Source organism: Furipterus horrens, unplaced genomic scaffold (genome assembly GCF_987537825.1).
Source record: "Furipterus horrens unplaced genomic scaffold, mFurHor1.1.pri manual_scaffold_10, whole genome shotgun sequence".
Taxonomy (NCBI): domain Eukaryota; kingdom Metazoa; phylum Chordata; class Mammalia; order Chiroptera; family Furipteridae; genus Furipterus; species Furipterus horrens.
In genome coordinates, this window is record NW_028327180.1 from 49,146,324 (window position 1) to 49,217,959 (window position 71,636).

General features: G+C 45.0%; 1 protein-coding gene and 2 pseudogenes across 2 annotated transcripts in view; 1 reads left to right on the forward strand and 2 right to left on the reverse strand.

Moving 5' to 3' along the window:
* Positions 1-220: 220 nt before the first annotated feature.
* On the reverse strand, positions 221-4,660 carry LOC150000169 (very long chain fatty acid elongase 5 pseudogene; annotated as a pseudogene).
* A 4,477-nt stretch (positions 4,661-9,137) lies between these two features.
* On the forward strand, positions 9,138-42,673 carry LOC150000170 (uncharacterized; annotated as a pseudogene).
* Positions 42,674-47,683: 5,010 nt separating this feature from the next.
* SLC18A1 (solute carrier family 18 member A1) overlaps positions 47,684-71,636 on the reverse strand; it is a 24,842-nt gene continuing 889 nt past the window's right edge. The window contains exons 2-15 of one of the 2 annotated variants that reach the window (XM_090288945.1): positions 70,382-70,742; positions 69,743-69,801; positions 64,258-64,341; positions 63,350-63,442; positions 61,755-61,844; positions 61,472-61,515; positions 59,724-59,784; positions 59,548-59,643; positions 52,694-52,772; positions 51,702-51,753; positions 50,368-50,431; positions 49,999-50,118; positions 49,639-49,772; positions 47,684-48,299 (exon numbers count right to left, since the gene is read on the reverse strand). In XM_090288945.1, the coding sequence (XP_090145071.1) occupies positions 48,186-48,299; positions 49,639-49,772; positions 49,999-50,118; positions 50,368-50,431; positions 51,702-51,753; positions 52,694-52,772; positions 59,548-59,643; positions 59,724-59,784; positions 61,472-61,515; positions 61,755-61,844; positions 63,350-63,442; positions 64,258-64,341; positions 69,743-69,801; positions 70,382-70,742 (1,451 nt within the window). In that variant the 3' untranslated portion in view covers positions 47,684-48,185. The remainder of the gene's footprint in view (positions 48,300-49,638; positions 49,773-49,998; positions 50,119-50,367; positions 50,432-51,701; positions 51,754-52,693; positions 52,773-59,547; positions 59,644-59,723; positions 59,785-61,471; positions 61,516-61,754; positions 61,845-63,349; positions 63,443-64,257; positions 64,342-69,742; positions 69,802-70,381; positions 70,743-71,636) is intronic. The other variant, XM_090288946.1, reaches the window with a different exon arrangement.

Here is a 71,636-nt window from a genome sequence, read left to right on the forward strand (position 1 = left end):
CAATAACACTCCCTCCGCAGTGCAGCTCAGGGGTGGGAGAGAGCCCAGAAATGTTAAAAATCTTATGCCTCCTTGTCTACTCTGTGTACATGTTTTAGGGGTTTTGAGCTGATGAAAAAGGTCCTACGTGAGTCACACTAGTGTAGGCCAGACTAGTTACAGCAGCTGTTAACAAGCATTGGCACAACCATATTGTGCTTACAACCAGGTGACATGGTTTGGAGGTTTGCCTTTCTTCAACCTCAATCCTTCCGTTGCTTCTTGGACTTCACATTGTTTTCCAGGGATGAAAAGCTGTTGGTGTGTCCATTCGCAGCAGCCACGGACCCATTCTGGTGGTCTTTCAGGTGTTCTTTCCTCCGGGAGGCCCCCTTCTTGTTGTAAGTCTGAATGTAGAAGTTTGTGAAGAGAACAATCAGAGAAATCATGTATCCAATTTGGAAGTATAACCAACCGAGAGGGAAGGAACATGGCCAGATGACCCCGCAGCTGGCCTGCAAGATTGTCAGCACAAACTGAAGCAGTTGCCCCTGAGTGATGTACTTCTTCCACCAGAGGTATGGATGCATGGGAGGGACAGAAGATAGACCATAGTATGAGTACATGAGGACATGGGTGAACCTGTTAAGTGTGGCACCAAAATAAGAGTGGCCACAGGGGACCCAGTTCATCACAAACCACCAGATGTTCAGCATGGAGGTGTGGTGGTAGACATGTAGGACTGTGATCTGGCAGTTGTTCTTATGCAGGATGAAGAAGGTGTCTATAAATTCTATAAGTTTGAAGAAGTAGTACCACCAGAAGACACGGATAATCTTCATATCTGCTTCTCCCGTGCTGCGTGTGCCCTGACAGAAGAAGCTGTATTTGCCTTCCCATACTCCTGTCACTAACTTCTGGACTTCTGGCCAAGATGGAGGCATAGACAGACATGCTGCATCTCCCTCCACAACTAAGAAGGAATACAACTACCTCAAAACTAGAAACAACCAGAAGTTCCAGAAAATCAAACTGCATGTAAGTCCAGCAAACAAAGATATAAAGAAGAAATACTCATCCAGACAGGTAGGAGGGGCGGAGCCGAGCCGGAGAGGACCCAGTGTGGTGGTGGCAGCAGCAGCAGCAGCGGCCGCGGCCTATTTTACCTATCTTATAGGCTTATTTTGTGGGTGAAGTGAGCAATATTTTGTAAGTTTCCTTAATTATAAGGATTATTTGAGTAACTTATTTAAAAACATATCTATTATCCAAATTCTTGTGCTTTCCAAATAATTGAGTATAATAGTCCCCCCTTATCCATGAGAGACATGTTCAAGACCCACAAGGGGTCCTGAAATCATGGATAGTACCGAAACGTATATTTTGTACTATGTACTATTTTTTTCCCTACATATACATACCTTTTCATTTAAAGGAGACACTTCACAGCTTCTCTTTGGCATATCTGAATTGTCAACACCACTACTCTTGCACTTTAGGGGCCATTTTTTCTTTTTTCACTGAATTAATAGGTTTTTAATTTTTAAAAACTTAAAAAAAGTTATTTAAATCATTTTTTCTTTTTCAATTATAGTTGGTATACAATATTACATTACTTTCAGATGTACACTCTAGTGATTAGACATTATATGACTTACTAAATTATCATCCTGATAAATCTCATACACATCTGATGCCATACATAGTTATTAGAATATTACTGACAGTATTCGCTATGCTATACTTTACATCCCCATGGCTATTCCGTAACAACTAATTTGTACTTCTTAATCCCTTCACCTTTTTAACCCATTCCTCCAATCACCCTCCCATCTGTCAATCATCAAAATGTTCTCTGTGTCTGTGAGTCTCTTTCTGTTCTGCTTATTCATTTTTGCTTTTTAGACATGTATTTATTGTCATTTTATTTTTCATATTTTTAATATTTTTTTCTTCTTCTTAAAGAAGACCCTTTAACATTCATGTAATACTAGTTTTTGGTGATGAACTCCTTTAGCTTTTCCTGTTGGGGAAGCTCTTTATACATCCTTTGATTCTAAATGATAGCTTTGCAGGGTAGAATAATCTTGGTTGTAGGTCCTTGCTTTTCATCACTTTGACTATTTCTTGCTAATCCTTTCTGGCCTGCAGAATTTCTATTGAGAAATCAGCTGATAATCTTATGGGAGTTTCCTTATAGGTAACTAACTTCTTTTCTCTTGCTGTTTTTAAGATTCTCTCTTTGTTTTTAACCTTTTGCATTTTAATTATCTTGGGACTCTCTGCACTTCCTGGACTTGTATGTCTATTTTCTTCACCGGGATAAGAAAGTTTTCTGTCATTTTTTCAAAAAGGTTTCCAATTCCTTGCTCTCTCTCAGTACACCCATGAGGCAAATGTTAGTGTGGTTGAAATAGTCCCAGAGGCTCCTTACACTAACCTCATTAAAATTTTTTTGTTGTTGTTGCTATTCTGATAGGGTGCCTTTTGCTTCCTTATATTCCAAATCACTGTTTTTATTTTCAGCTTTATCTACTCTACTATTGATTCCCTGTAAATTATTCTTCAGTTAGTGTGTTCTTCATTTCTGACTGGTCCTTTTTATGCTGTTGAAGTTTTCACTCAGTTCATGGAATATTCCTGTAACCAGTGTTTTGAACTCTGCATCACTTGTCTCCATTTTGTTTAGTTCTTTTTCTGAAGTTTTATTCTGTTCTTTCATTTGGGCCATGTTTCTTTGTCTCCTCACTCTGGCAGCCTCCCTGTGCTTGTTTCTATGTATTAGGTAGAACTATTATGTCTCCTGGGCTTGGTAGAATGGCCTTATGTGGTAGGTGTTCTGTAGAGTTCAGTGGCACAGCTTTGCTGATCACCCAAGCTGGGCACTCCAGGTGCACCTCCCTCCCACCCATGTGGGCTGTGTACACCCTCGTGTTGTAGTTGAGCCTTGATTGCTGTTGACATGTCAATGGAAGGGATTTACCTTCAGGCTGATGGGCTACAAGAACTAGCTGCAATCACCGTGGAGGATCAGCTGTGCAGAGGCCCACCCCTAGAGCAGTACTTACTTTGATGGCATCCACTGAGTTTGCCACTAGAGTATGAAGCTTGTGGAGGTGGTTGGATGGTGCTTTGATGTAGTTTGAAGCTGTCCGCTGGGTGTGCTGGCTCTGGGACTTCCTGGGAGTTGCAAGCCAAGGTCAGCTACTGCTTGTGTTCTGCCCAGGGCCACTTGGTGTGAGCTACAGAGTGACCTGCAGATGGCTGCTACTTGCACTGGGCTTGGAGGTGCCTAGGCAAGGCCAAGCAGCAAGCCAAGGCTGGCTGTTGCGAGTGCCAGGTCAAGACTGGGGCCACTTATCAAGAGGTATGGGGTATCCTGAAGCCAGATGCTGCTTGTTTGAGAGATTTTAGGCAAGTCTGAAGCATGAGCCAACACAGGCCATTTATATGGAAAAGCCAATGGAAACAGCTTGAGTGGACCTGCAGGTTGGGTGGGATTGGGTCTCAGAGAATCATCAGTGTGGGGCAACAAGTGTGAGCAAGGTTGATGGAGACTCAGATATGACACCTGCCTGCTGATTCTGTCAGAGGAGGCTCAGAAAAGGAACAATGACCTCTGCCAGCACTTTAGTGTGAGAAATTTGCCACACCAGCTCTTGCCCTGATGCCAGACAATTCAGTTTCTCCCTGTATGTCTCTGGTGCCTTTCAAACTGCTGTCCTGGTATTAGAGCTCAGAGGGAGTGAGTCTGAGTAAGTCTTCATGCTGGCCCTTTAAGAAGAACTCCCTGGGACTCCAGAAGCCCCTGTCTCCCTCAGCCACAATCCCTGCTAGTTTTTACAGCCAGAACTTATGAGGATTTCTCTTCCTGGCCCTGGAACCCTGGGCTGGGGGGCCTGGTGGGGCGCTGGGGTCCCTCCTTCTTCAGGGGGATCTCTGCATCGAAGATATCCCTCCCAATTTTCATCCGCCACAGTTGGATGTGTGACCAGCCCATTCAGCACCTCTGCCCTTCCTACCAGTCTTGATGTGGGTTCTTCTCTAAATTCTTAGTTGCAAGAATTCCATTCAGCTGGATTTCAGGCAGTTCTGAATGACAAGTGTCCTGTAGTTTAGTTGTAATTCTGACGTGATTGTGGGAGGAGGTGAGTCCCCATGTTGACCTATGCTGACATCTTGATCGGAAGCCCGAGGGCATTATTAAGTACAGTAAGGGTGGCTTGAATCCAGCCCTGTGCTACCACGATAGTTGAAATGGTAACTGAGACATCTACTGAGGGACTAATGGACAGGGAGTGTCTACAGTGTGCATACTGGACATAGGGATGATTCACATCCCCTGCAGGATATTAACAATATGCGAATAATTATGTGTAAAATAGAAGACACTTGATAATTAAAAATGAGAGATATAAGTGAATATGTTTGACCATAAAGGAGATACCAGGGTGGCAAGACCAGTCACAAAAATCTACACAAAAGCTTTCTTCTTCTTCTTCTTCTTTTTATTTTATTTATTTTTTAAATACTCTCCTGAGGATATGTTTATTAATTTTTGAGAGAGAGGAAATGAGAGAGAGAAAGAGAGAGAGAGGAGAGAGAGAGAGAGAGAAAGAGAGAGAGAGAGAGAGAGAGAGAGAGAGAGAGAGAGAGACATTGATAAGTTGCCTTTGTACATGCTCTGACCAGGGATCAAACCTGCAACATTTTGGCATATGGAACAACACTCCAACCAAGTGGGCAACCAGGCCAGGGCCTTCTTTTTATTTTTAATGATAAAAGTTTATTATTTTTTGTTAAAACAAGACAAAACATATATTTAAAAGGTCAATGGGATCCAATAGTAAGCAATGGAAAGTAAATCGTCCTCCCTTACTGGACTCCTTATCATTCCTTTATATTTTATTTTTAAAAGCTTTTTTATGAAATATTTTATTGTTCTATTACAGTTGTCCCAGTTTTCTGGATTCCTTATCATTCCTTTCTCAGAAGTCAACTTAGTGAATCCTGCATCTCATTTTCCAGAAATAGTCTACACACATGCACACACTCAAACACACACAAAGACAAATACCATGAACACAGCTCTATGTGGTCCTTTTTAAAAAAAGATGTCTCATTAACATGTCCTATAAATCAAAACATTTTAGTGTATAGAAATCAGCCACATTGTATTTCACATCTGTAGGGTGTTTCATGCAGTTACGCCAGCATTAACTTTATCATTCTTCATATTGATGGACATTTGGAAGTCTTTCTATTTTTTTTTTTTCTGTCAGCTAATCACTAAACAATTCTTAAGTGAATGTCCTTGCACATACACCCTTGCAGGTATCATATGGCTTATCTGTAGGATAAATTCCTGTTAATGGAAGGACTGGATAGGTGCATATAAAATTTTGAAAAACATTGTCAAATTATTCTCCTTTTAAATTGTAGTAGTGTAGAGATGTACTATTTCCCCAAATGAATAAAAATTCAGTTTATTAACAGCCTTTTTGATCTTTGGCATTTTGATAAAAAAATGGAGCCTCATTGTTTTCATTTATTTTTTTTATTATAAGGCTGATATTGAGATTATTCTGAGTTTTTTGCTTTCTTGTCTGCAGTGCTTGTGCGTGCTTATTGGTCATTTTTTTCTGTTTGACTTGATTCTTATTTAATCATAAACTCCTTATATTTTAAGGAGTTAGCCCTTTGCACATGTCTTACAAATATCATTGCTAGTTATTTTTGTCTTTTAATTTGTGTTATTGTGTTTTTGTGAAGCACATATTTATTATTAAATAAAATTATTGATATTTTTCTGTTATGGCTCCTAGGAATTATTCTTAACAAAATCAGTTTATTTTCCTAGATGTCTGTAGTTTTTTTTTTAAGTTTTATTTAATTATTTTTAGAGAGAGGGGAAGAGAGGGAGAAAGAGAGGGAGAGAAACATTAAAGTGAGAGAGAAACACCAACTGACTGCCTCTTACATGCGGCCCAATCAGGGACCAAACCCACAACTTAGGCATATGCCCTGACTGGGAATTGACCCAGTGACCTTTTGCTTTGCGGAGTGATGCCCAATCAATTGAGCCACACCAGTCGGGTATGGTTTTATTTTTTGTTTACATTTATGAACTACCTGGGAAATGCCTACTTTATCATATGTTAATTTCACATGCATTTGGTCACATTTCTAGTATATCTATTTTATTTTATTGATTCACCAGCAATTAATTATACATCACACCATAGTTGTTCAAATTACTATACCTTTATATTATATTTTAGTAACTGTCAGGATTTGTACCTCAAAATCCTGACAAATGTACCTTTGACATTTTTCTAGTTATCCTCACTTGTTTATTTTCTATATTACAATCTAGAAGAACCTAGTCTAGCTTCTAAAAATATTCCCTTGATATTTTTACTGAGATCGTATTAATTATAAAGTATTTTAAGGAGAACTGATCTCTACAATATAAGGTTTCTTTTTTCCCCCCAACCTAGGTTATATCTTTCCACTTACTCTAACTTTCCTAGGGTGTTTGGAGAGAAAAGAAATGGACATGTGAGGAAAGAAGAGTAGTACAATGGAAGAGCCAGAAGGACACACCCTAGACCCCTGGGCAGATGTACTGTCTGGAGTCAAAGAGAGAGCAGATGGCCTGGGATGTGTAGGGGGATCAGGTTGTCGAAGCATCCTGAGTGCCCCATCAAGTACTGTGCATGTCAGCAAGCTGGTGAACGGCTTGCTTCTGGAACACTCTTAAGGCCTATCAGTGGTCCTCAACTAGGGGTGATTCTGTCCCCAGGGGATATCAACAACGAAGACATTTTTGTTTGTCATAGTGGAGGTGCTTCTGGCATCTCGTGGGTACTGACCATTGTTGCCCCCACAAAAAGAACTATCGGACCCAGGACTTCTGGCCAAGATGGAGGCATAGACAGACATGCAACTACATCAAAACTAGAAACAACCAGAAGTTCCAGAAAATCAAAGTGCATGGAAGTCCAGCAAACAAAGATATAAAGAAGAAATACTCATTCAGACAGGAGGGGTGGAGCCGGGGCAGAGAGGACACGGTGCGGTGGTGGCAGCAGTGACAACAGCAGCAGACCCGCGGAAAGCACAGTTACACATTTTAAAAAGTCAGGAGGGACACCTGTGGAGCATTCCCAGCTCGTCACCAGAGCAGCTCACTGTCCCAACACCGGGGAAAATCAAGCCTCATTGCTTCTGACTGTGCAAACCAGTGTGGGTTGGGACGGAGGCAGAAACTGCTGGTCTCTCAGCAGAGTCCGCTTGTTTAAAGGACCCCATGGTCTGCAGACCCACCCACTCTGGGAACAATGGCCAGGGCAACAGCTAGAGAGGCACCAGTCCCATTCAGAAGTGGGAGAGGTGCCTGGAAAGGGGGCAAGTGCTGGGCAAGCAGTATTGTTCCCTCTTGGACCCCTCTCCCACACACAGCGCCACAATGTGGTGAAACAGGTCACCCATTACTGATGAACACCTAAGGCTACACTCCTTACAACGTAGTAGGAGTGACAGCTCTCCCTGGGACACAGAAGTAAACAAACACAGGAGACTTCCAGCCAACTGACACCCTCTGTCTCCCTCCACAACTAAGAAGGAATACAACTACCGAAAAACCAGAAATAACCAGAAGTTCCAGAAAATAAATGGAAGTCCAATGTATGAAGTTATAAAAAAGTGGTGCTCGTTTGGATGGGTAGGAGGGGCAAAGCTGGGGAGGAGAGGTCAAGCTGTGCTGTCCCTGGCAACAGCAGCGATGGAGGCAGAACAGCGGTAAACACAGATACCTGTATTTAGAGGGAGGTGAGAAGTGCCTGGGGAGCACCCCTGCCTGCAGACCAGACCTGTCAGCTTGCGATTCCAAAGCCGGGGTAGACAGACCTCAATTGCCTTGGACTGTGAGGCCCAGAGAGGGTGGGGATGGAGGAGAAGGCTCCTGGTCTCTCAGAGGAGAGTGAATGGCAGGAAACCAACTTGGACCACCACCCCCTGCAGCCTAGAGGGTCCGTTTGGCTCCCATAACCCCTCCTTGCAAAGGAATTGTCACTTAGTGGTTTGTGTACTTCATACTCAGCTACATTAATGAAAACCAACACATACACAATCCCCAGTCCTTTAATCCAGAAAATGTCTTAAGGAATTCTTGCCACAAAACTTTCTTTGGAAATGAAAGCCTGTTTAGTATTTAAATGCTCTGAATTAGGGAAACCATGCTGGGCTGATTTTAGAAAGGTCATAGTTCAATGCATATGAGTGGCTTTGCTGGTCTTGAGAAAAATGAATAACATTTCCTTCTAAGAAACCACATCTCTGAAAACATTATACCTCCCATTTTTCTAAGTAGTCTCTGGTCCTGGGCCTCTAACACACACTTAGCATAATTCACTCAAGGAGTAGGCACTGGATAAATAAAGGTGAGTGGATGCATAGTATGGGCATTGTAATGATGTAACTATTTTATTTGAAGTAATTTAACAATATGAGGAAAGAACAACAGCATTTATTTTGCACTTAATGTGTGCAAACACTCAGAGTGAATTATTTTTTGACTCCTCATGAAAAAGAGGTGATGAGGTTGACAGCCATCATCACACACAAGGAAATACAACCCAGTGGATAAGTGGGTTGACACCCAGCTGGTGAGCGGACAACAGGGACTCTGGCAGCCTGTTTCCTGGGCCTGTAATTTAAAAGCCTAGGCTACACTAATGCTGCTACTCTTATTAATGACACACAATTTCCACCCTCTCTGTTATTTGATCCTCACAATGGCCCCAAGGGATTAGCATATAGGATCCCATTTGGTAGCCATGGCATCTGAGGCTTGGGATGTGGACCTGCTTGAGGTCCTATGTCTACGGAGCCCTGGTGCTGGGTCCTGAACCCTGATGGTCCCTATTATATGCCATGGTCTGTGCCAGTTGTCAGTTCACTGCCTCAGCGCAGAATCCGTCCCCTCACTCTGTGTAAAGGAAGCTGGATCCTGTAAATGCTTCTCTTTGCTGGCTGGCCCAGTGTTGACCCTGTTGGCAGAGGGTGCTGGGCGTCACTGATGGAAGAAGAGGGATTTTCTCTTCTTGGCCCAGGCTGCGGATGCGTCTGCTCTGTCAACACCGGCTGCTGTGTGAATGGCCCTTGGTGTCCAGCTCCTGCAGGACCCAGGGGCCAGTGGCCTCCCTCAGCAACTCCTTGGAAGCTTTGTAGTGAGTTCGGAGACTCCTGGAGAACAGCTCTCCCTGGCACCCCAGAGGGCAGGTTTCCAGCAAGTTCTGCTAACATGTTACCTCAGCAACTTCATGGCCATCGGTGAGTCATGCCTGTGCTTCCAGGAGGTCTGAACCCCTGCCTTGGGATGGTGACTGCTCCTTATATCTGCAAATTCCATAGTCTTTAGGGCTCTTTTTCCTCCTTATTAGCCAGTTCCCCATAACTTCAGTGTCTTGTTAGAGTTAATAACTCCTTACTCTAAACTTTCCTCATTCACATGACTATGGGGCTTTTATCTCCTGGATGACCCCTGACTGATACAGGTTGCCTCCCTTCAGAGAATCTGATTGCAGGGATTAAGACCTGAAAATTGCCTGGCATCCCATAAACATGAACATGGGAATCATGAAGCCAGGGGCCAAGGGAAATTTTCTCTTATTTTTTTTTTCTTGATTTATCATCTATGTTTCATAGAATGCAGGAGACAAAGATCAATCATCCTGCGCTTTTTATAAGTAATACCTATGAAATATACTAATATTGTTATCACTTTAAAAACAATTTGAAGTCTTCTTTATTTCCAAATTATGTTTCAAGTAGATCTCTAAGTACCATATTCAACATCCAATTCTGCAACCAACTGATTGATTGATTTCGATCATTTTTCATCTCAGTATGTTTCCTCTCCCAGGAATGGGAGCCTTTGATCCTCAGCTCTCATGCCAATGATACTGCCTCACATGCACACAGCAGCTTCACATATGTTTGGTCATTAAACCATCAAAGCATCTCCTGGGCTGATGATAGTGAATTACTATCCCCACTTTAGATAAACAAACCTATCACCGAGAGAGTTAAATGGCTCTCTACGGGGCAAGTGATAAACAGCAAAGCGGCATCTAGAACTGAGAGCCAGGTCTCCAAGTACCTCATTCTTTTTCCACTGCCTCCCCCACATTTCTCTGTTTCTTGGTCAGAAGCTTTATCATCTGCTAAGGAATTTCAAAGATCAGCAAATGGAAGTGTGTGGGGACTATTTGGGGGGCTGCAAGGTTCTTCTAGCATCGCTCAAATCACTGTTGAGTAGGGGCATCTCATGTGCTGGACTAGCTCCACCTCGACCCCAAAAGAGTCAGAAAGTGGGTGTGAAAGGGGCGTGGAAGTGGTGTTGCACAGTCTGACAGGGACTCTGAAGGTCCTTCTGCAGGGAGCCAGGTGCACAGAGTGGAAAGTGAGTGAGTATATGTGTGTGTCGGCGGCAGGGGGCGGTCAGCAGTCCCCTCTGTCCTGCTTGGGTGCTAGCATGGCTCTGGAGGAGAAGTCGCCTGCCATCTGGGGTGTGTGCTGGCTGCCCTGGGTGCTGGGTTAGGGCTTGGATGCCAGTAGGGAACCAGCCCCACAGCACTCCTTTATAGATAAGGTGTCGGTCTGTTGTGCTTCTGTACTCGCCATCTCCAGGGCAATTACTTTCTGCTAATTACCTTCAGCACCCCTTTTCCTCTCAACTTTAATTCTGTTGTCCACCCCCCGCCCCCAGACAGCAGGCGCTGGGATGCAGGACTGAGGGCTGTGAGCATGTGTCCTCTAGAGAAGCACAGTTTAAGTGGAATGGTTTGATTTCTTTGCGTTTCCCTCATTGTGTGAAAACAATTTTTTCTTCCCATTTTCCCCTCTGATTCAGTTTTTCTGCTCACCAACACCTCCATTCAAGGTGTCATAGGCCAAACTCAGATTCATTTTCTAGTTCCGTGGTCCTTCAAAAGTATCTAAGGACACATAGATACATAGATAAATAAATGAACAAATATATAGATAAAACCCAATTATTTATTTACTTATTTTTATTGTGTTTTGTCCATCACCATTTATCTCCCCGTACCCTCTTCTACCTCCTCCAACCCCCACCCCCCTGCAGTCACCTCACTGTTGTCAGTGTCCATGAGTTCTCTTTTTTTATTTTTTGTTTGATCCCTCCAACCCCTCAATACCTCCCCCCAAGAGCTGTCAGCCTGCTGTCTGTGAGTCTCTCTATTTTGCTTGTTAGTTCAGTCTGTTTATTAGATTATACACATGAGTGAACTCACATGGTAATCATCTTTCTCTGACTGGATTATTTCACTTACCATAATACTCTTCAGGACTATCCATTCTCTCAAAGGGTAAAATTTACTTTTTTTTTTTTTTTTTTTTTTACAGCCAAGTAGTATTCCATTGCATAAATGTACCACAGCTTTTTTTATCCACTATCCACGGATGGACACTTGGGTTGCTTCCAAATCTTGGCTATTGTAAATAACCTGCAATGAACATGGAGGTTCATATATTGTTTCAAATTAGTGTTTTGGGTTTCTTCAGATAAACTCCCAGAAAAGAAATTGCTAGGCCATAAAGCAGTTTCATTTTAATTTTTTGAAGTAATTCCACACTGCCTTCCACTGTGGCTGCACCGATTGGTGCATTCCCACCAACAGTGCATGAGGGTTCCCCTTTTTCCACATCTTCGCCAGCACTTGTTGTTTGTTGATTTATTGATGATGGCCATTCTGACAGGTGTGAGGTGGTATCTCATGGTGGATAAAACCCAATTTTAATTTTCTAACCAATTATGGTGGAGTTGAGTAAGAATCAAACTGAGAAGTCTGTAACTGGGAAAAGATATGGACAGATGTGAAAATTTCCAAGTGATATGTGTGTGTAAACAGAAAATCCCAGGCTTCATTCACCAGCTTGTGCGACGAGAAAGAGGACAATAGCATTGACTGGCATGTATCAAGCACTTTCCATGGGCATTCTATATGCGCTATTCCACTTACCCCAACATAGCCTTATATAGTAGATATAAAATGTTGTGTTTAATATAATATTCAAATGGTAATAGATATTAGTTTCTACCTGTAGGACATCTTTATTCTCCTGCACCTTACCAAAGACCTCCTCACCTCTGTCCCCTACCCCTGGCCCATAGTTATGTCTGCAACGCTGTTTTCCTATGGAGCTCTGTGACTGAGAGGCCACTTCTGCAGGAGGCCCTGTGCCATGGGCCCTGCCTTTGGCACAGCTTGGAAACACTGCTTCTCTAGCTGCATCCTGCTGGATGCTCCTGCCTCTACAGCAATGCCGGCTTTGCTTCTCTGGGGGCTCAGGGCTGGCCGTCCCCAAAATATGCCAAAGCAGCATACTGATTATTTTGAATTAAATTTATTTGAAAAATAACTGGTGCAGAAAGAGCATTCTGACCCTCCTTTGTTTCCCTGAAGGCAGGAAGTAAATCTCCCCTGTGAAAGGCGCCCTCCCTGTCCCTGGTGATTGAGAGAGACACCAGAGAGAGAAGTCAGGGCTGAGAAGCCCATATAAACAAACCTTGTTACTTATTATTATTACTTTTTTACTTATTTATTACTTAAATCCAAGCATTACTTAGATTCCTTACTAGTTAACCACCCAGAGCTAAGTTTCTTTGTCCTTTCAAGTCCTCACAAATTCATTGTCAACTCTTTGCCTATAGCTTCCTGCCCAGGACTTCAGCAATCCTGGCCAGGCTCCCCACTGGCTGTCCTGGATTGGGTTGTCATTTTGATCAGGATTAATTGGCAGCTCCAGCTCCCATAAGGGCTCTTCCTGCAGCCTGGCTGCCGCCCCCAGCCCCCACTCCCTCCAGGTATTTTTGAGTGTTTGGGGTAGAGAGGTGAAAGCTGAAGGATAATTTTTGATAGGAAGTAGGACAGACAGTAAGTAATGAAAGAGCTTGGCTGCAATTTAGCTTAGAGCTTAGCTCCTTTCCTCCTTCTTCTGCCAGTACTGGAAGGAGCAGAAAAGCAGGTGTTTTTTTTTTTCCTTCTCTAATATAACTGATGATTGTCGGCTGGGTAAAAATCGGGTAAAACGTTTACAAATGACTGTTGTAACCCTCATTTTACAGATCATTTATTCAGAAAAGGAAGTAGGTTTGTGTGATAGAACCTCCTTTTGGGTGTTCAGAAGGGGCTATGCCCAGCAGTCAGGACATCTGGACTGGCCTTCTGACCCTGCCACCTGCTAGCTAGTTCAGTGAGCTGAGTGTGACATTAAACCTCATGGAACATCTTTTTCTCCATCTACAAAGTGGAGCAAATAATTCCTGCCTGTTTCTACTGGATCAAATAAGGGGATTTATATGTTTGTAAGGTGTCCTATAAATCTAAGATGATATTACTATTTACCATTAGGGGAATAATTTCCATGTATTTTAAGTGAAAATAAATTCTATTTAACCTGCATACCATATAGTAAATTTCCATCTCTCCCAAAACTAGAGGAGAACTTCTCTCTGTTTTTTAAAAATACTTTTCAATTAAAGTTGACATTATTTTATACTAGTTTCAGGTGTACAGCATAGCAGTTAACCTTCTCCCTGGTTTTAAAGTTTGTCTCTGACCCAAGAGGAGAATGGTGACTGCGTGCCTCAAGACCGTTCAGCAGTGACTGCCAGAAACAGAAGCCTCTGTCTTGATCTGAATACAACTTGACCTGTGATAGGACACGATATTATGTTTCAGGCCAGGCATCTTGTCAACTTCTTATCCTGGGGTCTGCAGATCATGGCCGGTTCAACCATGGATTACACTTCAGGAACTGCTGACTTTAGTGTCAGGAATGACCAGAGGCTGATTAAGGTTGGCTGAGGCCCCGGGCGCAGAAGAAAATATTGCACCCCTTAAAAAAAAAGAGAGAGAGAGAGAGACAGGGAAAATAAAAATACATGTTAACCATATTTTATGCAGCGTAGTAATGAAACCAAACTTGGTGTCATTAGAAAAAAGTGTAAAGTTGGGGTTTTGCGGGGCCCTTCAGAAGTCGGGGCCCAGGGTGTGTGCCCGGTGCTCCCGCTGTTAAATCCGCCTCTGGGAATGACCACATCTTTACTGTGGCTAGGGCACTTAAGTGACAGGCTTGTGGGGAAAATTGAGGCAGATCAGCTTGCTGTTGGTTTGCATTGTATCTTGATTTGGGCTTACAGAACTGTGTGCAGAGTGTGGCTGATACAGCTTAATCAAGTCCTCTTTCACCTAAAAGGTTGTGTCTCTAGGGATTCCCCCCCCCCCCCACAAATATAATGAAATTCCTTTACCAGGGCTCTTGGGGGAGGAATGATCATATATTTAGGAGCATTTGGCTCAGCAGTGTGAATTGTGAAACGATTTTCAGAGAACATCCAATGATATCCTATTTGGATAGAGTGAATATTTTTTCTTTTTAGTGGAAAAGTGAATATTACAAAATCAGGCCAATTCCCTACACTTTCCCTAGTTCACTTCCCCTGTGGGTAAGGGAAAAGCATGGAAGTATTGGGAGTGTCTTCATGCTTCCTAATAGGCAGTAGAAAATAGGTTTTCATGAGTGCTCTAGCCCCACAGTAATCTATCACTCTAATCAATATATCTCATTTGAGTCATGTACCTCTAACACCTTCAGGTGTTTGCTCATGGTCTCTCTGGGCTTGCAGGCTTCTTCTTGGCTCTCCTCCTGCTGTTCTTTGGTTTCCTTAGCCTGAACAAAACAAAGATTTTGAAAGAACCCTTGGATTTCTGCACACTCCACCAGGTTGTGCAAGCTCCTCAATTCCAAGAGAGAAAACATAGCCAGGGATCGCCAGCCACAACGTGGCAGCTGTAATGCAAGACCTGAGACTCTGGTTCAGGCTCTGATCCTCTCAGGCCTGGGTGCTCCTGCAGCCTCTTCCTCAGTTCACCTGTCTGCTCCACCTACCTTGCAGAGCTCTGCCAAAGCCATTGTCCTGGACCGCCACGTCCACTGGGCTCCCTGCCCTACCACCAGTGAGCCGCAGCCAGCTCCCTCAGCCTGGCCTCTGCAGCTCCTCACACCCCAGACTCAGCACACCTCTCCTTCTTTAGCTCCCAGTTGTGCTCAACATGACACTTCTTTCCTCTCCTGCTGCCCCTCTTCTGCTCACTGTCATTTGGGCTTTGCTCAAGGTGTCCATTTCTGAGCTTCTGTGCCCCACCAAAAGTCAGCTCCTCCTTGAGAGTGTAGCTCAGATATGGCTTCCTCAGCACCTTCCTTCACCCAAAGTGATCTCTCCAGCCTATGTTTCAGGATTTATTTATTTATTTTTTGTATTTTTCACTTCCATCAATCACCCAATCTCCCACAACTGTGATTTTCAATAATGTTATGATCCGAATGTTGCATCCCTAACAAACTTCATATGCTGATGTCCAACTGGCACTATGATGGAATTTAGAAATGGGGTCTTGGAGAAATAATTTGGATTAGATGAGGTCCTGAAGACAGGCACCCTGGCCTGATGAGACTAGTTCTTGTATAAGATAAGACCCCGGAGTCCTCCCTCCTTCCCCCCTATCCCTAAGCATGCAGGACTAAGGAAGGACTGTGTGAGACCACAGAGAGATGGTAGCCATCTGCAAGGCCATCTGCAAGCTGGGAGAGGGCTCTCACCAGAGCCCAACCTGATGCCCTAATCTTGGACTTCCAGCCTTCAGAACTGTGAGACAGTACATCTCTGTTGTTTAAGCCCCCAGTTTGTGGTATTTGTCATGGCAGCCTGAGCTTAGACAGATAGTAGTTCAAGTCTTTTGCCGGGTAACTATTTCTCTTGTTTACTCCCTACCTTCCCAACAGGCTAGCTCACTGTCCTGGAGAGCAAGGATCTTAAATACCATGGCACCCCCATGGGGCTCGGTATTCAGAATGTGAGCTGGTCTCATTTGAGGTCAGCTTAGCATTTCAGGCCAGTTGAAGAAAGATCTGTCTGCATTTATGGAACTATATTTTTTGGAACTAATTCAAGAGGTCCAATTTTATATCTTCAAGATCATATTTTAACTAGAACAATGCTTCCTAAAAACATTGTTGAAGAGAACTTTTGAGACTTGAATGTGCAAATAAAAATTGTTTGTTGATTCCCTTAGTAATTGGATATGAATGAGTATTCCTTCCTTTTGACAAAACTTACTTTGTTTTTCATCCTCCTGATGTAGTTTGAACTGCCTGTCTGCCATCTTGTCATGTGATTTTTTTTCACAGTAAGAGGTTATAATTACAAAGGTGAAGGTCAGTCCATCCTGCCTCCTGACCCGCTGCAATTTCCCAAGACCCTGAATCAGGATTGGTCGTCGTCGTCGGCGGCGGCAGCCGTCCGTCTCGAGAGACGATGGTGTAGCTTCTTAACAGTCTATCTGCACCGCCGAGAATGGCTGTGCAGTCCGACTCGGGAGTGACATAGTATCTGTCTCCTCCCGTGTTGAATCGACATCTTGCGATGACGCTGAAGCTACAGAGCCTGGGCAGGGTAATATGGAGGGTCTGCTGTTGCCCATGCAGCAGACCCCCCCCTCTCTTCGCAGCTGAAGGGTCCAAGGGAAAGACGGAGTCGATACAGCTTGGGTTCAGGTGCGCCGCAGGAGTTGCCGGTGTTGACTGCAACATCAAACCGCCTTAGGGACTCCGGCTCCGGATTTTCTGTCGGGGTTTACTCCCTTAGCCTTTCCTCTGAAGAGGTATGCCGCAAGGCAGCGGAGGTTTTTTGGAGTCAGAGTTTTCCTTCTCTGATTGGTAAGGCTTAACAATATATGTGTTTTATAAAATGAGTTACTTTTCCTTATCTGTCCACATTTTGCAAAAGCTTTATCTTTTCTTAGTGTTCCCACTACGTGGGGAAAAAAACAAAAGCAAAAAAATACATGTTGCAGAGGGCCAATTTCCCATACCTCCCCTGTGTCTGGGGAGGGGTTCTAGAGCTTTCTCTGAAATGTGCCCTGGGACAGTTCTGAGAATAGCAGGAAGGAAAGGACTGACTCCTGGGAACTCACTGTACCTCCACTTAGAAATTTAAGGCTAGGTGACCCAGAGTTCACAGCAATTCAGTGCATTCTTACGAAGATCCCAATGCATTTCCTGTCCTCAGGGGGATGTTGGTGTGTCAGTTGCTACCTATAGGAAGCATGCTTTGAGACACTGTCTGTTGAGGACCTTGCCTGGCTCGGCAGGCCTGTCCCTCCTCCTGGCTCTATTGTGGTGGCTGCTTTCCTGTGATTCTGTTTCCTCCCTCACCCTCTCTGACTGCTGCTCCCTCTTGCTCCTGCAATAATTGGCCCCCAGTGACTGTGTTCGGAATCCCTGTCCAGAAACATTCAGTGGTCTCTTAAGTGTCTACAGCATTCATTCCAAATGGCTTCAAAATACTACTGAAAGTCCTTCATAATTTTTTCTATTCTAAACTTTCCAGCCTTCTCTCTTATTACAAACACTCATACATGTTATTCATAACTCTCACGGGTCTGAACATACTCTAATGCCTCCTACCTTTCCTTCCATTTACCAACCTGGCCAGTGCCATGCTGTGTCAAGTCATATTGGAGTTGAGGCAAAAGAAAAAAATACATACCCTTATATATGTTTGTCAGATATGCTCTCATGTGGAATCAAAGGGAAAAGTTAATAAAAATCCTATAGTCAGACCACATGACTCTCCAAGACGCTGTGCTGTCCAGCCTGCGTGCAGGTCACTGCCAACCTTCTTCTTAAACTCTCCTAGTTAGGGGACAGGGGACCAAGAGCTGATTGAAAATGACTCTTCCCGTTGTCTAAGAATGCAAGGCCATGAATCAAACAAACATCTCGTCTCTATGGAAATTTTGATATTTTGATCATCATAGGCTTTTTGCATTTATTTTTGTTTTTAAACTATTTAATGAAAACGTTATTAAGCTTTTTAACACGGTTTACATTTTGCACCTTGGGCAAGTGCCTTGGTCATCCTACCCTAATCCCCACCCTGAATTTGGCAAAACAGGGCTTTGAGAGTCCTGCTTAGACTCTATTTTCTCTAATAAACCTCAGGAGATCTCCCTGCTTGGACTTGATCTGTCTGTCTCTCGTACTTGCACAGCATGCTGCTTGGGCCCGGCTCTTGGTCTTAACTACTCTGCTCTTTGCCAGGATATGATGGGTGGGTCTTGCACACTAACCAGCTGAGGACTCCTGGGGAACGCGGTTCACACATTTTTGTCTCTATATGCCAGTGCTCAGCATATATAATTTCTAAAGCGTTATTGATTCAATGGTCTTGGCTTGATGAACAATGTTAAGCCTCTGTCCTGGAAGCTCCCTCAGGTGTTATTCATTGTCAAATTGAACTTGGTAGAAGTTCAATTGCAACCGAGGGGAACTTGGTTCCTGAAGTTCTGCAGATACCAGTGAAAAAGTAGCCCACAGTCACCTCCTGATATTCTCCTTTAGTGTCTCTTTCTAGTGATCCTCTTCTTGTTTTCCCTGACTTGATCAGCAAGGGCTCCCCCACAATGAGGGCTCCATACAAGGTGGGCTCCCTAATACCTTACTCTCCTGTAGAACTAGGCATGGAGTTTGATGCTTCTAATGTTCCTCACATTTGCACTTTCCATTAGCCTCTCTCTCCAGGCGGTGCCTCTCATGCTGGGTGAGCTACTGTCTCCTCAGATCAGTAGGGAAATAAGAGTGCCTACTCTTTCTTTTTTAAAAAATATTGTTTTAAATTTATTTTTAGAGAGAGGGGGAAGGAGGGAGAGAAACATTGATGTGTGAGAGAAATATTGATTTGTTGCCTTTTGCATGCCCCCAGCTGGGGACCTAGCCTGACTGGGAATTGAACCAACAACTTTTCAGTCCCCACGACGGTACTCCACCCACTGAGCCACACCCACCAGGGCATGCCTACTCTTTCTTATTGAGGCTCATTGAAGTTCTGTCCTAGAGGTCACCCTGCTCCAATAGTAGCTTTGGAAAGGACAGCCCAGGTTCTCTGAGCCCAACTGTCCCCCATGATGGCCTTGGGCCTGCTGACATTTTTCTAGGTAATTTGAAGACATTTAATGATCCACTTTTGCATGCTCAAATTTAGCTGTTAAGTGTAAGAATTAAAGCAACTCATAAGAGTGAAAACAAAGTTCTAAACTGAAAGAATGAATTAGAAGCTGAGAAAGTCAAAACAAAGAGACCTCAGTGATCTCTCTACCTCCTTGAAGATGAAATATTCCTACACTCTGGGGAGCAAAGGAAGGAGTAATGGGCCTGTTCTTTAAAGCAGAGTACAAGATTTTGCAGGATACTCCTGAAAAGTCTGAACTGGTCAAGGCCATAGAGAATAAAATCAGGGATGAAGTCCCTGAAATCAAGGACCCTGACTGACTTGATGCTTCCAGGAGCCCAAGAAGCCTGCTGGCTGTTTGGAGGCTCTTTCTTCACTCTGTGACCTGTTTGCTGCAGACCCCCACTGCAGACGCCCATTGCAGACTCTCTTGGCTGCGTGACACAGCTTCTTGGTGGCCACCACTGATTCTGCCACCCAACACGCAGCCCAACCCACTGCAATGAGCCCAGAAATGCCTCAAGAGAAACAGACCACGACCCCATGCAATCTTGAGCTAACACCATTCCTGTTCTAGTCAACTTTTTCAATAGCCAATTCAAGACCTGCCCAGAGAACATCTCCAGGACACTCTCATTCCCAGCCCCAAGTTTAGAAATCCTGCTGGGTGGTTTTGCTAGAATAATTCCCTACTTGGCCTTGCCCAGCCAGAGACAAGAGTTTCTAGGAAATGATTTTCTCAATACTCTAAAGTCCACTTTCTTGCATCGTGTTAAGAGGCATGGAATAAAAGTGTCACAGAAATTTGGAATTCTGTGAGGTTGATGCCAGCTTCCAAGGCTGCTGGGTGGTAAGCACACACTGAAACATACATGGTGGCCCATACCTTCACCCTGCTCCATCCCCACACTCTGACCTACCAGCTAATCTCATTCCAAGCTCACTTCCATTGCTATTCCATGTTCCTTTTTACCTGTTTTTATGCTATTTTATTTTTTATTTTAGAAAGAGAAGAAGGGAAGGAGAAAGAGAGGGAGGGAAACATTGATGCACTCTGATTGGGGATAAAACCTGCAACCCAGGCATGTACCTTGACCCTGACTCTGACTGGAAATCAAACTAGAGACCTTTTGGTTTGTGGGACCAATGCCCAACCTACTGAGCCACACCAGTCAGGGTCCTCCTTGCCTCTTGAGTGAGCTAAATCCATTCATTTTCACCCTTATATGTCTGTCTCCTCATTAGGCATGTTTGCAGCCCCAGCCAGATGCGTATGGGGCTCAGTCATGATTCCCAGAGCAACAAAAGGCCCTCCCAGCTATAACTGGCTTCTTCCTGTCAGCCCCCCTTACTGCCAGCACCATTGACATTTAACTCTCCCATTGCCCCCCCCTCCCCCAATTCCTTGGATGAATTAAGTTTAAGTCTCCAGTAGAAAGCATTTTGGAGACTATTCCTATAGGAAGGGTGAAAGCAAGATTCCTAAAACCAGCAGACTGGTTTTTCAATTAGGAAAAAGAAACTTTAGGTTAGCTAGATGTTGCTTGGCACTGGGAACTGTGTGTAGGAGAGAAGCTCTGCAGGGCCCGTTCCAGGGGACCTGCTGCTCATGGGAGGTCAATATGGGCCAATGATCTGCCTTACCAGGGCACGCTTTCTGAGAAAGATGGCAGACCAGAAATTTTCTAATGGGAAACATACTGTTTTTCCCAAGCTTGGTTCCCCAACTCCCTCCCCTAAGCCTACTGAATGGGGGAGTTCAACAGCTGGGGTTTTGATCCCTGAGGCTCTCCAGCTCTGTACTAAATATCAAGTAACTGCAGGAAGCAGGGGCTTCGTTTCCTGGCTGGGAAGATCTCAGACATTGGTGTTGGGAGATATGTACAGAGGTGATCACAGGTACACAGAAGCACAAAACTGAGCAAACACCATCGGGGCTGCCAGCAGCCTCTGAGAAGAAAGAAATTTCTGTCAGAAATGCCTTCTTAGGAGTAGTATAAAAATAGGAACCTAGGATCTACCTGCCACTTCCAAGGCAAGATGTTGTGTGTGTTCACATGAGGGATGTTAGTAAGCCTCACACAACCCCGGGAAGGCAGATGTTACTCTCCTTTCCCAGGGAAAAACCAGAGGTGCAGGCATGGCTTGCCGAGTGTGACCGCTGGCAGGACAGGGATGGGTACCCAAGTCTGTCTGATTCTCCATGTCAGGCTTTTCCCAGAAATCAAAGCCCAACACAACCCCCTCACAGATACACAGCAATCAGGGAACTGGCTGTCCGTCCACTCAGGCCAGAGGGAGACAGCAGCGCTCTGGGCATGATTCAGGGTACTGCTGACTGAACTTCCCTCACTAGCTTGCCAGCAGTGCTGAGAGCCCATGCCAAAACCATTTCTTTGGTTGTTTGAATTGTCACTATTTTACTTAAATTGTCACCTGCAGTCACTTGCTTACTTTGGGCTGGTTTATTCCCCTCAGCCATGTTTGCATGTCCTTCTGGCTTCTAATTTAAAGTCTGTTTTCTCTCTTACTCCTCCTTCTTTATTCCTAATCTTGGCCAAAGGCTTCTTAAAACATCTCCCTAATTGGAGGCACAAGAATATATATGTATATATTCCTCACCTATGGATATGTTTATTGATTTGTGAGAGAGAAAGAGAGAGATCAATGTGAGAGAGAAACATTGCTTGCTTGCTTTCCATACACAACCCAACCAGGGATCGAACCTGCAACCCAGGTATGTGCCCTGAGCAGGACTCAAACTGGTAACCTTTCAGAATATGGGAAGACATTCCAACCCATGGAGCCACCCAGCCAGGGCAAGGCCCCTATTTTTTTTTTTTTTTTTTTTTTTTTGACACGTCCTGCTATGCCTCACTCTCCTTGGTCTTCATCTTTACCAAATCCTATAAATTCTACTTTGAGGGGCTAATCCTGCTCCTCTGCTCTCTCTGCTTTGGCCCATTGCCTGTCCTTCTCTTTCCTCACTTCTAATGAAGGGACTCCTAACTCACGTTCCTGTCCAAAGTATCTTCCCGCTTTGGAGGATCCTCCACATGGCTTTCAAAGAGATCTTTTAAATACAAACATGGCCACGTCAGGACATGAGTAAAACCCTTAAGTAATGCTGACTGACTATAAGTTAATGTCTGACCCCCTCGGGCTGGCCTTTAAGCCTCTTTACAAAGAAAGCCTGCTGTCCTTTGCAAGGGGGTGCAAGGGGGGATACCTTAACCATGCCCACCACTTCCCCATCCTTGCTGCTCACCTGCCTTCATGAGAGTCACACTCTTATCCATCCCTCAAAGTCCAACTCAAATATCACCTCTTCTGGCCAAGTCTCTCCCTCCCCCAACTCCTCCCCAAAGAATGGTTGAGCTCAGGTGTCTTTTATGCCCACAGCATTTAATCCTTAGCTGGCAGAGTGCCACCCCAGACCCCTCTTTGACATTGAGTCGCTGGACAGGTAGGAGTCAGATGTTTTTATTTGTTTGTTTTCTTTAAAGTATATTTTATTGATTATGTTGTTACAGTAGTTCCAATTTTTTTCCCCTTTGCTCCCCTCCGCCCTGTACTCCCTTCCCTCCAGCAATCCCACCCCCCGTTAGTTCATTTCCATGGGTCGTGGATATAAGTTATTTGGTTTCACCCTTTCCTATATTATTCTTAACTTCCCCCTGTCTATTTTGTACCAAATAATTATGCTTCTTAATACCTGCACCATATTTCTATTTCTCCCCCTCCCAGCTGATAACCCTCCACATGATCCCCGTACTTATGATTCTGTTTCTATTCTGGTTTGCTTAGTTGGATTTTGTTCTTATTTTTTAGATTCAGTTGTTGATAGTTTGTGAGTTTGTTGCCATTTAAGTTTTAATCTTCTTTTTCTTAAGTAAGTCCCTTTGACATTTCATATAATAATGGCTTGGTGATGATGAGCTCCTTAGCTTTACCTTGTCTGGGAAGCACTTCATCTGCCCTGCCATTCCAAATGATAGCTTTGCTGGATAGAGTAATCCTGGTTGCAGGTTGCCTTTCATCACATTGAATACTGTTTGCCAGTCCCTTCCTTCCTGCAAATTGTCCTCTGAGAAATCAGCTGATAGTCCCATAGGCGCCCACCTCTAGGCAATTCTCTGCCTTTCTATTGCTGCCCCCAGGACTCTCTCTTTATTTGTCACCTTTGGCATCTCAATCATGATGCATCCTGGTGTGATCCCTTTTGGGTCCAGCTCTCTCGGAACCCTCTGTGCTTCTCAGACCTGTATGTCCATCTCCTTTGCAAAATTTGGGAAGTTTTCCTCATTTTTTTCAATTCTTGCTTCCTCATTCTGCACTGGTTGACTGCTTTTTCCTTCCTTATGTTCCAAATCATTGATTTGAACCCCAATTTCCTTCCCTTCACCATTGGTTTTGTGTGGATTTTCCTTCGTTTCACTTAGCATAGCCTTCACTTCTTCTCTTATGCGTTTGTCGTACTCAAGCATATCTGTCAAGCCTGTGAGCATCTTTATCACCAGTGTTTTGAATTCTGCATCTGTTAGGTTGTCTATCTCCTCATCTCTTAGGTTGGCTATCTCCTCGTTGCTTAGTTCTCCCACTGGAACCTTGATCTGTTCCCCCTTTTGGGCCATACTTCTCTGTCTCCTCATTCTGACAGGCTCCTGTGTTTGTTTGCCTCTGCATCCCAGGTAGACCTGTCGCTCCTGTTATGTCAGGAGCCAGATTTTATCTAACTTTGTTTTCTAGTACAGTTTTTGATACATCACAGAAGCTTAATAAATAATGATCATGAAAATATATGAGTGAATGGATGAACATTTAAATTGTTCTTCGAGGGTTTCAAGAAACAAGGAAGGAGAGGGATGGGGGCTGACAGAAGGGGAAGCAGAGGCAATGAACAGGTGGCATAAATCAGCTTATTGGATTACCAGCTGGATTTAAATGAAAGGGCCAGGCAGGGTTTATTTGGTAGGAAGCTGGCTGGCAGCTGAGCGCTGGGGTGTTTGCTCCCAGGAGCCCCAGGCCAGGTAAGAGGCCACAGACCCCAGTCCTGGAGGTAGATGTAGCGATGCCGGCCTCTATGCATGTTGACCTGAATGGGGCTGGAGAAGCGACCAAAACAACCACTTCATGATTCTCCCTTGAGCTTTTTGGAGAGGAATGATTTTCTAAGCCTGACGGAAACTCTGAGACCTTGAAAAAGCCTACGCTTCACAGGCAGAGAGTGAGGTTTCAACAGCGTGGTCAGGGCTCCCCCTGGTGGAGCTACATAAAAGGGGTAAAAAAAAAGAAAAAGCTTTCCCAATTCGCTCCCTCTTACGTATTCCTTCAACCTTCCATCAATTTTTATATCTGTATCAGTTGTATATTGATACAGACTTTGGCTTAAAACAACACACATTTATTACCATACAACTCTATAGGTGAGAAGTTAAAAATGAGTCTTCTTGGGCTAAATTCAAGGAGTTGGCAGGGCTGCGTTCCTCCTGGGGGCTGGAGTCTCTAGCGGGAGACGCATCTCCTCACTTGGCAAGTTCTAGGGGCTCCTGTGACCTTTCCTCCATCCTCGGAGCCAACTATGTACATCTCTCCGACCTTCCTCCTGCTATCATATTTCCGCCTGACTCTGACTTCAGCTGGAAAAGGTTCTCTTTCAAGGATTCATTTGATTAGGTGAGGCCCACCCAGATAACGCAGGATAATCTCTCCATCTCTGGATTCCTAACCTTAATCACATCTGCTAGATCCCTTCTGCTTGTGAGTCAAACGTGCACAAATCCCGGAATTAGGGCCGGACGTCTTTTCTCAGCCGTCACTCCACCTGTCCCTTTGCCCGCCAGGATCGTGCCGGTGTTCTTGGTGCTTGAGTAGGGAATGAAGGAGATACTCCTCACCTCATGGAGCACATGCTGCTGAGAGAAGCAGCCCTGTAGGCATCTTGGTGCCTTGGTGCCTTCACGATGCACGGGGTACTGTGGGGTTGCTGAGGAGGGCCCCCCCCCCCCCCGCTCTGCCCGAAGGCCTCAGGGAGGATTCCCTAGAGAAGGAGGAATTTCAGCTGAGAGCGGAGGACTAGCGTTTTCTGGATGCCTTATCTGTGACGACAGCCTGCACCGTCCACTGTTTGTAGGCCATTTTCCCCACTTGGTTTCAGGGAAAGAACTGCATGAAAATAGCATGGAATTCTCAAGTGCCAGCAGGGAGCATCCTTCCCTATGCACATGTAGTTTTAAATTCTACAGAACTGCTTTTCCTCAGAAAGCTTTGGATGAACTCTTACCTGGATGTCCAATAAGCAAAATAAGTGAAAATAAAACTTCCCGAAGTAATGGTTACCCTGGGGCTTTACTGACCGGGTAAGGGAGCCTTTTGGGGTGCTGACAATGCTTCCAATCTTGTCCTGGGGGTGTCTTCACACATGTATACGTAATGTAAAGTGGCTGGGGCCACATAAAACACTGCCCTGAACCACCCCCCACCAGGGTCACCGCTGTTCCTGTGGGTGGTCACCTTAATACTTCCTCACCCAGGACAACTCTGTGGACCGCTCTGGCCTGGAATGTGGTTTGAAGTCCACTGCCCTGGTTTTGGGATATTGACTTCTGGGGGTCCACATTAAGTGCACATTGAAGCTCTTCAGTGTGATTCACTCCAGAAGGGAGGATACAATTCTGTCTCTTCATTTCTTTTTAAGTAAATTTCTAAATAAAATATCAGATACATACAGAACAGGTGAACAGATCCTGAATAACTATGTCTGTGAAGTCACTATCAGAATCAAGAAACAGAACATCACCAGCCCCCCAGCAATGCCCCTGCCTCCTCTTAGGATAACCAATGACTTCCAGGCCCCCAAACTCACCTCCGCTGGCTTTGAACTTTATATAAATAAACTTGTAGAATGTATCTTTTGTGTCCAGCCCCCCCCTCCCACCCCCACGCTTAGCATTATGTTTGGAAATTCATCTATGTTCTTGAGGGTAGCTGCCTAATATTTTTATGTAAGGATGTCACTTTATCCATTGATGGCTATTTGGATCATTTTTAACCTTTCCATATCCCCATGTGTAAGCAACAGCTAAGAAACCTGAAACCCAGAGAAAGATGTTTTTTAAGATCCTAGAGTGAGTTAGGAGCAGGCAGGACTGGAAGCTGGTCCAGCATTGGTTTCCAGCATCACCCTCATGCCCTGTGGCTATTACAGCATCTAATGCAACTTACAGGCTTAACATCACATCCACCTACCTGCAAGAATGAGCACCCAGCCCTCTCCAACCAGGCAAAGAACCCCTCACAGGCCAGATCAATCTCTGTGGTTTACACCAGCCCCTCGCGCAGCACGGGGCATGTAACAGATGCCTCTGCTCCCCACTTCTCTGCTCCCCACTGCTCCCCATGGCAGGCTCAGAACCCCTTTCACTCCCAACACTTCTCTCGCCAACTTGCCAAGAAATCCAAGAGGAAGCTGAATTCCTGTTATTAAATTGGGAGGGGCCTTGTACAGAGAGGGGTGGAAACTGTGCCATCCCAGCATCTCAGTGTGAATATTCACGAGGGTCACTCAACCATCCTGGTGGGGAGAGTAAGAGGCTCGTAGGAGAGCTCAGAGACCATCCAGAGCAGTGGTCCCCCACCTTGTGCCTTTGCTCTTCAAGCAGCATAATCCTTTGTTTAAGGCAGATTTCAGATGAGCATTTTGGGTGACCCCAGACTTCGTCCACCCATCTCCATGGATCACATAGAGCTCTGGGAGGTACAGGCGAAAAGCTCTGATCTGGACCAACCACAGATGTCAACCAGGGCCCAGAGGGTGACTGCTGCTTCTGTGGGTGCTCACTTTGTCATCCTAATACTTTCTCACACTGAGGCTGGCGTGCATTTCTGGGCTGGACAAGGGGAATATGCTCTGCCTTGTGTAACTATACTGAAAAGACGCCCACAACTTAAATCCAGACACTGTGAAGTGCGCAGTGCTGGCAGGCTTGCCCCTCAGATTCCCACTGGTGGAGTGACCCGTCCCGCAGGTCGAGCAACGAGGACCCTAGAGGGGGAGTGAGGATGAGAAAGGGACAAGAGGCACAAAGAATGGAGACAAGACAGTGCTCTGATCAAGTCTCATTTATTCTTAGTCAAAACAGTATTCTTATAGCTCAGGAGAGGAGGAATTTTTCATTCGGTGGGAACGCAGCTGCAGCTTGGGCGTTATCTGGTAGATATGAGTTAAACTGCAGGACAACAATCCCAGGAACAGCAAGAGGGTCGTTGCCCTAGTAAGGAGTAAACAACTATTATGGGATGGTGAGGCCATGCCAAGCAGAACTTTAGGATGCCAGTTAGTAAGACTTCAGCTGAGGAACTTTTTAGTTCCCCACAGGTCCCCCTTTTTTATCTTATGTAAGCTGAGAGCCTCGCGGGGACTGCGCCTGTCTTAGGTCAGGAGATCACCACACGGAGCCAGCCTTACCTTACCCGTCATTGGTTATCTAAGGCAGCTTCTTTCTGGCCAGATACCTGTCTTAGGCGGCGGCTGGCAAGGCATGTGGTCTCCAGTTGCCCGTCATTGACTGTCCAGTCCAGCTCACCGAGGCATTAGTTACGTGTATGAGCATCATGGTAAGTTGCAGTCTCAGCTTGTTCTAATTTATGATAATGGACCTGTATTGGCTGCATTTTTATGGCATCTATTTGTTGCTTGATAAAGGCCATCACCTTATTGAAAATGAAAGCTCCTAAGGATAGCAGCAGGAGTAGCCCTAAGAGAGGTCCTAAAAGTGGGAGGAGATAGGGAAGGGCCCCATTAAGTCCGCTCCACAGGGGATTTTCAAAGAGTTCTCTTCTTCTTTTCACTAGGTCTTCCTGCAGCTTCTTTATTTTGTCTTGGACGATGCCCGATTTGTTGGCATAGAAGCAGCAACGTTCCTGCAAAGCCAAGCATATTCCTCCCTGTTCTGCTGTTAGCAGGTCTAGTCCCCTCCTATTTTGGAGAACTACTTCAGCTAGGGAGTCTAACTGATCTTGGATGTCATTAATAGTGCTGGACAAAGCTTGAACATCATCGATTAGCTGATTAGAGAGCTTTGTGTAGGAGTGAACTGCAATTCCTAACCCTGTTGTCCCTGTAGCTAACGCTCCTGAAACGCCTAACCCTACTAGTAGGGGGATGAATGATACTGCTCTTTTGTGGCGACCTGCAATGTAGTCAAAACTGGGAATGGGAACAGGGTCATCTCCGGAAATTATATCTATGTCTGGCAATAAGGTAGCTAGGACGCATATTCCTGTCCAATTGTTGGGCAAGGATGAAAATGCTAAATTTCCTCTACAAACAAACACCTGCCCTTTGCCTGGGCAGAGGGAGCTGCCATGGTTCACTATGCTACTACAGTTAGCAAATTCAACAAATCCAACATGAATATCAAAGCTATTATTTTGAGACTTACCTTGGAGGCAGAGGGAAGCAGGAAAATACATGGGCTGTACTCAAAAGGGCAAGCTGGGGCTACAATTTTGATGAGACTTATTAAAGGAGGCAATATTAGCAGGAATGGCTAAGGGCATAGGTGTGCCTAAAGTCATACATAGCCAGCAGTCTGCAGCTAGTTGGGGGTTGGAGATGATAAGGGCTCTGTGGGTGGCCGTCAAGATGTCAGTGGTCTGGGTATCTAGATCTATACCCCGTGGTTTAGGTAACGCCAGAGGGTGGTAATTGATTTTTGGATGCAGGTTTGTTATGAGGTGTTCTATTTGTTTTTGTACTGAGATTTCTCTTATTCTATCTTGAGGACCACCACCATCAGAAACATGTACAGGGGCCTTCTTATGCCAGCATACTGGCTTTCCAACAGTGCCTTGGCAAGAGGCCTGTAGATACTTAGTAGACCCAATTGGTGAAGGGTTAGACCCCCAGTCTCCTTGGTCAATAGCATTTTGTACTTTCTGTAGTATGGCAGTAAAATAAATGACATTAGAGGAGGTACATTCCTGTACTGACTCATAACAGGTAGAATGCATCTGATTATAGATGGTGGTGCATTCCTTGGGACATGCTCCTGGTTTGCCATTAGTAGCGGGTATGACAGGAGGCTTATTTACACAATACCACCTTTGTTCAGAGACCCCTGCAAAGGTCATGTCATATATGAGATAGGCCTTTTTTGTGCCACAATCTACAATTTTGGTATAGTGACTGGGTGTGGCGTAATTGGTGGCAATACCTCCCCCACAGCTGCAGGGGGGCCCGAATAATGCAAGGTAGGGATCTCCATTTTGCGGCCCCCCAAGGCCACCTTCTATGTCCGGGCAAAAATGCAGTAGTATCCCGAGCAGCAGGATTACATTCTTCTTGAACATGTCCTGAAATAGAAGATAAGGAAATTTTCCTCAGGGTAAATCCTTATCCCTGGGTTTAGTGGTGGTTATTTATTGTGTCAGACTTGCTATTTATTTGTTTAACCAGACGTTCTGGTAGCCATCTGGCGGACTTCATTTCTTTAGAGTAAATGCACACTGATCCCCGGCCCCAGATAAGTACTGGGTCTGGGCCATGCCAGGAATTAGTTAGTGGATCTTTCCACAAAACCGAAGCGAATTGCTTTTCAGTTTCAGTTTGCCAAAAGCGAGTGGCTGCAGACTGGCCACTGGCATCTAAATTTAAAAAATTGAGTATAAAGAGGGCATGGGAAAGGATGTTTCTTGGTGACCCCCTCGTGGGATACCATTCCCCCTTTTTTATTTTATTTAAAGTAATTTTAAGAGTCTGATTTGCCCTTTCTACTATTCCTTGCCCTTGTGGATTATAAGGGATACCTGTAATGTGTTGGATGTTGAGACGTTTGCAAAACTGAGAGAAATTAGAGCTAGTGTATCCCGGCCCATTATCTGTTTTTAGTTGTTGGGGACATCCTAATACTGCAAATGTGGCCAGCATATGGCTAATGACATGTTTGGTGGCTTCGCCCGTTTGAAGGGAAGCAAAAATGAATCCACTATAGGTATCTATAGTAACATGTATGTATTTAAGATTGCCAAAGTCAGAAAAATGGGTAACATCCATTTGCCATAGAGCGTTAGGAATTAGCCCTCTAGGATTTACTCCTAGATGAGGGGTTGGTAAATGGATAGCACATGATGGGCAATTCTTTACTATTTGCCTAGCTTGTTCTTTTGTGATGTGATGCATAAGACGTAATGTTTTTGTATTAAGGTGATGTAGTTGATGGCTATTTTGTGCAGCAGTGAGTTTGTCCTGAATGCTGTTATTGGCCACAAATAATTGAGAGACCTGGGGGGTTCGGGTGGCTAAATCAGCTTTTTGGTTTCCTTCAGCTAGAGGACCTGGTAATCCGGAATGAGCACGTAAGTGTCCAATGTAAAATGAATGTAACCTTTGAATGATTAATTTTTGTAATTGTCTAAACAGTTCTCCAGCATTGGAGGTGCTCTTTATTTGGCCAGCCGTCTCTAGTAAGGGTACAGAGTGTGCAATGTAAGCACTATCAGTGTATATGTTAAGCGGACGGTCGGGGAAAGCAGAAAAAACCGCCAGTACTGCTTGCAGCTCTGTTATTTGAGCAGAGGTGCTTTTGGTCATAAATGATACCTCTTTATCTAGATATGTATAAGCTGCTATGCCAGTGGACGACCCATCAGTGAATACTAATAAGGCATTTGCTATCGGCTGTGATGCCGTGCGTAGGGGAAAAACAAACTCATGCCTGTTAGCGAACTCAATGAGTTTGTCTGGAGGATAGTGATTATCTAACGTCCCCTTAAAGGAAGCCAGAGAAATGGGCCAAGAATCAGTAGATTGCATGAGCTAATTAATTTGATCAAGGGTATAGGGTTGGATTATTATGTCTGGCTCCTTGCCAAAATAGCATTTACCCTGATCACGGCCTTTTATAATGAGCTCAGCTACAGATTGATAATACGGTTCAATGACCTTTTTAGGAGTGGCCGGTAGATGGATCCACATAAGAGGTGCTGTTTGCCAAAATACGGCAGTAGGGGAGAGTGTTGTTCTACATATGATAAATTTTAGAGGTTTGTCATAATTTATAAAAGTAGTAGCCTGGGAATGAATAGCATGTTCAACCTTGTGTATAGCCTGTCTCCCTTCAGGGGAGAGTTCACGGGGGGATGTGGGATTAGCGTCCCCGTGAAGGATATCATATAGTGGCTTAAGTTCCCCTTTACTGATTTTCAAATAGGGCATTAGCCAATTGATGTCACCTAGAAGTTTTTGGAAGTCATTCAGTGTCTTAAGTTTGTCTAATCTTAATTCTAATTTTTGTGAAGATACTTGGGACCCTCTCAGTTGAAAGCCTAGATAATTATACGGGTCCGTGAGTTGTACCTTGTCAGGAGCTATTTCTAAACCATTGTTTTGTAGAGCAATGCAAATTTCATCATAGCATTTTAAAACTTCAGTTCCTGTCTTGCCTGCAATTAATATATCATCTATATAATGTATTATGTACATGTCAGGCCAGCGGTTTCTTATAGATTGTAGAGCTGTGGCTACAAAAGATTGACACAAAGTAGGACTATTTGCCATTCCTTGGGGCAGGACACGCCACTGAAATCTTTTCATGGGCGCCCTAAAATTTGTTTCTGGCAGGCTAAATGCAAAGCGCTTTTGATCTTCTGGATGTAAGGGAATGGTGAAAAAACAGTCCTTTAAGTCTATGACTACTTTGAAATAGCCTAATGGTATGGCAATGGGTGAAGGGAGCCCTGGTTGTAGGGCTCCCATGAGCACCATAGTCCGATTCACTGCTCTCAGATCTTGTAGTAATCGCCACTTGCCTGATTTCTTTTTGATAACAAAAATAGGGGTGTTCCATGGAGAGTTACTGGGGACAATATGGCCAGCCTCGAGTTGCTCCTGTACCAACTGTTGTGCGGCTAGCAATTTTTTACTAGTAAGAGGCCATTGATCGACCGATACCGGCTCATCGGAGAGCCAAGTAATTTTTTCAGCATGGGCCATAGGAGTGTCAATGGCCCCTAAGAAAAATGGCCTAAACCTGCTCTGTCATTTTTTGGAGGAGTGTTTATAGGTGCCGTTATACCTGTGCTATTCTTTCCTAGTCCCTGACCTGGTATGTATCCTGCTTTTAACATTTGGGCAGTGATAGTGGTGTTGAGACTCCCCATTATTAGCCCCATTTGAGATAGGAGGTCCCTTCCCCAAAGATTTATAGGCAGACCGGCTATAACATATGGTTGAATGGTACCTTGGTTTCCCTCCTGATCTTTCCAAGTTAATAATTTAGAGCTTCTTTCAGGGTTCTGACTTTGTCCTATTCCCTTTAAGTGAGTCATGGTTGTGTCTAAGGGCCAGGCTTCAGGCCAATCTTCTCTTTTTATAATTGTAACATCTGTCCCAGTGTCTATTAGGCCAGAGAACTCCTTGCCGTCTAGCCATAGTGGCATAGTGGGTTTTTGTGCTGAAATAATTTTAGCCCAGAAAACGTCAGAGGATCCAAATCCTCGATTGCCTCTGTACTGCGAGACGGCAGTATTAGCAGTAGAGAGTAAAGGCAGGAGCAGTAATTGTGCAAATCTTTGGCCTGAAGCAATGGTGTTAATATGTTTAGGGGAGGAAACCATGACCTTGATTTCTCCGGCAAAATCATTATCTATGACTCCTGGGAGGACCTGCAGACCGTTCATGGTCGAACTACTGCGGCCTATTATTAAACCAAAGGTATTATCGGGAAGAGGGCCAAATATTCCCGTGGGAAGAGCCTGAACCCCCATTTCTGGGGTTAATACTGTATGGGTGGAGGAACTGAGGTCCAATCCTGCGCTTCCTGCTGTGGCTCTGAGGAGGCCCGAAACGGATTGCTGGTTGATGGAACAAAGCTTACTGCCCCATAGATTTGTTTGGGTTTGGGGGCCTGGGGCTGGCCCCTCTTCCCGTTTCCCTGCATAGGTGGCAGGCTGTTGCCTTGGACATCCGTTTTAGATCTACATTCCTTTGCCCAATGATTTCCCTTTTTGCATCTAGGACATAACCCCGGAGCTGGAGCTTTACTATTTGATTCTTTTTTCCCTTTGCAATTTCTTGCAAAATGACTAGTTTCTCCACAATTAAAACATTTGTTCTTCCCTTGTTGAGCTAGAAATTGTTTTACAGTAAAAGCCTGCATTGCTGCAGCCATGGCGAGGCCTTGTTGGTAGGCCGCTCCGATGTCAGAGCACAAGCGTATATAGCCGCTTAAATCAGTTTTCTTTTTGTATGGCCTAATAGCTGCCTGGCAGGCAGCATTTGCATTTTCGAAGGCCAATTGCTTGACAAAATCTGTGCCTGCATCGGCGCTGCCAAAAATTCTACCAGCTGCAGTAATGAGTCTATGGACAAAATCTGCAAAAGGCTCATCTGGTCCTTGTTTAATGTTAGTGAGAGAGGAGCTCATATCACCCTTAGTGGGGAGCTTCCTCCATGCTCTTGTACCTGCTGACTGAATTTGAGCAAAAAGTCCTGGATCATATTGCATTTGAGTGTCACTAATTGCATAGTTGCCTTCTCCAATTAACATATCAAAATTCCACCCATTATTTGCCTGCATATTGCGTCTAGCAGTATCCTTACAGATTTCTACATATTCTGATTTCCATAGACGATAGTCTCCTCCAGCTAGGGTCGCTCGAGCCAAAGTTTGCCAATCACTTGGAGTGAGCCACTGATTTGTGACCGATTCTAAGATGGCCATAGTGTAAGGAGCCGTGGCTCCGTATTGAGCTACTGCTATTTTCAATTCTTTTATGACTTTGAAATCAAATCCAGTGTGGTGTCGCCAGGCCTGTCCCTGGGCATCTACTGTTTCTGATACCGGAAATGCTTCCATTTCTTCTAAGCCTAGTATTGGGGTATTTTGGGGTATTTTGGGGGCTGCTCCTCTGACTGGGGGCCTCTGGCTCGGAGGGCCCTCCAGAGAAGGCTCAATTTCTTTTTTCTGCTTTCCTATTTTTAGCCCCTCTAATTGTCTTATTAATTCCTGATGTTCCTTCTCTAATTTTATTTGTTCTTTTAAATGTTCAATTTTATCCCTCAGTTCTTTTCGAGGATCAAGGACAGGGTACGCAGAGGGGGGAGCAGAGGGTGAGGTATAGGGCAGTGGCCTTGTTTTCAGAGGCGGACAGCCAAGGTTATTGTATCTGGCTGCCTCTTCCGCCAAGCTATCCCAATCAACCTCTTCCTCATCAGAATTATTTGCAGTATATTCTGATAGGTCTGGATATAACTTCTTTTTTGATTTTACCGACACTTCTTTAGGTGCCGCAGCTCCCCCTTCAGTAGTCTGACCCTTTGACAGCTTACTCTTTGGACTGTTCTGTTCTCCTTTCGGTTTGACTACCTTGTCCTCACCGTCACTCTCAAGAGATATTAAATCATCCTCCTCTCGGCTGTTATTTCCCTTATATTTTCTACTTTCCTCCTTATGCTCTGTCTCTAAGATATTTTGACCTTTTTCTACTACATTAGCTACTACAGGATCACTATGCCTTTGAGATAGGAGTTCATCTATTAGATTCCAATAACAGAAGGCAGTTACAGGAACCTTCTCTGGACCAAATGTATCATAAAAGTCTTTTAAAGCATCTCCTACTCTTTTCCACCGTTGTGGATCAATGTTCCCTTCAGTGGGAAACCAGGGACATAAGTGTTTGATATAATCAAAATATTTCAGCAACTGTTTTACTTTAACCTTTACTCCTCGTGCCTTTAATGCCTGTCCGAGCTGTTCAACAAAAAGCTCATGTCGGCTCATTTCTTGACCCATGATCGCCGTTCACTTACCGAGGTGAGGTCAATGCGGCAGGTTCCCGCGTAGCCTTTTCCTCTTCTCTACTTGGCCGGCTCCTCGAACGGTGTCCTTCACTGAGTCCCCCGTTCTCGGGCCCCACGTTGGGCGCCACTTGACCCGTCCCACAGGTCGAGCAACGAGGACCCTAGAGGGGGAGTGAGGCTGAGAAAGGGACAAGAGGCACAAAGAATGGAGACAAGACAGTGCTCTGATCAAGTCTCATTTATTCTTAGTCAAAACAGTATTCTTATAGCTCAGGAGAGGAGGAATTTTTCATTCGGTGGGAACGCAGCTGCAGCTTGGGTGTTATCTGGTAGATATGAGTTAAACTGCAGGACAACAATCCCAGGAACAGCAAGAGGGTCGTTGCCCTAGTAAGGAGTAAACAACTATTATAGGATGGTGAGGCCATGCCAAGCAGAACTTTAGGATGCCAGTTAGTAAGACTTCAGCTGAGGAACTTTTTAGTTCCCCACAGTGGAGATTACTGAAATTCCCCTAATTGTGACTCCAGAAAAGTCCAAGAACCTCCATGATCCCGGAAGGGTGCGGGCAGACCAGGTCCTGTGTGCGGGTGGGAGCCCTCTGCTCCAGCTCTGGATGAGTTAGGGATGCCTGGGGCTCAGAGCCTGTTCTGAGCTGTGGAAGGTTCGGGCGCCCCCTGCTGGCTGGATTGCCACAGAGCACTCTGGCGTTCCCAACAAGAAGGGAATTGGGGTGACAAGGTTAGCCCCAGAGCTTCAAGCTAAGTCTGGAAATTAATTCCCATCAGGTTGTGAGGAAGCACTCTTTTACTCTTGGTTGATTGCAAGGTCATGGATTACAATATTCCTCGCAGAGTAGGCTGCACACACCTCTGGGTACAGGGGGATGAGGGTGTAAGTGGTGGGGGTGCATGGGTGAAGGACTTCTAATGCTGACCTCCTCTCATGCCACCTCAGGAATCCCCCTCGGCAGATACCTCTGGGTATAATACAGTTTAGCGCATTCACCACTTACTCATAATTAATCTGAGTGCTACAAAACAAAAAAGGTTATTGACTGGACTGAGAGATGGAAGTAAGGATGGGGATAATGTTTAACAAACAGCTTCACTTCTTTTACTTAGAAATCCAGATGTTCTTGTCAAACAATTAAAAATTTTAACTTATTTTTCATTTGTAAGTTGCTGTTACTAACTGCTAAATTTATATTTGCCCCAAACTTTAATTTTTCAAGAGCTTTATGGGAAATTCTGAACTTCCTCTTATAACTACAGCTTATTCTGAGGGCATCCTGGTCTGTCCTCCACAGGCAAGAGCTTGTAACAGGAAATGAAGGAAGGAGGGATGAAGGGAGGACAGGAGAGAGGAGAGACGGGGCCATGGGGACAGGAGTGTGTGTATGTTTTATCTATATCCATATGTAGATGGGTCATAACAACAAGTATTAACTGACTGCTCACTACATGCTGGGTCTATAACAGATACTCAGGATGGCAAGGTGGATATGAGACCCAATGATCGACCTGGAGAACTTGGAGTCTAGTGAGGGAGGTGGCTATAAAAATACAGTGGCTGCGTTAAGCACTCCTGCTATAGCAGAGGCAAGTGAAGAGAGAGGAGTGAACCTGCCTGGATAAATCAGAGAAGATGTCCCTGAGGAGGGAAACTTTGATCACAAGCTTTCTGTGTGGTATAAGGGAAACACATTCCAGTCTGAAGAATCAGTGTAGGCCAGGCATGGAGGGTGCAGCTGGCCCAGGCAGGCCACACGACTAGGCAGAGAAACAGATGCTTCCATTCCCCCACCTCCCAACCTCCCTGCCCTGTTCTAAGCTGGTAGCACAGAGAGGATGCCACGCAGGGGTGTCCCGGTTCCCTGGGCCAGTGCGCAGCTTTCCCTGATCTCTCTGGATGTTTAATCTCCTTCCCACCTCAGAATGGGTGACAGAGGGGTGGTGAGATCCCCGTGAAAAGAGGTGTGTAAGCAAAAGAGGCTGGAGGAAGGGGAGTTGGCCTAACACACCCCTCGGGTCTCTGTCTGTGTTAAGAGTCTGTGATTCTTGCTGAAAGCAGGAACATCTCTGCTCTGCCTTGGGAAATAGAGAAACAGGCCCAGAATGACCATGTAATCTGTCTAGGTCACACAGATGTTATCTGAATTACTCTCCAAACATTTTCTGTGCTAAGGTCTGGTCTCCTCCACTGGATTTTAAGACACCCGAGGACACAGACCAGCTCTAATTTCTGTACCCTCTGCCAGCTTTGGTGAAGACACTAGCAGCAGACACCAGCGAGGTGCTGCCTGCATGTTCTGCCAGGTGGGGCCCTACACCAATGCAAGCGAAGCTGGAAAATGTTTCATTCATTTATGTGAATCTTTTCCCTCGATTTGTACTCACACATGCTAGTCACATGGCAGTGAGTCAAGCTGTGTGGGCTTCCCCTCTGTGGGGCTGGACTCATGGTGACTCATGGAGGCATTTGTAGGGATGAATTCAGCCTGTGAATGTGTCTGTTTTCCTCCTTCCCTGGTCTGGCTTCCTAAAGTGAGATCTGATTTTCAGACTCTGCATCTCCATTAATGCCAGGGGATGCTGAGAGGCCAGTGTGTCCTGCACTCTGGGGCTTTGCCTCCTTCCCCACCAGTCGTCACTCCTCTGGGTGAAAATCCAGCCTCCAGAGGACCCAGCTAAACTCACAAAGATGTTCTGGAAAGGAGGGAAGTCTTCCCAAAGTTCGTGTCTGTCAACAGGCTCAGTACCATTTGCGCCTTGGCACATGCAACTCCACTGGCCCCAGGGCTCTGGCTCAGGTGTTAGCCACACCTCCACATACAGGCCTGCGAGTGGCGCTCTCTTGAGTACTCATGGTGAACAACAGGAGCGCAGGGATTTGCAGCTGGAGTATTTGAACCCTGAGGCCTGGAGTCTTTTCCCACATGCATTAGATGGCTTGTTGAATAAGGCGTGGCTGTCCCCTTGGAAAGGGTGATCAGGCCCCTGAAGGGCTGGATCCAGGGACAGGAGATGGGGGAAAAGGAAATTCTAGGACATGCAGGTCTGGCTGGAGTTCAGTCATGCTGAGGAAGGCTCTGCTGGTGACTGGTCCTCTGGCCCTTTGAGGAGCCATGTTCTCCCATTCTCCACAGCCTGTCAGGGACCCCACCTGTAATGCCTCTGTTTCTGAAGAGGGAGGCAGAGGCCATTCGGGTGCTGCAGGGAGCCTCCTGGGAACTTCTCCAACCAAAACTTCCTGTCCCCCTTTGACTGCTGAGAACTGGTCTGATATTGACATGGAAAATGTCCATATTCAAAAGCAAAAAAACAGAAATTAAACAGATTTGCCAACCACGGGTCAATAAATCATTTCCCGGTTCCCCTTTGTAACCCCAAGTAATTGCTGGTTTTGTCACTCAGCATTTCTCTACACAGACCCCCAAAAAGATGAAGTGGGATGTACAGAATCTAGAGCAACAGGATCGGTAAGGGCCAACCTCCCTGTTTCAGAGGTGCCCCGGACTGGGGAGATGCCAGCTAGTGAGCGCCTGCGATGGGACTCTGATGCTCAGTTCCAACCCGTCAAGAAATTCTAAGCTCATGAACCATAGGAAGTTCTAAGAAGCTCAAAAAGTGGGCAGCATAGTGGGCAACTCCCTGATGGAGCCCACACTCTGGCTTGGGGAGATACCATTCACACACTCAGAAAAGTAAAGATGAAACACCAGGCAGAGTATGTAAGATTCCAGGTGAGTGACAGAGCCATGAAGGCCGCAGGACATCAGAGGTGGCAGCGGAGGGGATGGGGGTGTCACTCACTTTCATGAGGTTTAAGTAGGTCAGGGAAAGGCTCTGCTCCCCCTGACCTCAGTTCTAAGAAAGTTTGGCACCAAAGCAAGCTGTTGAGCTGCAGAGATCACCTTCCTCAGTGGTTGTGCTGGGTACCAAGGTCTCCACCACCTGCACTCTGTTTGCACCGTGAACTTGAAGCTCGCTGACACCTGTAAGGCTATGGGTGGGTGGGGGTTGCAACTGCCTCTGTGGACTTGTAACTGAACACAGGACTGGCTGCCTGTTGCTTTGAAAGCAGGTGCCGATGTAAAGGAAAGTGGCTTATTTGCAGATGCCAGCCATCTGGAAGATGAGGGACTCATGTGTCAAAGCCTATTCTACCTCCCAGTGGAGGCAGAGGTTTTTATAAGGAGGGAGAGGGAAACAGAACAAAGAGATCAAGGGAGGGGGTTGCAAATTTCTGTACATGCAGATGAACACAGTCCATTCCGATAAGGCAAGTGACTGTCCAGTGTGCGTCATGCTGGATTCATGGTTGAAGGTCAGCAAATCTCCTGGAGCTAGGATGCCTGAAGGCCCGAGTCTGTATCTTTTGAAGTTAGTTCCTAGGATTCTTATACAAACACGCTGTTCATCTACAAGCTACATATTAGTCAGAGTCAGCACTTACAGAAACAAGGTCAAAAGACTTGTGGTGTGGGTTACAATTTCCCATCGTAACAGTTTTCCACTGTTAAAGGCTCCTATGTTTAAAACATGCCTGGCACTTAGTGTTAGCTATTAAAACTTATAGTCTTAAATGTTATTTTAAAAATTCTCATATAGATTTGCCCAGTACTATTCAGATGGTAGGCAATGTTTGTTGCTTGAAGTCAGCCATTAACAGTTACTATGAAGTAAGTCATTCACACAAACTGCTAAACAACTTTTTAGGATTGTCTTGGAAGAAAACAGAGTGCAGAGAAAACAGAATCTTCACCCACTCCCTTCAGAGCTGGGAAGAGGTCAGAAGCAGGGCACAGTGAGAGGCTTGGTTCAGGCAGGCTGAAGTGGGAGGGGAAGATAAGGGTGTAGTTGAGTGCCAAGGGGGAAGGTAGAACAGGATTTAGAAAATAAATATTACTAAAAGTTTGTAAGTATGTGTAAGGTTCACAATCATTAGTGAATAGGCATCTGCATCAAGTCTCACTGGAATTTGAGTTAGGCAGAATTCTTCAACTTAAGAGTTCAGGGCCTAACCAATTAGTGTGGAATTTACTGCCCTCTTCTGGGAAGAATGGGAAATTGACCTTTATTTCTGATGGTGCAAGTCCATCATCAGCATGGGAAATTTGAGGCCAGTTTCAGACAGAATTTGAAAGGTGTCTCAGGAGGAAGGAAGAACCAGGTGGGAGTACATACGAAGGTAAGTGTGGGCGAAAAAGGGGCCACATACAACAACTGACACACTCATGAAGGCCTGTGTAGTGGCCTTACAAACTCAGAGACCTAAAGAACCACCACACAGGATAGTCTGAAGTTAAAACTTTCTAACTAAAAGCAGGTCATGGTGGATAGTCACATGCTAGGCCAGTATTTTTCCCTAACACAGGTCAATCTTTACCTTAACTGAGCTGTTGTCATTTTTTTTTCATCTACAAAAACATACCTGATAATATACCTTTGGAATATTAATTTCCTTTTTTCCAGGCCCCTCAAAGCACAACCATCCCACCAGAGCAGAAATCGCAAACCCCCTCACTGTTATTTCATCGTGTTAACTGTTTTAACTATCCTGTACCTGCCTGTGTAAAAGAAGTGTGTGTCTATTCCTTTTACTTTTTATCCAATCCCAGAGATTCCCGCACCCCCCCTCCTGCTTTGCTTTCTCCCGCCTCTCTAATTTAACACCAGTGAATTTCATGTAACCCTCTTATGTCTTGCCCTTTGATTCTGATGTATAAAAATAAGTAGTAAAACTGCCATTTTCCCAGAACAGTTCTCAATCTGTTGAGATTTTGCTTCCCAGCAAAATATACCACCGCATATTTCTCAAAATATGCAGAGAAGTTCCTACAGCCCATACAAACTTTAGTAATATTTCCCTGCTACACCAAAGACTTCTGCATTGAGTTTTGTTCATGAGCAGAAGGTGTTTGTTGAGATTTTAGTTTATAGAGGAAAGAGCTGTGAGTCTGGAGGCAGTCCAGCCTGAACTGAAATCTGGATTCTGCTGCTTTCATGTGAGAAAGTGACTGAGCTCAAGCTGATTATTTAGCCTCTTGGTTTTGACTTTGTCATTTGTAAAGGGAGGACAGTAATACTTAACCCAGGAGGGTGAAGTCAGATGCCATATTTCATAAGACCAATATCTCATAGATTTATTTCCCTTTAAGAAATTTAGTTGAGGAAGTGATAACATCATACTGAGAAAGACAGAGACCTGAGTAAATGGAGAACTATGTATGAAATTCAAGAATAAGCAAAAGCAATGGATGGGGATAGGAGTCAGAACAGAGGTTGCCTTGGGGAAGGGGTGGGGGTTGATCGAGGAGGGACAGCCTTCTGAGGTGAGGGCAGTGATCTGTATTTTTATCTGAGTTGTAGTTGCACACACATACATTTACCCAGCATACACTTAACATTAGTGCACTTTCCTATATGTATACCACGCACAATTTTTTAAAGGAGGAAAGAGAAGGAGAGGAGAAGAAGAATGGAAAGGAAAAGGAAAAGGAAAAAATGGCTGAGAAACCTGTGGTGGGTGGGGGTGGGGAAAACCTTAGGACTTGAGTCACGTCAGTGATCTAAGCATTTTAACTCTGTCCCCCCCCGCCCCCAGTGCTCCTTGAATGACCGTTTCAGTCCTGGAGGCTACGGGAAGAGACATCCATAGGCAGAGGCTGGTACCCATGTGGCCCAGGAGAGTAAAGGGAGATGACCCCAACAGGGGAAAGGAACAGGTGCCTGTGGGAACGGAGAGACAGTGGTTGTCATTAGGAACCCCTTGGCTCAGAGGGGCAGGAGCTGGAGGCCAAGATGGACCACGGGACAATAAGGTTTGCTGCTCCCATAACGTCTGGAAAGGGCTCTGGATGCACGCATGTCAACACAGTGGTGATTCCCAAAGTCATCTCATTCCCCCCACCCACAGCCTTGCTGATGGGCAGACTGTGCACCAAAACAACGCAGCCATGGCTCCATGCCAGCTAATTGCTGATAAAATAGTCAGGCCAATCAGAGAGATGAAGCACTTAACTTCAGATGACTCCAGATTCCAGCCAGTGTGAACAATAAATGCAGGCATGCAGACCAAACTCTCTTCCATCTCCATTCTCGCTCTTTTCAATATTTTTATAAGTAAATTTAAACTGAGTAATTTCCTCTTCATGTTCTTTTAGAAGAGCAGGAAAAATTTGAATAAAGACTCATATAAGCTCCAACAGCTACCCTATGAAGGAATTCAGAGGAAAAGATTTGGAGGAAGGAGATGATAGCACATGGCAGATACCAGCAATGTTTTGGGAATTGTTTGGATGAAAATGTTGGATACAAGTTGATGAGACTCTGAGGAAAAGGTGGTTGCATCTGCAGTGCAGCTCCATTCCTGCTCCTGACCCCGCTCTGTTCCTTGTCACTGAGGAATAAGCCTGCCAGGAAGGTGTGCTCCAGCCAGGCTTTCAAAGATATCGGAAAGAGTCCTGCTGGAACCAGAGGTGGTGATTCACTGAATTAGAATTACTCTAACCAACCGCAACGTAAAGTCCTTGGAGAAGGTGTGTGCTGACTTGATCAGAGGTGAAAAGAAAAAGAATCTCAAAGCAGAATGACCACTTTGGATGCCTACCAAGACTCAGAATCACTTCCTCCCCTGTGTGAAGGCTCTAAGACTTGAGATCTTTTTCAGATGAGGATCCACAGTGACTCATTGACTTGCACAGACCTCTTGAGATTGTTAAGCCGGTTACTTCCATCAGTATTGATCCAGGACTTGAGGTTGAAGTCACCATTACAGATGCGTAAATCAATCTTTTTGAATAAACTGACTATCAGTTATTTTAAAAAATTGATGAGAAAATTAGCATAAATGGGATGTCCAAATAGCAAATTCAGGCAAAGGAGAGGCCAATAATTAAAGTCAGTTTATGTCACAGAACTGCAGAAATAATTAGGACTTGAAGGTGGTGCAAGATAAGAGGCTGAAGAAAGGCATTGTTGGGGGATATAAGAACACATATATCCTCTCCACCGTACCTTGAAGTCAGCTTTAACAGCCTACCTGTCCCTGAAGCGGAAGGGTTTATTCTGTAGAAAAATGGAACAGAGAGCAAAGCAAACAAACAAACAACCCCCCAAATCCTGAAGACATCACTCACAATGGAAGGCAGAGGAGACGTGCCACACCTCAAACAGTGAGGAGGCCAAGTTGAGGTCCACCTCCCACTAGGAGCCCCCTTAAGCCATTTTGCTCCAAATATGTTGACTTCACCCACCCCCACACCAGGGGGCAGTGTTTGCACTGAGACATCTAGATGTTGTTGTTGGAAACTAGGTTCTGCTACAGGATCACAAGGAAAGCATTCACGGTCCCACGTGTGGGAGACTGTGGGGTGGCAAGATGCCTTATTCATATGGAAGTAGAAGTTGCCCCCTGGACTTCCAATGTGCCATCTCCCTCTGTCCTGCCAAGGAAAAAGGCCAGTCTTGTCTTCAGTAGGGCCAGGATGGAGCCATGGCCTGGAATTTATGCTCCATATTAAAGTCCAGTCCAGCCCATTATCTGGCTAGCTTAGCGTGTGTTTCCAGCTGCAGCCCATTGCTATGCTTTGGTATTCAGACTCCCTCCTGGAGCCTGGCGTGGAGATGCATCCCCACATGTGGTTGAAAGGGCCACATGGCCGTGGAGAGAGCAGGTGCATCTACCCTACAAGTGTGGGGGGAGAGAGAGAGAGAGAGAGAGAGAGAGAGAGAGAGAGAGAGAGAGAGAGAGAGATTCTTTGTTCTCCTAGGATCATATTAACTTGGGTTTAGGATGGGCCACATGCCTTCTCAAAATGACGAATCAACTTCTCAGACTTTCATGGGCTTTTGGATGGGTTTATATCCTCTACTTAGGCTGAGAGCCTCTATAGTCCAGCACCTCCCTCTGTGACCACCCCCTGCCCCTCCCCCCCCAACAACCCAGTACTGGAAGGGCAAAGAACAGAGGAGTGTTAATCCCCTTGGTGGATCAATAATGTGGCCCCCTGGAGTGTGAAGCCGTAGCTTCCAGGTGAAGCAAACAGGCTTATGTTCCCCAGTTTATTAAGCTCAATGTCTAGTTCCCTTTGCTCCCCTTTTCTGGCTAAATACTGACAGTAACACAGAGACATGATCAACAGACACTGATACTGGGGAGCATGCCAACCAAAGAGTCAACTCCCCCCTAGTCACCCCAGGAGTTTGCAAGCTCCAGTCATCACAGGCTTTCAAAGGAAAGTCTCCACAGTGAAAAGCAGCTCAAACAAGCCAACACTGGAGCCAAGGAAATGTACAAATGCAAGGAACAAAGTATAATTTGACCCACTCTGAGAGAGATTAAAAATATTGCAACCATGAAATGAGATTAGAGGCTAAAAGAATTGGAGAGCTCTTATAAATTATGATAGCTACAATGAAAAAAATATATATTACAAAGGATAGCTGGATGTAGAATTAAGGAAATCTCTCAGAGAGCAGAACAAATGAAGTTTAAGAGATTGAATAGAAGGAAAAAGAAAAATCAATCAATCCTAGAATCCCACAGCCAACTAATAGGATTTCCAGAAAGAAAGCAAAGGCAGACATAGGAGAAATTATCAAGAAGACTGAACAATAAAATTGCCAGAACAAAAAAACATAATTTTCTTCTCCAAAGAGGACATACAGAAGGTCCACAGACACATGAAAAAATGCTCAACATCATTAGCCATCAGGGAGATGCAAATAAAAACCACAATGAGATACCATTTTACACCTGTCAGAATGGCCATCATCAACAAACAGCAAGTGCTGGAGAGAATGTGGAGAAATGGGAACCCTAGTGCACTGTTGGTGGGAATGCAGACTGGTGCTGCCACTGTGGAAAACAGTATGGAATTTCCTCAAAAAACTAAAAATGGAACTGCCTTTTGAACCAGCGATCCCACTACTAGGATTATACCCGAAGAATCTTGAAACACCAATTCAAAAGAACTTATGCACTCCTATGTTCATTGCAGCACTGTTTACAATGGCTAAGTGCTGGAAACAACCTAAGTGCCCATCTGTAGATGAGTGGATCAAAAAGCTGTGGTACATTTACACAATGGAATACTATGTAGCAGAAAGAAAGAAGGAACTCCTGCCATTTGCGACAACATGGATGGAACTAGAGAGAATTACGCTTAGTGAAATAAGCCAAGCAATGAAAGACAGATACCATATGATATCACCTAATACAGGAAACTAAAGAACAACACAAACAAAGGAACTAAATAGAACAAAGAGCAGAATAGCAGTCAATAGGGGGGAGGGGAGAGGGAGAGAAGGGGGATAAGTAAGGGAAGGGTTTAGTCAAAGAGCCTGTATAAAAGACTCGTGGACATGGACAACGGGGAGGGATATGATTGCGGGAGAGGGGGTGGGTTGGGTGGGGGAGAGAAATTAGGGGAAAAGGGGACAACTGTAATTGAAAAACCAAAATAAAAAAAAGGAAAAAAAAAAACAAAAAAAAACATAATTTTCTAGATTGCAGCAGTCTATTGGACCACAGCACAATGAATTAAAAAAACCTCCACCAAGAGTCACTATTGCGAAATTTGGGAAGACCTGGAAAAAGATCCTAAAAGCCAAAGCAACAGCAGATCCCATTCAAAGGATCGAGAATCAAATGGCACTGGACGTCCCAACAGCACCGCTGAAGCCCTGTAAAAAGTTTCCTGTCTCCCCACACCACCCACTCATCATGTCTCATGCTTCCTCTGCATTTTTTCTGACTCCAGTTATGGCCTCAACCAGCAGCTCCCACACCAGGTTCTGTCTTGGGAAATAAAATGTCTTCTTGTTCACTTCTGGCATTCTGAGAATGCTCACTATGCACAACAGCTCATTAGTTCCCTGTCTGCTTCGTCTGCTTCGCTGCATTGCAACTGGGAGTTCAACCTTTTCATGCTGGAGGCCACCTGACATTATATGGTACTTTTATAAGAAAAGATTCTTGTGGCTTGTTCTTGCTGCGTTGGTCTTTTCATTTTTAGACGAACTTAGTGTCATCTCTAAATGTGAAAGTGGACCATGCATTCTTTTCTCCATGACATTTGTAAAGCCACTGATACAGACAAATTCCATTGTCTACTTTTACGTGATTCTCCTTTTTATGTTTCATACACAGGCTATGTTTATGACCTATTAAAAAATTTTTTTTAAAGATTTTATTTATTGATTTTAGAGAGAGGGGAAGGGGGGAGAAAGAGAGGGAGAAACAAAGATGTACAAGAGATACATTGATAAGTTGCCTCTCACATGCCCCCAACTGGGGACCTGGCCCTCAACCCAGGCACGTGCCCTGACTGGGAATTGAACTGGTGACCTTTTGGTTTGCAGGCTGGCACTCAATCCACTGAGACACACCAGCCAGGGCATATGACCTATTTCTGATCAATAACAAAAAAATGTGTCCTGACTAACCCAGAGTGTTTGGTATTGACTCTCTTCTGAGTAAACATCTATTGGTTTCTTCTTAAATAGGTGTTATATTGCTCAAACAATGTTAGCCGGCAAGTCAAGAATGACTGTCTCTTTTTAAAAATATTAATTTTTTAAATGTGTTAACAATTTCCATAACGAGCTTGTCCTTTATTGTAAATGCTGATCCATGTGGGTGTGAGACGCAGCAGGACTCCCCTGTCAGTGCCCCAGACCCTCCGCACCCCACCGACCCCCTCTACCTGCCCAGGGGCCTCTGCTCAGTCTGCCCTTGTAGTTACAGCTTACATATTTTGACAAACGACTTCCTAATTTTATCACTGAGCTCTTTCATAATTGGAGGCAAGTATCATCCTGACTAAATGACGGTATAAGCCCATTGGGTTTCATGTACCAGGCAAGTCTAGTTAGTGCCACCCCCTTAGAAGCAAATCCATGAATCAGTCATCCATTGTCTAAGTGATAAGATTCACTGAGGTCCAGCTCAAATGTGTTCTCGTGATTTGGAGCTTGGGTCGAATCCATCAAATTCCTCCACAGGCATGGAGTCATCAGAGCTGGGCAGAATTCCAGAGTGAAGCCTGGATACCCCGACCCGACATCCCAGCACCCTGCACCCTGCGCCTGGGACCTTTGCACTTCTGCCTTGGCCTCTGTCTCCACCATTATTCCCCACCCAGACCATGGTCATTCCTGCCTCTTTGTACCTGAGCAGAATGTACACCAACTCGCAGTATTGATCATGTTATCCTGTGAATGTCCTGTTTGCCCAAATAGATGGGAAGCTACTTAAGGGTGGGTGCCACGTCTCCCATCTCTTTTAAACCCCATCACTCAATAACTGCTTCCAAAAAGTAGCAAAAAGTCAAAGTGTTTACAGTGCCTGATGTATTTGTCCACAGATTTTCTTTTGCTATAAAAGAGCAGCTAGTTTACCATGTCTGGATTACGTAAAAACACATTCATTGGCAAGTGTGGGCAATGCCTCATCACGATCCTCAGGAAAGAATTAGGAAACCCACAGTTGGAAGGAATTGTAGGGCACCTGTTTTTGTACTTCTTCCCATGAAATCCTGGTATAAATAGATGTGTTATTTTTCTGTCCTACTTTTATTTTTCAGTCTAAGAGGTTGAGGGAAGGTGGAGACCCACAGAGGAAACAGTGAGAATGCCAGTAACTCAAAGCCTAAGATAAACAGGCTGTTTTTTCCCTTCCATTTGGTAACAAAGAAGAGAGAGTCCTCCATTTACTGAGGGCAAAGTCACATTAGCAGCTGTAGGCTTAGCCATAGAGAAAAAAAACACTAAAAACCAGGCTAACACTCTCCCAAATTGGCCATTTAGCAGCAGTACAATGTTGAGGATGCTTTCTCAACTTAGCTGGAAAAACTCAGGGAGAACAGAGCACAGAACCCTGCATGGCTGCTGGGGACGTGCCAAAGGAAATCAGGCAACAGATCAAATGAGGTTTGTCAGTCACCCCACTGGTTTCAGGGGCACGTTGTGCTCATTGCTGCCTCCGGAAAATGAGTCACCCCTTGCAGAACCTGTCATGGCTCGAGTTCAATCAGCCTCCCAGAAGCCCAGGAAAGAGCATCACTGCCCTCCCACAAAACCTGGGCCACCTGAGGCATTGACACATGGAGGGAGAGCTATGGGTGACACCAGTGAGGTGAGGAGAGAGCCCGGGGAGGTTAAGAGACACCCAGGGCAGCGGGAAGTGAAGCCTACTGAGTGGCCCATGGCGGTCAGGTCCTAGGGAGAGAGGTGGTCACTGAAGTTCGAGCCTCAGAGAACCACATGTGGGGGGCTCAGGGACCACCTTCTGCTGCTACTCCTCACTGCCGGGCTCCTCGTCACTGTCCTCCCCCAACGGAAACGCCCTCAAGGACGTCTGGACTTCGTGCACCCGCAGCTCCATGGGGCAGTCCTGGCTCAGAATCGCCTGCAGTGGGCGGCAGGAAGAGAAATCACTGCACAGCTTACTCAGTCTCCGCATTCCCTTCCCAGCTGTAAGGGGCAAGGAGATGGTGACTCCCAAACCAGTAGAAAATAATTAGCAGCAAAGGAGAAATGTGATTAAATCTTGAATCAGGGGGTCTCCGAGTCAGAGTTAACAGTATCAGCACACTTACTAGTCAGGAAGGGGGCATTCCGCAGCTCAGCACAAATGCTTCTGAGGACAAATGCCTCTGAGATCAAAGGGGGTGGGGGGGCAGTCATCACCAAACTCTGGGAAATGGGAAAATGTAGCTAGACAGCCCAGCAAACAAGATAGGGAAATTTCAAAGAAGAGCTGGAGACAGACCTCTAACCAGATCACCCTGAGTTAACTATCACCCTCAGCTAATTAAGTTAATTGCGTTAGATTGTAACTCTGGAGTATCCAGTATGGAAAAATGGAGGAGGGGGAATGGGGGGGTTTACTCGTGTTAGGATAAAAGCAACCTGCTTCATGTATTGATTTGGGTTTTTGGCTGCGTCCAGAGCTGCAGATCTGTGAATAAACAGCTGCCTCAGTTACTGCTAAAGTCCTGTGTCCCAGTGTTTTTATTGTGAGCATTTCTCACACAGCTAGCTCATCCATGTCTAGTGTGACTCAGGAAAGACTCCAGGAACAAGCACAGGACCCTCTTTCTGCTTCATGTATGTGCACAGGCCTAGTCAAGATGAACATCTGATATCCTGTAATTTAATCCTAACAGCAATAGTGCTGGCTGCAGCTGAAATTGGCAGCCCCCACCCCTCATCAGACCTTCCTTTGTTCCATTGTTCCCTTGAGCAGCCATTACATCCTCCCCAGCCCTCCCATACCCTCAGGGTGCTCATGCTACAATCAGAGAAAAGTATCTTGTTACAAAATCATAGGTTGTGGTTCTCTCCCCAGCAGTTTGGTATTTTAAGAGGTGACCTAGTAAGGACCAAGGACTCGAATGAATGACCCAGTGGAATTCTATCCATTTTAGGGAGATAATTTGGTAACGCATGCTTTGCTCATAACTACAGCCTTTGATGGTCCCAGCTCCCAACTCTTTATAAACTTCCCATTTTCTTTGTTTACTTCTGACCCTGCCTAACTGCCTGCAGTAGGAGAGGAAGTGGTTATGTAGAGAAGGGAAAATAAGGAAGTCCACAAAGTACAGATAAAGATGAAAAAGGGATCAGAAAACCAGGCAAAGCAGAGAGATGATTCAAAGGGGAGGAAGTAAGAGCACAGGATGAAAAGGAATGAGAGAGACAAGGAGAGACACAAGATTTTTTTAGCAGGAGTCAGAGACGCTTACCAGCTTCTCCTCCTTGGCTGGGGGGCTCCTCAGGGAGAAGCAGAGAGGGGCGTAGGTGATGTTGGCAACTCCGATGATGACCATGAGCCACGGGAAGCCGACAGCACGCACAATGGCACCACCTGTGGATGGGCCTGGGTGGAAGAAATCCAAGTCACCAGTATTTATGAGGCTTGATCACACAGAAGATACCATGTGAGGGTCAGCAGGTGTCCCAGAGGATGTCCCAGGGTCAAATATCTCCAGAATCCGGGGAGGATTGGCCTCCCAGCTCCACTTCCAGCTGGTAACCAGTGGAAAAGGGAGACTGGGACACCAAGTCCTGGATGCTCCTTCCTGCCATCCCCCCAACCAACATACCTATAGCAAAGCCCATGCAAAAAGCCACATCAGCGATGGCATAGACACTCCCATACACAGAGGTGTGGCGCAGGTCCACCAGGTGTGCCATGATGGGCATCATAGAGGAATCCACCATGCCTGTGACCAGAGCAAACAGGACACTTCTGTCTGCAACATCCCAGGCCCCTCCCTGTCTTTGCATCCTCCCTCCGCCTCCTCTCTTAGTTCATTTGCTTAGCCTTCGGTCCCCCCACTCAACACAATACCCATTCCAGGTAAGAATATGAGCTTGCCTCTCCATACCCCTGTCAGCTGCCCTGTGATCCTTCTGCCTTTCCACAGACTAACATTCAGGGCCTTCTTACTTCCTTTAAGGGCATTTCTTACCTATGGCAAAGCCAAGCCCTGCATTGGGACCAATGAGGCCAAAAATATTACGAGCCAGAGGAACCTGTAGTAGGAAAGGAGGGAGAGCTCATCAGGAGTCCCGCTGGGCCATGCGGGTACAGCTCAACAGTGAAGCACGTTCACCTGAAATTCATTCACATGTGTTCTGTGCCACATGTGTTGTCTGCTTGGATTCTCCCACTTCCTTATGAAGAAGACCCTTTACATCCACTTGAAAGATATGAAAACTAAACTGGTGCTCTATGGTCGAATGCCCTGCCCAAAGTTACAGAGCTCCTATGTGGCAAAATCAAGTTTGAACCTTAGGTTTGACTGCTTGATAGCATAACAATGGTCCTTTTCTGTTGCATGGACCCTCCCTCCCCATGCCCCTCGCTCCAGACACACACTTCAGTCCTCCTTCTTTACTGAATGGAGTTCCTCTCATTTCTATTAGCAGCAGCATCCAAAGGTCTAGGTTAAGGCTTAGCTCGGTAGCCACTGGAGCAAGAGAGGAGATACCAACAACCAATTGCACATAAGCTAGAGGGCAGGTGGCATGTTTGGTGCCACATCAGCATGCCTGTGATGCTCATTCTCTTGCACTCCCCACCCCCCACGGAAGCCTTCCTTTCCTCTTTTCGTGGTTTCTTCCCTTCCTCCCTGGGCAACTGTCACCCAACCTGCTACCCCGACACACTCACCCCTCAGAGGTTTAATGTACCATTTAGATGTTAGTGGCTGATACTAATTTTGGGAAAGATTCCTCAAGGGGTATTTATATTTTATTAACAGTATTGGCTAAGAGTCACTGCTGTGGTCTGTGGATGACCTTGACTGCCCTGTAAGTGTGCTTATAATCCCCATTCCAGAGAGGAGAAAATGAAGGCTTAGAGAGCATAAAGGGTGCTCTTGAAAATGGAAAAGCCCTTCTTTCCTTGTTCTTCTATCTAATAGTCTGTTGCTGGAGGCTGAGGCACAGCTGATGGCCCACCTGGTGACTATGGGCTCTGCCAGGATGGGGTGAACAAATGAAGTCATAAAATGCACCATCTTGCTGGTCCGGAAATAGACATCGACATGCATTGCTTCCTATGCCCATGCACAGAGCCTCAGCCCTCCAGCTGTAGCCCTCCCATTGCCCCCTCCACTCCTCCTCCACCTCTTTCCAATGGGACACCTGGTGGCAGCTTTCCACTGCTAAATTCCTACTGACGCAGAAATGGTCTTTCTGGCAGTCCTCGCCAAGTCAACTCTCTGCTCATTTTAAAGGAAAATGGTGTTTAAATGTCTGGGTCTCCCTCTCTTTTCTCAACTAACCTTATTATACTTACACAAAGCAAGCTGGTACCTACTACCACCATGCCAATCAGGGAGCAAAGCCACCTGGGAAAAAGAGCTGTCGTTAAATGGTGCCAAGGGGAGAGGTCCCTTCCACCCGCCACCCCATCACCACCACACCGGCTAGTCCTACCACCCCTAGTTCCAGGAACCCTGTGGGATGTTGGAAGATGAACACATCTCTATGTGACCAGTTTGTACCCAGGTGAGCCCTTTCTCTGTCCTTTCCTTCCCCCATCTCTTCCCTGCCTCCATGCCTCTTTCCACAGCAGAAGGTGTGGGGATCTGAGGGGAACTAGTCTTCCTCCTCTTAGAAGAGGAACTAGTTGACTGAGAAGTACTGACCCCTTAAGAGTAACCCTCAAACTTAATTTATGTTGATTCCCAGTTCAGACACCCTCTCCTCTATTCATATTTTATTTGGTCTTCAAGATCCACCTCAGAAACCAAAAAACAATAGTACAGAACTTCTTTCCTGCTCTGGTTGCCTAGAGCAGTGGGTTTTAAATTTATTTTAAAAATCTTGATGCTGACTACAAAGATGAAATTAGAGCTGTTCCCACTGTAGTGGAGGAGCAGGATCCAGACTCGTACCTCTTGGCCCCCAAGGGTTGGGGGGCCTCTGAGGCACCTCCACGGAACACAGTTTGGCAACCACTGCCCCCATAGAACTGCTTTTTCTCATATCTGTCCGCTGTGGGATTATTTTATCTCTTCAACTAGACAACATATGAAAGTAAAGGCTGTCCCTCAGATATTCACTGCTTCCTCTGTAGGAACCAGCTCAGGACCGACCTTCCTTTCTCCTTCTGGCCCTCACCGCATGTTTACCCTATCCTCCCTGTGGGCAGTTTTTGTCTGTATGCACCTGTCCTAAACTTTCCACCTCAGAGGAGCTGTTCATCATCCCAGGTGCAGGGACAATTTCAAAAGGATGTGCTATCTTACATTCCTCTCACTCTTCCCTGATCCCTAGTCTACGTACCGACCCATCTTGTTGGCCATCACACCAAAGAGGTTGGTGCCAATGAGGTAGGACAGGCTGGCAGGCAAGAAAGCTAGACCTGTAGGAAGACATAGGTGTACCCCTCAGGACATGCCCTCTTTACTCTAAAATACCTGATCCTACAAGACAGGGAAGTCCCCCCATTACCTTCAAGGATTGCAAAGCAGTTTGTTTGGTAGGTTGGAGACCCCTGTGCAAACCCAGAGTGGATAACAGAGGATCCCACACTTGTGCATTCCCCAGGAGCAGGACCTTGTTCAGCTTCAATACACATAATGTACTTTCAGTTCCCCACTTAGACTTCTGGGTAGGCAGCCCCAGTGAGCCATTCTAAGATATAAAATACCCTTGACCATCAGTATAAGAACATGAGCATTAGAGAAAGACATACAGGTAACCCCCGTATAACATGGTTGTTAGGTTCCTAACAAATGCTGTGGTATGCAAATCCGTGTTATAAGACAAAAAGAACTAGTACAAAAGGGGGGGTGGTTAGGTTCCAAAAATTTAAAAAACATAGTATATTTTTTTAATTAAGAGAAATCTTTATCAAAGCAATTTTCATCAAAGCATTACATATTAATATGAATTAAGTAATGTTTTCTTCGTCATCACTACTAAGCTCCATTAACTGAACAAGTTTTCTTTTTGACAAGATATCCCCATCCTCTGAACTTTATTCAGTATTATCTTGACTTTTGTGCTCTACTTTTTGCAAAAAAATCTGTTATTTTAGATTGGTGCTTTTAGCTGAGAGATCTTTATAAATTTCGCTATATGGTGCTAAGCACCTTTGAAGTTCTCTGTTAAACTTTGTGCTCCTTTCAGTGCAAGGATCTTCATTTAAGAAATATTACTAACTGGCTAAGTCTAGGACTCTCTTTATGCTTTTTAGAGTAAACTGTTTAACTTCTTCATTTTCATAAGTTATCTTGGCACATTCCAGATGTCATTTCCACCAAAATTGCTTCATCAGTTTCTTCTTCTACCAGCAATTCCTGGATATCTTCTACAGTCATATCGTGTTAGAGCGAAACCGTATTACAGAACTGTGTAATATGGGGGATACCTGTACATACTTCCTGGGAACGACATCTCCTGCCTTGCTATTTACCTGCCTTTCTATTGCTGACGTCCTGATGTTGGTTAGGCTAGTAAACCTTTCTGGGCTTTGGTTTCACATCTGGGAAAAACAAAGCTATGGTTATATAATAACAGCTTACACTGAAGAGCAAATTAGATCATGAATTTAAAATATTTTATAAACTGAAGCCCTGGTCACATTGTGTTCTGTGACAGTAGAGTCAGGCACTCTGGAGCTGGACTGTGGAGCCCACAGCTTTGGATTCACTCTGTGGCTCAGCCAATTGTTAGCTCTGTGACCTTGGGCAATTTATTTATCCTCTCTGAGTCTCAGGCATCTGTCCATTCATTCAGCCCTTTTAATGAGCTTTTATTACATGCCAAGTATTCTAGGGGCTAGGAATAGAGCGGTGAATAAGGTAGAGGAAATCCTAGTCTTGGGGAGGGAGACAGACAACAAATAAGTAAACAAATACAGGAAAAATATAATTTAAAAAAATGATAAGTTTTGTAGATAAAATGTGATGATATGGCAGAATGACCAGAAATGGGGGGTCAGGGAAGGCTTCTTTGAGAAGGTGACATTTAAACTAAACCTAGAATAACCAAAAGAGAGTTTTCAAGCAGGAAAAAAGAAAACAAAACAAATAAACAACAGTCCCCCAAAACACCACTTCATGCAAATACTTAAAGAAGAAACTACTTAGTCTGTTCTAGGAACAGGAAGAGGGTCCACATGGCTGAGGCTCAATGAGCAAAGTGGGGAGCGATAGGAAGTGTGTGCCTGGAATTCAGACCTTATCCAAAGTGGAATGGGAAGTTTTGAAATGACATACTCTGATTTGTTTTTAAAGTCCCTGGCTGTGGTTAGAAGAGTGGCTTCACAGGACAAGAGAGGAAGCCAAAAGACTCTCTGCAGAACCTAAGAGAAATGCGGTAGCATCTCAGCTTAGGAGTCACTATGGAGAGAAGAGAATCGAGTGGGAGGCATTTTGTAGGTAGCGTCAGTGGAATTCTGCTGGGATAGGGCACAGGTGTAGCAGGAGTCGGGAAAAGAGAGAAATCAAAGACAACTCCCAGGTTTTTGTCTAAACCTACTGGTGGCTGGAGACGGGAGAGGAAGGGAGAGCTTGGAGGGCTCATAAGAGGTTTGGAGGGCTTATTAGATGTCCAGCTGGAGACATCGAGCAGTTGGGCTCACAAGTCGGGTTCCAAAGAAAGGCCCTAAACACAGGTACAAATGTTCGACTAACTGGTGCATGCACTGTTCCTACAGCTGTAGGGTGGCTGGGCTCACCTACAAAAGATCAGGGAGAAAACAATAGAGACCCATGGTCTGGGACTCTGAGGACTCCTCCCTTTGAAAGTTAGCAGATGGGGAGGATATAGAAAAGGGGAAAAGGAGCAGCCAACGAAGTGGGTGAAGGGGGATGGAATCCAGGAGGCAAGTGGGGAAAAGGAGTTTGGCCTTTGAAAGGAGCAGAGATGCTGAAGTGGTAAAGAGAAGGTGGTGACGTGGGCCCAGGTGCAGGGAAGTGAGTATGCTTAGCAATGGGAACATGTGAGCCCCCTTCTCATTTCTCCTATTTTCTCAATGACCCGGAGTTGAAAATGACAAAGGTGAAGGGACAGGACTGTATAAGAGGTCTGAACGGAGAAGAACAAAAGTTGTTTTGGAAAGTGGGGCAGAGAACATAACTAGGGGACTCACAGAAGGATTGTTGGACAGTGTAAAAACCTGTCTTAGTCAACTCTAATTAGAAATAAAATTTAAAAGAAGATTATAGTGGAGCTGGAAAAATGAACCTATTTTAGATTTGTGGCCATAAATCTAAGGTGAGACCAGTAGCGTGGCTGTGTGTTTTTCTACAGTCCCATTCCACTGTTCATGTGCAGACAAAGCACTGCAACCAGATAGGTTTAACCAGAGTCAAGGCTTTTCCAGGTGACAACCCCAGGGGAAGAGTGGGCCAAGGAACACCAATGCCTTCAAAGGATTGGCTCTGATGGTGGACTTGGATCCACCTTGAAGGAATCCAAGCTGAATAAAGAAGGAAGTGGAGCCATAAGTCGTGATGAAAACAGAACAAGAACTGAGGCCAATAGTGATCTCGAAGTGGTCAAAATTGGTTGATGTGGGGGTCTTAGAATACCAGAGCAGAATATGTGTAAGGTGATAGCTGGACTCTTGGAATGGTGATTTCAGAGGTGATACCATTAACGATGATGTCAAGGTCAAGGTTCTATGAACGTTTGATTGGTTAAGGTGGAGAGGAGAAAAGGATCATAGCAAAAGGGTAGATTAAGGGATAGGCCAAGATGTTAGAGGGTTATCTACCCAGATATTGATGTCACCAAAAACAGGGACAGGACTTGAGGTGAAAAGATTGACAGCTTTAATGAAGGAGATGGGCTAAGGGGTGGGCGGTATAATTTAACAACAAGATCTTCAAAGGAGTTGGGGTTTTTGAAGGAGAATGAAGAAGAAATTATTCAGAAGCAGCAAAGGAGGAACACGGGCTTTGCTCAGGAGGGCTGCAGAAAACAGTGTTCACAGGAAACACCCAGGTGTCCGCGCAAGGAGGTGAAGGGCACATAGAGAGACAAGGCTGAGGGCACCAGGACAGGGACTTCCCTGAGACCCAGGGTTTGGGAGGGCAATGGGAAATTGGGTCAGAATAAGAAACCTCTAAAGGACGGGGATAATAGTAATTCCTATGCGATACATCAGCTGTGAGGCTTCAATGACATAATGCACATCAACCATTTTGTATAGCTACTGGCCCAGATTAAGTCCCCACTGAGCATTGGCCTTCATTAGTGTCATCTGGTAAGAAACAGGGTCAGGACGTGGGCCTAGGCCTTCTCACTGCAGCTCCAGGTGTCCCCACCACCCTCACCACCAGTGCAGCAGCCAGATGGCTCTGGCTCAAGGGACTACTTGGCATCAGCAGCATGAGTTTCCGTAGGTGTGCCCAGCCTCTCTGTCTCTCTGTACTGACAGGAAACAGTGCTGCCCAATAGAAACTATTGTGATGATGACAATGAAGCCCAAAGTCAACAGTTCCCCAGTTACCAGCTGATGGCTTGTTTGCTTTTAATATTCTCTTCTATGGGTGTAAGTGAAGTACACCTTCGTGGATTTGTTTAGCTGGCCTGTACTGCATGGCAATCTATGTCAAACTGTATCTATTTGTTTACGTTTAATTGCTTTTAAAAAATTAGAAGGTATGCCTACTCAACTGTTTACCTGATTATCTGGAAACAAGTTCATCTAGGAAGCTTACTAGCCTCCTAGATCATTACCTTAATGTCATTTTAAACAACGTTAAACTTTCTGAATAAGATTTTCCTCCATCAAAGTGGCTTGTTCTTTAGGGCCTGGGTATAGCTGGCATTTCAGTGGCATATTATGCAAAAGCGGTGTGCCAGGCTGTAGGTCCACAGACACACATGTATTTTTAACAGTGCATCTTCAAGGGGTGCAGACGTCACAGAGCTGTTATTGCCAATGTGATTTAAACAAAAACAATTATGAAAATAGTCATGATTTTAATTTACCAGGTATATCCTATATTCCATGCATCGCACTAATCCTTTTAGAATTCATATAACCATTTAATCTGGGAAACAACTCTGAAAACCGGCTCCATTTTTACAAATAAAAAAAGTGGAGTTATCAAGAGGTTAGAAAATGCATCCAAGGTCACAACCGGTAAGTGGCCGTCAGGCCTGTTTCCACAGCCTGAGCCCCGCTCTACACTCGCTGGGAGCAATGAGCACTTGGGACATCGGCTGCTCAGTCACAGATGACAGCCCCTCTCAGAAGCCTTATTCCCTTTTCCCTCCCCCCACGTGAGAGGTGTCCTGCATTTAGGGCAATGTTTTTCAAAGTGGGGCCACTGAGGCCATCTCAGCAATACCCAGAAATTTACTAGGAACACAAACTTGTTTCACTGACTTGCTGGGTAGGGCCCTGCTATCTGAGTTTTTGACAAGCTTTACAGGCAATGTGATACAGATAGCACTGAGGTCCGGGTAAAGGATGGAGGAAGACGAACCCTCCTTGAGCTCTGATGTCCTTGCAGAGGGGACCGGGTGAGATCACATTGTGAGCTTCCTCAGGTGTCTCATCTGCCTCTCTGCCTCTCCTAGCCAGAGGCAACAATGCTGCCTATAGATACTATTGTGATGGTTACAATGAAGCCCAAAGCCAACAATTCCCCAGTTAGTGGCTGATCGCTGATTTGCATTTTATAGTCTCTCCTGTGGGTGAAGAAGGCTGTGGAAGGGCCTTTTGGAGCTGTGGGTCCCACCCGCATGGCTGGAGCCTCGGGGCGGGGGATGATGGCTGGCACCAAGCACTGACTAACTCAATTAATTGTCATGGTCAGAGGCAGCTGCAGCCCAGAAAAATTCAATTTGGGGCTTGGAGCCTTGCTTAGAACTGTCCCCTAAAAAATTAGATTTAGAGCTTTTTATTGCATGCTGAGCCACGTCAGGTCCTTATCGGCTTCCCCTCTGGCCCCATAAGCCTCTCTTCCCTGCAGTGATGGAGCAATGTGCACGTAGCCTTCTCTGTCCCTGTCCTCAGGCTTCCTGAAAAGGAGAGAGGAGGCTGGAGGCCTCTCTCCTGGGCCCAGAGCTCTCCTGGGATACAGAGTCCAGCACCTTCCCTGGATGGGGGTTACAGAACAATAGGCTCCAGAAGCTCCCCTCTTAGAGGTGCAAAGATAGCAAAAAAAGTAATCTGAGATTTTACTGCCTATCTCAGATGACTTTGTTTTCCTATGTGGAATCTAATGGACAAGCTGAATTAACAAGCAAAATAGAGACAGAGCAGGCTGACAGCTCTGGAGTGGGGTGGTTAGGCAGGTGCTAGGAAGTGGGGGGGATCTAGCAAAACGGAAAAAAAGAGAGAAAGGACTTAGGGACGCAGACAACAGTGTGGTGATTGTGAGGAGGAAGTCGTTGGGTAGGGGTGGAAGAGAGTATGAGGGATAGATGGTAATGAAAAAGCTACAATAAAAATAATGTAAAAAAAGGAATCTGGGGGGAAGAGACTTGAAGACAGAAAACATGATGGTAATGGTTGTGCATTAATGTTCTACAGGTGCAGGACTGACAGTTGTTCCTCAAGTGACCCTTTGAACTAGATAGTATTCTTTTTTTCAGATTTTATTTATTTATTTTTAGAGAGGAGAAGGGAGGGAGAAAGAGAGGGAGAGAAATATTGATTGGTTGCCTCTCACATGCCCCCAACTGGGGACGTGGCCCACAACCCAGGCATGTGCCCTGACTGGGAATTGAACCAGCGACCCTTGGGTTCGCAGGCCAGCACTCAATCCACTGAGCCACAGCAGCTATTCTGATGCCTATTTTAGAGATGAGAAAAGTGGTGCTCAGAAAGTTTCTGTGATTTGCACGGTTTGCATAGCCAATCAACAGAAATGAAAACCTGCATTCTTAGACTAGAAGTCATTAGTGGTTCAACCACACGGGAAGTTGATGCTCTATGGCCCTACCAACCACCCCCCTCCCCTGGCCCTTCTTGGGCTGCTTCTTGGAAGGACTACCCACCCAGTCAGGCTTGATTCACAGGGTGAATGGGCAGGTAATTCTATAAAGGAAGCACATCGTCCCTCTGGGACCCTGGAGACCCGGACCTAGTGATGCTTCTCGATGATCTGAGTTAGGGCCTGTGGCACACAACTCTGCTCAAGCCTGAGCTGGGGACCAAGGTTACTTACCCAGCTGCCACTCAGGGGAGCACATGGTCTGCATCATCCAGATGGGCAGTGTGGGCTCCAGTATGGCCACTCCCATGTTGGCAAAGCAGATGGAGCCTGGGGGGACAGTTCTGTGAACCCCTGTGGCTGCCCTGAAGGCAGACCCTCCCAACCCAATGGCGGTGTTGTCAGCTTACCTGCAGCCACCAGGATATAGGGGTCTTTGAGAAGTGTAAGGAGTGGGGTCCCCTTGGCACTCTGAGAACATGGAGAACAAAAATTTCCATTTGTATGGTATACAAATCTCCCCTTTTTCACAGAATCTGAGACTGTATGGACCTGGAGTCAGTACCGACCTCACAGTCCCACTTCAGATGCCAGTCACAAGTAGTGAGTTCCCAGGTTACTCACACTTTGGTTTGACTTAGCTACAAATTCAAGGTATTTAGAGCAAACTTCCCTATGTTTTTGCATTTTTAATTTCTTTCTCTCTCTCTCCTTTCTTCTTTCTTTCTTTCTCTCTTTCTCTCTTTCTCTCTTTCTTTCTTTCTTTCTTTCTTTCTTTCTTTCTCTCTTTCTCTCTTTCTCTCTTTCTCTCTTTCTTTCTCTCTTTCTCTCTTTCTCTCTTTCTTTCTTTCTTTCTTTCTTTCTTTCTTTCTTACTTTCTTTCTTCATGGTTTGATGTGAACTTCCCAGAGCCCTCTTTGGCTTTGGGGCAGACAAATACCAACTCTGCCATTTGACTGTAAGGATGCTCTGGGGGGAGAGGTGGCCTGTATGAGCTCTAAGATCTTCTTAGCTCTGGGATGTTGTAATTACGGATATTCAGGTCCCAAAGTCACTGCCTCCTTTGTACAGAAAACAATACAATAATTGATACATAACAATACAAGAATAAACTCTGTTTTGCATGCTCACAATTGTAAACTTACTTTTGCCCCACCCTGTATATTAAATATATATTAAACTCATGACTGTATGTATAGTATATATAAACAGCACATGAATATAGATATATATATGTAGTCATATACTGCTTAAAAATGGAGATACATCTGAGAAATGCGATTGGGCAATTTTGTCCTTGTGAGAACATCATAGTGCACACTTACACAAACCTAGATGTTACCACCTGAAACACTCAGGGTACATGGTGCAGCCTATTGATCCTGGGCTTCAAGCCTGTACAGCATGTTTCTGTACAAACATCATGAGATTAAATCAAGGACAAGAGAAAATTATGCAAACACGAGACATAGCGCCCACAGGATGTATGATGCCGCCACTGGTGTAACACAGCATACTGTTATACAACGAACACTTGTTTCATAAGTAGAGAGAGTACATTCTAAAATAATGATAAAAAGTATAGTATAGTTAAGTACAGAAACCAGTAACATAGCTGTTTATTATCATTATCATAATGTACTGCACATAATTGTATGTGCTATACTTTTATACAACTGGCAGTGCAGTAGGTTTGTTTACAGCACAAACAGGAGTTACACATGGTGCTATAACATTAACATGGCTGTGATGTCAGAACGGCTACAGTGTTACTAGGTGGTAGGAATATTTTTTAGCTCTATTATAATCTTATGAGACCACCATTGTATATGCAGTCTCTTGTTGACCAAAACTTTGTTATGTGATGCATGACTCTGTGTGTGTGTGTGTGTGTGTGTGTATCACATAAACATTCTTTAATTCTTCATAAGGCCCTCACTCCACCTCTGTCCAACCTCAAGCCAGACTCCCGCACCATCCCCTGCACTACCCTAAATATGACTCTATCTGGAAATCCAAGTACAGTCCTCACTTCCCCTGACGCAATTTCTCTTCACCTTTCTTCTTATGGTTTGACAGGGATGATCTAGGGACACCTAAGTCACTGCCCTTAGCCATTCTGTATATCCCTTGGCATTGGAGCTTGGAGTGTACTCACCTCAGGAGAGAATTTGGAAGGCTGTAAAATACAAAGCTGGAGTGCTAAGGAAGAAAGAGGGAGAGAGACAGTTCAGTTTATCTGCTGATTAGTTGGAGGCTCCAATAACAGCCACGTTGCTATCACCAAACCACAGACAGCTCTAAATCCCTAAGTTTCTTCCTTCCTTCCTAGGATGGGGCAGTCCTCAATCCATTCAAACATGTCAAGACCCACACCACAGCATAATGCATTCCCAACCTGGCCTGGGCCACCTGCCTGGTGGCCTTGTATGGTGACTTACCTCCATCCAGTAGTGCAAGGAAGGCCAGGATGAGGAAGGGTGCAGACTTCCCAACAAACTCATACATCACACTTCCAAAGGGAGCTCCCACTTGAAAGGCAAAGCAGATACAGATTCCAGAGGTGAAGGCCACGTGCCCGGCAGCATGGCTTGTCCACATGGACCCCATGATGTTTACTAAAGGCTTAGGGGCTGAGCTTCATGTGAGATTCTGGGGATTCAGAGCTGAAGAAGACCTGGTTCCAAGGTCTGCGTGTGCTAGTGGAGGAAACGAGCGTGGTGGTGGTGGTGGGGGGGGGGGGGGTAAATAATTAGAACATGGTAAAAGGTAAAGTTCAACAGTAAAGGTTCCATCTACAAAGGGCTGTGTAAGCACAGTGGAGTGAATTCAGGAGGCCACAGGGCTTTGTCAGGTGCATAATACTGGTAAGGAAGAATCATGTGCAAAGAACACAGAAGTGTCAGAAAAGAGAGTGTGGTTGGAGAAGCAACAGAAGAAAAGTCAGTTCTACTAGACTACATGTACTTGGGAGAGAAAGAGTAGAGGTGGGGAAGGTTGAGGCCAAAGAGTTAAGGGCCCCATATATCCAGATGCAGCATCTACTTGGCCTTGTAGGCTAGGGAGAAGCACCAGTACTTGTTCAGCTGGGGAGAAATCCCACCAGCTCTGGGCGTAGGGAGCTTCTTCTGGAGCCGCTTAGAGAAAAGAGAGACTGTGCAAGAGAGGAGGCAGGAGGCTGGTGGCACGTTCCAGCTGAGAGGGGACAGGAGCTGGCCTTGGGGAAGTGGCTGTAGAGAATACAATGGGCGTGTTCATTAGGAAGGGAGAGGAGAGAAAGGAGACAGGGATGCACCAGTCTCAGTTGGGTGTTTGGGTAGGTGGGTACTAGGGAAGAGCAGGGGTTTTGTGCCATCTGTTCCCTGTGGTGGTAGAGGGTGGGGTGTGGGCCTGGCAAGAGACTTTCAGTGTTTTCTCCCCATTTAGCTTGCAAGCTCCTACAGGGCAGGAACCGTGTCTGTGCTAGCATTGTGTGTGGCATGTAATAGGTGCTCAGTCAAAGCATGTGGCTTGTTGGACTTGTCAATTAAGTCATAAGAAGGATGAACCTCAAAGAAGGGACAGCCTTATGGTTTGAAGCTTGGGATTCAAGCCCAGAAAATCTGTCCCAGTATCCTGACTGTGTCATTTCCTGGCTGTGTGACCTTGGATGGCTGTTAACTTTCCCTATTCTCATCTCTGTGTTGGGGGCAACCACTCCTCCTTCAGAGCATGGTGCTGAGGATTAAAGGAGATTATGTCTGCAATGCATTTAGTGCAAAATGAGGCAGTGGCCCCTTACATGGGGAGATTCAGTCTCTTGATTAGACTAGGTTTCTGGACCATTCCCAGACCCTTAAATGTCATTCAGCTTCTTAAGGGAAAAGTGATTTCACCTTTCCTGGACAAAATTTCAGGACTCAAAACATGATTAGACAGAGAAAGAAGGAAAATACTGTCTTCTCTGACCTTGGAAATACCTGCCTCCTGGAGCCAACTTGCAGAGTTGCAGTTCTCCACCCTCATGATCCTAGACCTGGAGCTGGGTGCCACTTACCCAGCACCCCCAAAGCCAGGCCCCCCAAGGCGATTCCCATGGCATGGCCTCTCTCGTAGTCATCAGTGTAGACACTTGCCAGCATCCCAAGACCTGAAGGAAAGTGACAGATGGAGTCAGCATCTCAGCTAGAGTTTCAGCTTGAAAAGTTTACAAAACCTAACCCACAGTATTTTACAAATGCTTCCTCAATGGTCCCTCCAAATTCCCACATTGCTCATTCCTATTCAGAATATTGTTGGAAGGGCCAGTCTCTGGGAAGGGTAACACAGAATGCTATTGTCCCATGACATTGGATTTCACATCATTTTATCATTTCCTAGTGCATTTCCCTGAATGAATAGACATGGACTAGGTCAGGGAAGGGAAAACCTAGGAACACAGAGCACTGTTCTATTTAGCGGGAGTGCCTGTGGGAAAGCATGGAGGCACTGAGTGTCTGGGAGAGAGCGTGACTGGGCGCACCTGTCCATGCACTCGTGGGTAACACGGCACAGGATGACATTAAATAGAGTGTTTGATGACATTTTGCAAACTGTGATGCTGTTACTGGTACTGTTAACATTACTGTTCCTATGAAATAGTAAGAGGGGGCAGAGAAAAAACCAGAGTGGCATTAAATAAAAGCCTGGCCTACTTCTCGGTTTTACCTTGGGTTTGATCTGACCTGAGCTAGGTGCATCTCAGCATTATCAGAGGAAGTATGTCGGGCTTAGGAATTTATACGCCCTGCCAGCAACTCTACAATTATCTTGCTTTTGAATCACAATTTCTGCCTTCTAGGGTATTTTCTTTAATTTTTTCATATAAACCTTACAATAGGGTCTGAAGGTAGTAAGAGATGGTAAAAGAGGTGGTGCGCGCCCGTGCTCATGGGTGTGCATGTGAGTGTAAGATGATAGTGTTACCTGCGACAGATGAAAATGAGGATCCGATGCCTTGAAGGGTTCGAGCCACAAAGAGCAGGGCATAGGTACCAGAAAAAGCAAACACTGGACAAAGAGAATGGCAAGAAGATTCCAGTTAGCAAATTGCCTTTGTTCCCTGGTCACTGGAAAGCCTGCCCGTGATATTACAAAGATGAGCCATTATGCCTACATTTTAATAAAGCATGCTCACTGCCCCCCCCCCCTTTTTTTTGGAGTTCTCTTTCTAATCTTCCACCCCTGAATCCGGACTGCATTTTAATTGGTATGAAGACTGAGAAACCACAGAAACATAAACCGACTCACTGCACAGAAGATGGAAGGCTGGATTTCCACATTTCTTGCCCAAAGCCCAACATCCAGTATTGTGTACATTGAAATCAGGACTGTCTAAGAAGGCCAAGGCCCTGGGCTGGGAACTTGTCCTTAGACCCTATTTCTGGATCCTCTTTATGCAACACTCAGATTTGACCTTTGCCATTGCTGAGCCTCAGTGGGTCATCTGAAGGATGGGGATAAAAAGCTATGTGTACTTGAAGGACTACAGCCAAATCAAATCAGTATTTACTAAGCAATACTGAACATAACACGCAATGTGCTAGCCTCTTAGCAGCTATGAAATAGAGACAGCCAGTACATGCCCTTGAAGAGGTAAGGTCTACTAGAGACTAACATACACAAAACTGAGAACCAAATAGAAGTATGTTATCAAAAACTAAATTACAGGGTATTGATGGTAAGGTTGGTAAGTTCAGACATGTCTCACCTCCTGTTCAAAGGCAATGCCCACAAAAGACAGAAGACTCCCTCCCAGACTGTCTGTATCAGCAGAACTGAAATCCCTTTGCCCATTCATTACAGATGTCTTTGCTTGTCTGATGCCTTATAATCTCCAACTCCTTCCCGACATGATCACACTGTCTCCCAAACATGCACGTGCTTGGTCTCTCCTCACGGGGCCTCCACTTCAAGGTCTTCTGATTTCTAATCTGATCAAGGTTAGCTCTTCTTATATCCTTTATCAACTCATCTCGGTTTGCCCAGTTAGCCTGGGGTTTTCTTTCTTTCTTTCTTTCTTTTTTTTTAAGTATATTTTATCAATTATGCTATTACAATTGTCCCAACTTTTCTCCCTTTGCCCCCTGCCACCCAGTACCTCCCTTCCCTCCAGAACCACCCCCCCCATACTTAGTTCATGTCTATGGGTTATGTGTGTTAGTCCTTTGGCTTCTCTCTTTCTTATGTTATTCTTAACATCCCCCTGTCTATTTTGTTCCTACCAATTATGCTTCTTAATCCCTGCACATTTCCCCCATTTCTCCTCCTTCCCCCTCCTGGCCGATAACCCTCCAAATGATCCCCATACCTATGATTCTGTTCCTGTTCTGGTCGTTTGCTTAGTTGGTTTTTGTTTTTTTAGATTCAGTTGCTGATAGTTGTGGGTTTGTTGTCATTTAATATTCATAGCTTTGATCTTCTTTTTCTTAAGTCCCTTTAACATTTCATGTAATAATGGCTTGGTGATGATGAACTCCTTTAGCTTTACCTTGTCTGGGAAGCACTTTATTTACCCTCCCATTCTAAATGATAGCTTTGCTGGATAGAGTAATCCTGGTTGCAGGTGCTTGCTTTTCATCACTTTAAATACTTCTTGCCAGTCCCTTCTTGCCTGCAAAGTTTCTTTTGAGAAATCAGCTGATAGTCTTATGGGAACTCATTTTTAGGTAACTCTCTTCTTTTCTCTTGCTGCTTTTAAGATTCTCTCTTTATCTTGAACCGTTGGCATTTTAATTATGATGTGTCTTGGTGTGGTCCTTTTTGGGTCTAGCTTATTTGGGACTCTCTGTGCTTTCTGGACTTGTATGTCTATTTCCTTCACCAAATTAGGAAGGTTTTCTTTCACTATTTTTTCAAATAAGTTTTCAAATTCTTGCTCTTCCTCTTCTCCTTCTGGCACCCCTATGACTTGGATGTTGGTATGTTTAAAGTTTTCCCAGAGATTCCTAAGCCTCTCCTCATTTTTTTGCATTCTTGTTTCTTCTTTCTGTTCTTGTTGAATTTTTATTTCTTCCTTTTGTTCCAAATCAGTGAGTTGAATTCTGGCTTCCTTCTCTTTGCTGTTGGTTCCCTGTATATTTTTATTTCCCCTTGGGTAATCTTCATTTCTTCCCCTATTTTTTTGCTGAACTATATGAGTTCTCTGAGCATCCTTATCATCATTGTTTTGAATTCTGCATCTGATAGGTTGGCTATCTCCATTTTATTTAGTTCTTTTTCTGGGGTTTTGTTCTGTTCTTTCATTTGGGCCATGTTTCTTTATCTACTCAGTTTGGCAGATCCCTGTGTTTGTTTTCATGTATTAGGTAGAGCTGCTTTTCATGTATTAGGTAGAGCTGCTTTCTCTCCCTGTCTTGTAGTGCAGCTTATGTAGCAAAGGCACCTGTAAATTGTGTGGGGCAGAGCCTTAGGTAATTGCCAAGGTGGGGCCACCTGCTTTACCACTTTGTGGCTCTGTTTGTGGTGGGGGTGCTCAGTGAGGGAACAATGCCACTGCCTGGCTTCTGACAATTTGCCTGGAACTTGCCCCATTTTCCGTCACTTTACCCTCTTCCCATATGCGATTGGCACTCTTCCAGTTGCTGCCCTGGGGCTTGTGTTCATTCTAAGATAATGTGGGCTCTTTAAGTGGCAAAAATCAAGCAGTTTCTTCTGCTTCCCCAACCCCCACTGGTTTTTATAGCCAGAGGTAATGGGGGTTTATCTTTCTGGTGCTGGAACCCTGGGCTGTGCGGTCTGGCCTTGGGCTGGGATTGCTTGCTCCCAGGGTATCCCTCTGGATTTTTACCTACCACATGTGAATGTGGGACTGTTCGTTCCGCCACCACTGCTGCGGCGGTTTGTCCAGCCATGCCGCCTCTCCACCCCATCTCCACACATCCACCCCTCCTATCCATCTGGATGAATGTGGCTTCTTTAAAACCTTAGTTGTCAAACTTCCATATAGCTTGATTTTCTGTCAGTTCTGGTTGTTATTTGTTTTTGAGATCTGGTTGTAATTCTTTCTATGGTTGCATGAGGAGGCAGAGCATGTCTACCTACACCTCCATCTTGACTAGAAGTCCTGCCAGGGGTTTTCTTGGCTTTAAAAGAAAACGTCTTGCATCCTGGGAAGCCCCTCAATTGCAGGCAAAGCAGGGTGGTTGGTCATTCTACTTGGGAAGGCCAAAGTGATTTGTTTTTTACTTTACATTCCTAACACAGGCCATCAGTAGCTCCTAATTATACTGAGTATGGTGCCCAGCTGGGGGCTCTTACGTGTGGCAATGGGCAGCAGCAACCTCTTTTTAGTATTTCAAAAACCCTAACTGAATGCTACATAGGAGGCAATAAACACCAAACGTTCTCTAGAATCAGGCCGACTCAAGTATAGTAACACTGGTCATGGCATGGAAATAGTAATCACTATGTAATACATGCAATTTGGTAGATAAGCAAAGCTTTCAGGCTGGGACTTTATGCTAAAGACTATAGGATGCTGGTGGGGAGGGGAGTGGGTGGGGTGGAGAGGGTATGGGAGGGATAAATGGTAATGGAAAAGATACAATACAAATAATGTAAAAAATAAGTAAAAATTAACAATTGCAAAAGAAAGACTATGGGATCCTCTAGCCTTAACTTATTCTGTGGCATGTTTGTGAGGTTGCCCCAGGCATTGAAATCGGGGGTCCTCATGACTTTATTTCAATTTAGCTTTAAATCCTAACTCTAGAAATCGCTCTCTCTCTCCCTTTCGCTTTTCCATATATATATCCTGCTCAGAGACCCAGACTTTTTCCTGGATAATCAGCAACCCCTGAGGCAGCAGGAGACAGTAGCCCTGCCCTGACTGATGATCATGAGGCCCGGACCTCTGCAGGCTAAAGATAACGTGTTGCCCCAAGTCATGTTTCAGCTTCTGAGACCTAAGCTGGGATGATCCCACGGCCACTTTCCCATGAGACTAGACAGAGGGATGCTGGAACAGACATCAGAACTGTCCTCCAGACATGAAGAAACAATTCAGTATCCTTACTCACCTCCAACCAATCAGCCCCCAGCATGACCCTGAGCCCCCTAACCCATGGTATGTTGTGATTTTGCCTTATATAATCTGTAACCTACATGCCATCAGAGAGTTTGGACTTTTGAGCATTAGCTTCCCTTTCTCCTGGGTGGCGTTGTTCATAATAAAATAGCCAATATTTCTCAACTGCAGTTCTCAGTGTTTAGGGTTTGGCTCTACTCATGCGGGTGGACAAACTCTTTCTGCTCGGTAAGAGCATCATAAAGTCTTAGGTAACTAGAAATGTGTCTTTATACTTCACATTCCTTCAGTGACTTTTGCCATCAAGGCATAATATGTATGCCCCATAAAGTGTTTTGGGATGAATTATGTCTCATTTGATGAAACAGCAAATTATTTGTTTTTAATTTACTGTGTAGCATAGACTAAGCATCTAGATGGTCAACAAACATTTCTAACTTGAGTTTTATTGTTTGTTTTGATTCAGCTAGAATTGTCTCAAGTAAGCTGCAGTTTGGAGACAGAACTTCATCTGGCTCCTACACTTTGTACCGTTCCAGCCCTGAATGAGACAACCTCCTTCCTGTTTAGTACTGGTTGATAAGAGTCAAGCCCTGTGCTGGAAGGAGAAGCAATTAAAAAAAGCAGAAAAGTAACAGAAAGGTGATAAGAAAAACAGGAGGGCTAAGGAGGTCTGCAGCTCTGGTCAGAGTATCAGCAGGGGCAGAAGGAGCCACCAGGGGGCCCACTGGCTGCCTCTCCTGCATTGACCCCCACCCCATTCATTCCTTCTTACTCTAATTCTCAGGCTCAATTTCTAGACTTTTTTTTTTTTTTTCCACTTACTGGCCTTATTCCACCACCATTTTATTAGGAACATTCATTGGAAACTGAATGGATTATTTGTCCTTCTCTTTCTTGTTTCTGTAGCAAATTAATTTTCCTAAACTAGAACATTTCCTAACCTTTAATGTTCTTACTTGAAGGCAGTAGACTTTGGGGTATTTTCCAATTGCTCTTGTCCAATTTAGATTCTTTGTTTGTTGCCCTTTACTTTTGCATATCAAAAATAATATGACATCTTCCCACAGATGAGAAGTTTATACTGAACTCACTCAGGGATTATTGATACACATACATTCTATAACATACACAGTAAAACAGCCTTCACAATTTTCCCCAGCTGAAGGAAGTGAAGTATCTGTTCTTCTATAGCAGAATATACAAATTCCGACTAGACTGAGTTGCCATTATTGCTCTAGTTCCCAAACCAAAAACTGCAAAGCATTTAAATCAGTATCATAGGCCACTTAGCTAGCTTGACGTTGATCTCTTTACTGGAGTACATGAGATAAAATCAAAGGTAATCAGTGAAGGGAAGAAAAGAGGAAGCAAATTACTTACTCACTGTGGAGAGAAACATGATAACAAAGCCAGCAAACATGGGAATGTGGTATCCAATCCTAAAAGGGAATTTTTAAAAAGATGCAGTGCCAATAGACATCCATATACATGGACTATACATTGTCATGTAACTGGGAAGAGAAATTCAGTTATTTGAGTACATGGTAAAACATGTCCCCAGATGCAGGTGTAGAGAATGGATGTGACTCATTAATGTACATAAGCAAACAAACAAACATGCAATATTACCCACAGACCAGGGCCTAAATCTTCTTTTCAAGAAAGGATAGCCTAGTCAGAGTGTATACCCTTTTGAAAAATCAGGATAATCCCAAATACAACCACTAAGAAGCCAGTGCTCTGGATTACAGCAGGCCTGTTCCCTCCCATCCTTGTCAGGCTGGAACCATGCTCTAGGACATGAAAATTGCCTCAGTGGTGCGATTCTCTCTGCTGGTCTCTTCTCAGTACCCAATAGTCACTATGTCACTAAGGAAATCTGAAACTCATGGCATCAATATCAGGCTGTCCTTTGGGGTAACCAGTTTTTCTAAGAGCTGACTGTCCTGGGTCTAGCCACATTCAGGAAACCTTAGTCCATTCTCTTATTCCTGAGCCAGCAAGCACCCACTGAGATACCTGTTGGTAAGAGGCCCCACGAATGGGTTGACCAGAAGTTGCATCAGAGCTTTTGAAGCAAACAGAACCCCGACTCGTATATTCTCTTCGTCCAAGAACTCTGGGTCTGGCAAGCAGTCATTTCTATGGGAAGAGATGGCTCCAGTGACTGGTGGAGAGATGGTGCCAGAAGTGCCATTTGTCCATGCTGTGCCACTGGGTGCACTTTCTTCAACAGCCATGGTGTTGTTATCAAAGAAGGAGAAGATTGCGGAAAAAGCAGAAGTGAGAGTGTGCCGGGACGTTGTGGCAGTGGCAGGGTGCAGAGAAGTGTTGACTTCTTTGAACTCTGTGGCATATAGGAAGGTGGGCACAATGGGCACTGAAAGTCAAGAAGGACATGTGGTCAGGGCTAAGGGCATATTGTCTTCTTAACACTAGTCGTTTCGAGGACATGGCTATGAGGTTCAGTTTCATGCTCAAGGCAGGTGTCTAAGTGACATGATTTGAAACCCACTAAAAGATTGTGCCCACCCACATTACACCATTAGCCAAAGTACCTAAATTCCAACCATAACACAATTGGTCCTTATTATTCATAGATTCCATATCGGCTAATTCGCCCACTGGCTAAAATGTATTTGTAATCACACAGCCAATACTTGTGGAGCTGTCATTATTTTTCTTGGACATGTGTGCAGAGGGCAGGGGAAATTTGGAGTCACCAGATGCTCACTCTCCCAGCAGCTGAGGCTAAACAAGGTGGGCTCTGCCTTTTTATTGTGGCTCTCATGCAGAGATGGCAGCGCATGGAGACAGGAGGAGCAGCTGGCGTGGGGCAAGAAGCTCAAGCTCGGGGGCCGGTTGGACAGAGGTGAATCCCAACTCTGGCACCTGTTAGTGAGGTGGCCTCAGACAAGGCACCTAGCGCTCTGCATCTCATTTTCTCTTTTGTAAAGAAAATGGAAAACAGACTCACAGATATAGAAAACAAACTGATGGTTGCCAGATGAAAGGGAGTTGGGGCGACTGGGTGAAACAAGTGAAGGGATTGAGAAGTTGTTATAGAATAGCCATGGGGATGTCAAGTATGGTATAAGGAATATAGTCAATAATATTGTAATAACCATGTATAGCCATGTATAATGCCAGGTGACTAGACATTTTAGGGGATCACTTCATAAGTTACATAATGCCTAATCACTATACTGTACACTTGAAACTAATATAATATTGAATGTCAACTGTAATTGAAAAAAAAAAACTACCAGGATGT